The 71,214-nt window shown below is 42.8% G+C and overlaps 2 protein-coding genes across 3 annotated transcripts in view; one reads left to right on the forward strand and one right to left on the reverse strand.

Annotated features, from left to right (window-relative positions):
• Window positions 1-538: 538 nt before the first annotated feature.
• MATCAP2 (microtubule associated tyrosine carboxypeptidase 2) lies at window positions 539-30,686 on the reverse strand. The gene is made up of 7 exons (XM_074150683.1): window positions 30,657-30,686; window positions 22,430-23,112; window positions 11,634-11,777; window positions 9,322-9,454; window positions 7,441-7,746; window positions 6,970-7,067; window positions 539-1,300 (listed from the first exon to the last, which is right to left on the reverse strand). Exons 1-7 carry the CDS (start codon window positions 30,679-30,681, stop codon window positions 1,139-1,141), a joined length of 1,551 nt encoding a protein of 516 aa, XP_074006784.1. The 5' UTR covers window positions 30,682-30,686; the 3' UTR covers window positions 539-1,138.
• A 16,800-nt stretch (window positions 30,687-47,486) lies between these two features.
• Window positions 47,487-71,214, forward strand: part of ANLN (anillin, actin binding protein) — a 29,715-nt gene continuing 5,987 nt past the window's right edge. The window contains exons 1-21 of one of the 2 annotated variants that reach the window (XM_074150183.1): window positions 47,487-47,547; window positions 51,815-51,968; window positions 52,342-52,626; window positions 53,065-53,411; window positions 54,105-54,324; window positions 55,286-55,479; window positions 55,616-55,723; window positions 56,208-56,313; window positions 57,171-57,287; window positions 57,844-58,070; window positions 58,776-58,927; window positions 59,241-59,388; window positions 60,032-60,167; window positions 60,496-60,678; window positions 63,329-63,455; window positions 64,445-64,493; window positions 64,573-64,629; window positions 66,093-66,131; window positions 66,480-66,501; window positions 67,472-67,584; window positions 69,188-69,241. In XM_074150183.1, coding sequence (XP_074006284.1) covers window positions 47,530-47,547; window positions 51,815-51,968; window positions 52,342-52,626; window positions 53,065-53,411; window positions 54,105-54,324; window positions 55,286-55,479; window positions 55,616-55,723; window positions 56,208-56,313; window positions 57,171-57,287; window positions 57,844-58,070; window positions 58,776-58,927; window positions 59,241-59,388; window positions 60,032-60,167; window positions 60,496-60,678; window positions 63,329-63,455; window positions 64,445-64,493; window positions 64,573-64,629; window positions 66,093-66,131; window positions 66,480-66,501; window positions 67,472-67,584; window positions 69,188-69,241 — 2,856 coding nt within the window. In that variant the 5' untranslated portion in view covers window positions 47,487-47,529. The remainder of the gene's footprint in view (window positions 47,548-51,814; window positions 51,969-52,341; window positions 52,627-53,064; window positions 53,412-54,104; window positions 54,325-55,285; window positions 55,480-55,615; window positions 55,724-56,207; window positions 56,314-57,170; window positions 57,288-57,843; window positions 58,071-58,775; window positions 58,928-59,240; window positions 59,389-60,031; window positions 60,168-60,495; window positions 60,679-63,328; window positions 63,456-64,444; window positions 64,494-64,572; window positions 64,630-66,092; window positions 66,132-66,479; window positions 66,502-67,471; window positions 67,585-69,187; window positions 69,242-71,214) is intronic. The other variant, XM_074150185.1, reaches the window with a different exon arrangement.

Here is a 71,214-nt window from a genome sequence, read left to right on the forward strand (position 1 = left end):
TTGACCCCCTGGAGACTCAGGTGACCCAGAGAAGAAGTGGGCGTTGCCTGCTGTCCCCGTGTTCCTGAATTTATTTAAAACACATTAAGTCGTGAAATCATAGTTCTGCCCGATCCTTCTTACAAAACACTGCCATGTTGAACTTCCTAGATGCGCTATGCTTGTCCTCAAAGAAGGAAGACCCTTTCCATTATTCACAGAATGCTATGGGGTTGGAAGGGACCTCTGGAGATCATCTAGTCCAACCCCCATGCCAAAGCAGGTCCACCCAGAGCTGGTTGCACAGGAACGTGTCCAGGTGGGTTTGAATGTCTCCAGAGAAGGAGAGTCCACCACCTCTCTGGGCAGCCTCTTCCAGGGCTCTGCCACCCTCAAAGGGAAGAAGTTCCTCCTCGTGTTTAGGTGGAACTTCCTGTGTTCAAGTTTGTACTATACGGATAAAGATGTGGAACAGGGTAACTTTTTGAGGGGATAAAGGGGGATAACTTTTCTACCTGCTTACAGTCATTAAAACAGCAATACTGATTTTACTTGTTTTAATGTGAAGTCTCCCAGTAAAAAAAAAAAACAAACCCAGACTTTTTAGAGAATTACAGAGCTTTGATCTTAGGGCACAAAGACCTGCTTCTGTGCGCTGTGTTTTTTGACTTTCTTGTTTTCGTTGCACTGGTGACCAAACGGGAAAGAGTTACACAGAAAGCGATGTAGCATAATCTACAGCAGTTTGATTCCTACGAACTGTGACCAAAGACAGGGAAAACACAAGTGATCTAAGGGGGAAATTTCTCTTCTTTCTCCTTTCCTCTACCTCAAAACCTGGGTAGGAAAAGGCGGTATCTTACAGAAGACAAGTGTTGAGCACCATACCTAGCATACAAAACAGAGCAGGTGATTGGACAGGCCACTGCAAAGGAACTCCTAAGCCAAATTTAAAAAAAGTAAACGCACAAACCCTTTAAGAAATAATCAGTATATAATCACAATGCAAAAGGAACGTAAAGGGACTTTTTCTGGATTTCACATATTCCGGCCACCCTTTCCTCCCGTTCCAGCCTTCGTAAGTCCATTTTTGCAAGCTCTGGAAAGTCCAGTTCTACATCCCAGTTGCCCAGAGTAAGTGAACGGTGAGCCGATACTGTTAATTTATGAGATCCTGGAGCTCCTCATCTGTCAGCTCATTGACTTCCATGATCTTTTCCAAGTGCTCCATATACCGGGCATGGTCTTGCAAAAAGTGGGGTACCCTCATGTTCTCAGTCACGGCTAACCCCTTCAGGCGGTCCACGTCCTCGTACGAGATCTGCAAGGAAGTACATGGGTTAATTTTGCACGACAGCCCTGTTCCTTCCCTGCTGTGCCTCTAAATTATCTTTCCTAGATGAGAAAAGATTTCAGAGCACGGGGAGTGAAAAGCTTGTGAGAATACTTTGAAAACATGAGCAACCGTGCGCGTCAATGGAAGATGAAAAAAAATATATGTAATTTTAGCAAATGCCTCCATAATTCCTGATTGTGCTTTTGATTCAATCAGTGAACAGACTCATAAGAAGCTGAATGAGACTGACTCGCTCCAGCTGCAGGAATGGAGAGGGAAAGGAGCCTCTTCTCAAAGAGGTGGAAAGATTGACAAGAGAATGGAGGAAACACCATGCCAAAGACTGAGAAGGGAGCGCAGGAAGCGGGCAGGCTCCAGCTTCGGGAAAGGCAGGGTGCCAGCTGACCTGAACTTGGATGTTTTCATTTTCCCTAGCAAATGTGCTTATGCAAAGCTAAATTAAAATGCACCTCTAGTAACTAACTCGAGTTAGTTAGCAACCCTTAACATCCCAATTTTCAAATTTGGTGAACCTGCTGGAAAGCACTACTGAGGAGAAGGATCTGGGACTCCTGGTAGATAGGAAACTATCCATGAGCCAGCAATGTGCCCTTGTGGCCAAGAGGGCCAATGGAATCCTGGGCTGCGTAGGGAAGAGTGTGGCCAGTAGGTGGAGGGAGGTCATTCTCCCCCTCTGCTCTGCACTGGTGAGGCCACAACTGGAATACTGCGTCCAGTTCTGGGCTCCCCAGTTCAAGAGAGACAGGGAACTACTGGAGAGAGTCCAGCGTAGGGCAGCAAAGATGATGGAGGGATTGGAGCATCTCCCTGATGAGGAAAGGCTGAGAGAGCTGGGACTCTTTAGCCTGGAGAAGAGAAGGTTGAGGGGAGACCTTATTAATGCTTCCAAGTATCTAAAGGGTGGGTTGAAGGAGGATGGAGCCGGACTCTTTCCAGTGGTTCCCAGTGACAGGACGAGGGGCAACGGGCACAAGCTGGAACATGGGAAGTTCCATTCAAATATGAGGAGAAACTTCTTTCCGGTGAGGGTGCCAGAGCCCTGGAACAGGCTGCCCAGGGAGGGTGTGGAGTCCCCTTCTCTGGAGATCTTCCAGACCCGCCTGGATGCAGCCCTGAGTGATGTGCTCTGGGCAACCCTGCTTTAGCAGGGGAGTTGGACTGGATGGTCTCTAGAGGTCCCTTCCAACTCTGACAATTCCATGATTCAATAGCAGGGTGGAGATTGGGTTTGCCTCTTGGCATCAGAGCATACCCTTCCGGGTATAGGTGTGACACTCTCAAACGTTTTCAGCTCCTACAGGGCCTACTACCTTTTTTCTTATGAAAGCTGAGATTTTTCTCCGTAGTCTTACAGTTCTATGAGCTAGGACTTCAAGTCTTGAGCTCACAGTAGTGCAAGGTGTTGTGAATGATGGTCCCGAGAGGGTGAGTGCTTTGGCTGTGCAGTAGCTACACAAGCTGCCCTGCAAGCGCAGAACAGGACTCCGTGGGCTCCATCCATCCAGTGTGATGAAATTTATGTGGTTGCCGCTTTGTCTACAAGCTGCGTGTTCTGGGCACCCTGCAGACAGAAGCATATGTACTGGCAAAACCCACAAGCCCGGCTGTGCTTACTAACTGGCACTATCTATTTCCTCACAGCAGGTTTGTGCCAGGTGGCTTGAGAGCAGAGCCTGCTCCTTCCAACCTTTTTATCCCATATTTCTTCTAAGGAGCTGAGCACTGCGCCGTCAGGGTTCCCTGGAAGCAGGCTGCCCTCTTAGCTGGTGACTGTTTCTGTTCAGAAAAGATTACAGTGAGCATGAATGATCCATCAACGTGTAAAGGTCATGGAAGGGCTCTCTGGAAAGACAGGACAGCGTAATCCGGATTGCTAAGACTGATCTGGGCAGGCAGACAGACACGGGGTGCAAATCTCGCTGATGATAATGGGAACAAAGTCCACAAAGACAATGAATTTACATCCGAGTACCCATGTGTGCTTTTCTAGCTGCAACGGAAGGATGCATCCCGATTTTTTAAAAAAAAAAAAAAAAAAAAGGCGCATACACCCATGCTCAGGCTTACTCAAGTCACTAAGATGCTGCTGTTTGAAGACCGCCGTGTGGCATCACACCTGATTTAGAAGTAGATACGGAGGAGCTATACAAGATCGTACCATCTCCTCTCAGTCTGGAGAAACAGCACCAAATGACTTTCCCTCCTGTCCCAACTTGAAATTCTACCTCTTTTCCTCCCAAACAAAGGAAACAAAAAAGGACCCTTTCCCCCTCGTATTTATGTTCAGGGGTTTCTGAACAGAAAGGGTTTTCTTGCAGCAGTGGCTGCAACCAAGAAACAAGTATCTCTGATCTAAGGTATGGTTTGAACGGGATGTATTTCCCCAGTCCTTGCAATTGTTAAAAAAAATGACAAAAGTTGACATCCTGAGCAGACCATAAACGTAATCTCATCCTACTGCGGCAACAGGTTGTCTTCCTTATCACGTGTAGTTAAAATTATTGTACTAGGTAAAAACGACTGAGGCTAAAACAGCCTTGCTTAGGCTCTTTGTAATTTGCATTCTTTGTATTTGCATTCTTGGGAAACACAACAGTAGGCGATATCTTGCTGCTTTTGCCTTTTATACCTCTGGTAGTTATGCTATACTGAAGTGCACCTGATATCTGTATTCTATTTGCCTTTAATACCCCTTGCATGCGATTATTCCATGAATGTTTTGCAGGGCTTCCCATATTTGATTCTTTCCTGCGGAAGTTTTAAAACTGTTCCTTCCCAAAAGCATCTTTTCTTAGGCTTCAAGCTCTTTCCTCAGCCACTTGCTAGGTATGCCAAACAGCTTGCACGGGTTCTGTTTCCACGCACTGCTCTCTTCTCCACTGTAAGCAGTGTCAGAAGCATCAGGAAGGCATGGATGCCTCCATCAAGCAACACCTCTGGCACTCAGATGAGAACAGAAGAGACAGAAACTTCAGCATGGCTCTGTCTTAAACACATTCACGTGAGAAAGCAGTGCTCTGATTTTGTAGCTGTGTTGATTATCTACTAAAGCACAGAAACAATTTGCTGTCAGCAGCGTAGCTGACTGCCTTAATTTCCTACGATGTTTATACCTTTATTTTATTTGCAATGAGAAGATGCCTAAGGTAGGCGTGCTGAGAAAGGTGAGCTCGCTTGTTACAATACAAAAACACTGAGAATCTTCAAAAGGCAATGAAAATTTTCCCACTAAATGCTGGGCTTCCCTATGTTTAAATCCTGTGCTTTTTCTTCTAACCTGGAAGACACACCAGCCAAGCTTAATATTCCCCTTGAAACAACCCGATCCTCCCATTCCACCCTAAACTAATAAATCACCCTCTAGAGTGGTGATAAACTCGTAATAACCACAGGCTAGATCTCAGTGCAAGTTTCATATTTCTCTATGGTCACAGAACTTGTTTTTCCTGAGAGTATATGGAGATACTGGAGCAGGCCCACAGAAGGGTCACTAAGATGATTAAGGGACTGGAGCATCCCTCCTGTGAGGAAAGGCTGAGAGAGCTGGGACTGTTCAGCCTGGAGAAGAAAAGGCTCAGGGGGATCTTACCGGTGTGTATGAACACCTGATGGGAAGGAATGACAAGAGAGTCAGGCTCTTCTCAGTAGTGCCCACTGGCAGGGCAAGAGGTAATGGGCACCAGCGAAAGTGCACAAAATTCCATCTGAAGGCAAAGCACTTGTTATGGTGAGGGTGGTAAAACACTGGCACAGGTTGCCCAGAGAGCTCATGGAGACGCTCAAAGCCCACCCGGACACGGTCCTGCGCTCTAGTTGACCCTGCATGCGGGTTGGACTAGATGATCTTGCAAGGTCCCTGCAGACCTCAACTGATCTGTGATGCTGAAAGCACCGCTCTTATATAAAAACCTCCAGTTTGATTGCAGAAGGTATGTGCAGCAAAAACATTCAGAGTAGACTTTAAGATCCCTTGATTTAGAAGTTGTAAAGTTAAGCACTTATAAATTATCGTACTGCTAGAATTAAGTTGCTGGTAGACCCTTAATGTGGATGCCTTGCCACATGGATTATAGTGGAATCTCTATTTATATGAGGAATGACTTATTATGTGTTTTGAAGTGGCTTGGCAATCCTGCAGACCCCCTGAAGAGAGAAAGGGATAAAGCTTCACTAGCTTAGCAGGCAGAAGCTGTGCGGAGTTAAGCAGTCTTAAAGCAAAAGGAAATTTCAGAGAACAAAGCTGCAGAGACCAACAGCACGATTTTATTTTCAGAGCTTCCTAACTTGGTTCAGTTCCCTAAATAGCTCTGCTCACTGATACGGATGTTTCTGACACTAAAGGGAAAACTCCTTAAATGTGGACTGAACCTCTCTATCATAATTGAGACCCCACCTGGAGCACTGTGTCCAGCGTTGGAGTCCTCAGCACAGGAAGAACATGGACCTGTTGGAACGGGTCCAGAGGAGGGCCACGCAGATGCTCAGAGGGCTGGAGCACCTCCCCTATGAAGACAGGCTGAGAGAGCTGGGGTTGTTCAGCCTGGAGAAGAGAAGGCTCCAGGGAGACCTTATAACGGCCTTCCAGTACCTGAGGGGGGCTACAGGAGAGATGGGGAGGGACTCTTTATCAGGGAGTGGAGCCATAGGACGAGGGGTAATGGTTTTAAACTGAAAGAGGGGAGATTTAGATGAGATACTAGAAAGAAATTCTTTGCTGTGAGGGGGGTGAGACACTGGAACAGGTTGCCCAGAGAAGCTGTGGCTGCCCCATCCCTGGAGGGGTTCAAGGCCAGGCTGGATGGGGCTTTGAGCAACCTGGTCTGGTGGGAGGTGTCCCTGCCCATGGCAGGGGGGTTGGAACTGGATGATCTTTAAGGTCCCTTCCAACTCTAACCATTCTATGATTCTACGATAATATGCCACTTCCCTTCAGCACCCATTGATTGCCAAGTAGGCGGTTAGGCCCGCTCTAAATGCAAACATAACACCACCAATTTGAATCCTGGTTTATGTGAGTATGAACCCTGCTTTATAACTGTAGAAAGTTAGCAATCCAAGGATTTGGTTCAGGAAGCATGACGTTTCTACACTTCTTAGAATGATTTTGAGAACAAACAAGCAATGACAGAATGGACATAAATTGTGTTCTGTGAAGGTACAAATACCATGTTTTCTGGGGAAAAAAGAAACTCTGATTTTTGAAAAACATCAGAGGTGATATCAGTGAGAGGAATTTGAGATGAAAAACCCTTTGTGGTGGAAGGGGATGCATTAGCATCAAATGGTTAATTTTGTTTTCTACTACTATGACCACCACCTTATCTAGCACCTTCCTGCTTGCCCAGGGCAGTCCATTGTACTGCAAGTCAGGTAGCACCCTATCGAGGGAGAAAAGGGACATCTGAAAAATATCCCCGTAAAATCTTCACCTGATAAGTGAGGAATGTGGAAAAGCTGGTAGAAATGTTTAGGACCTGGAAATATTTGTAACTTGCATTGTGTAATACAAGGTGCTGCACGGAACGGAGATTTCTAGATCAAAGTAGAAAAGAGCACAGTGAGGCACAGCTCTTTGCAGGCAGGCTTGCCGAAATGATAAACCTGTACTCCTTGGTAAGAATGAGTCCACTCACCTTTCCAAGGGCTGTCAGAAGATGGAAATCAATGGACTCCCTGTATCTCAGGATTCGGAGGATGCCATCCAAGTACACCTGATCCTTATTGAAACAGCCTAAAAGGAAGCGAGATACATTGTGCTCTCTCAGAGTTTGTTCAAGGCATGTTCTCAGAAGCCATACATCTCTTGGAATAAACATGAAAGGAGGTCAAACCGAGTCTGAACTTTTTCACTGTTTTTATTTACATTCCCACTTCCAACAAAAAAAAAAAAACTTCCATTAGTGATTCAGTTTGAAAGTCTCACAGATGTGCTTTTTCAGCTTTTTTCTCAATAGAAGAAAACTTGCTGCCTCAGTTCAGAAAGAGCAGAGTCCCCTTCCTCCCTTTTGCAAAGGTTTTCCTGGGTGACGCGACGAAGGAGCTTTGTGCGTGTTCTGCAAACCTCCCTGAAGTACAAAACCAGAGAAGACAAACAGAGAACCCACCTGGTTGTGATGTGTCAGTCCACCCTCTCTTGGCTCGTACGCAGTAATCCCATCTAGTATTGGGGTCCTTGACAAATTTCCCTACGTCCTGGAAAAGCTGACTGAAGGACATTCGGCTGGCCTGGTACACTGTGTAGTAGAGCAGGGCAGCCCTCCAAAGGAAAGGGTCTTTGCGGAAGAGGACGCTGTGAATGCTTGCTAGCCCCTCTTCTGTAGGGTTGATTGGTTTTAACCCGTGTTTTCTACGTCCATTCCAGTTGCACCAAGGCTGGCTGTTGTTGTTAAAACCCCGAAAATAATGAGTTCCTGAAAAAGAAAGGAATATGCAACTTAGAACAGTAGAATCTAATGATTTAAAAAAAAAAAAAAAAAAAAAAAAAGATAAAATATGGAAGGAGCTACCCATTTCAAAACTCTGAACTGGTAGGACTAGGCACCGGGAAAAGCGCCAAGTTTAGCCCTGTCTACAACAGAGAATTTTATCAGAGGTAGATACACGGTGCAATTATTCACCTGCTGACTGCAAGTGGGACTCTTGAAAATGCCCTAAGGACTACAAATGTCACCAAGACATGAGTTTCCAAATCCACGACAAGGAATTTTCTAAAAGTGTCTTACATACTGAATGGCTCTAGCATAGGCTAGGCACTGTAGCAAACAGAAGGAAGGAGAATCCAAGCAAGGGGGCAGAAATGTTGCCTCTTGAAGGTGATTAAATGGAGGTAATACCGCCTTGGAAGAGGCTGTGTCCTCTTACAATGTGAAGAACAGTGCTCCAAGGCAATCATAGGGCTTATTCTTCAGTTGAAATTCAGTCACTAGCCACGTTTATCCAGTTTTGATGTATTTAACTAGAAGGGAGTCACTGAAAAGTTTATAGAAATTTTCCATGGGGCTGGGCCAACTTTGTGTAATGGAAAATCGAGGCAATCTTGCACTGGTTTAGGGCTCATTGAGTAAATTCTTCATACCTAAAGCACGCCTACATTTGCAAGCAGTGCAGCATAACAGAAGCAGATTTGTAAAGTGAAATGGCTGGTGCTGAGGTTGAACTGTCACGCTATTTTTGTTTCCTTTTTATTTCACTCCAGCCCAGCTCTAGGTTGGTCTCGTGAACCAGCACAGAAGGCACGGCCTGGAGCACAGCCTCTGGGCTAGCATCATCTGAAAGGATTACACTTTGCCTGCTCCAAGATTCCTTTGGCATGTGAGCTCCAGTGCAGCAAGCGAGACTAGCTGGTAGACTCCATTCAAAAGCTGGATCTGATTTGATTTAAAATAGAATCATAGAATCATAGAATTGTCCAGGCTGGAAGGAACCTTTCAGATCATCTAGTCCAACCATCAACCTAACTCTGATCAAAACCATCACTAAACCGTGTCTCTAAGCACTATGTCAACCTGGCTTTTAAATACCTCCAGGGATGAGGCCTCAACCACTGCCCTGGGCAGCCCATTCCAATGTGCAATAACCCTTTCCGTGGAAACATTTCTCCTAATATCCAATCTGAACCTCCCCTGGGGCAACTTGAGGCCATTTCCTCTTGTCCCATGGCCTGGGACTTGGGAGAAGAGACCAACCTCCCCGGCTACACCCTCCTTTCAGGGAGTTGTAGAGAGCGAGAAGGTCTCCCCTCAGCCTCCGAATTCTAATTTACATTATCCCTAGGAACCCTCAAGTGGATTATCTTCCTTCTGCTGTGTGGTGCAGTGACAAATAGGTTTCTCCTTCCCTTTAGCACACCTACAGCATAGGTTCTTTAGACAGGGACGTTCCCTCCTTCAGTCTATGATGTACTGCCTCTGGCCCATCGTTGCAAAATAAGTAAGAACGCATGCAAGTACTCCCCTTTGCCTGAAGAACTGATGTCATGTTCATACCAATTTCATGTCTCAGCATCCCTTCCAGCCAGTGCTCCCGTGCGGTGGAGATATTGATAGTGAGAGTGGGGCGGCCGTTCACCACTGTCATTGAAGCTCGAGATAGCAGGTCCTCCGTGAGATGGACCACAATCTGAAGATGAGAGAGTTCAGGTAGCAAAGACCCTTCTTCTTGCTCCTGTTCCTGCTTTTTCCTTTGGGCCTTCAAGGACTGCGTTTCTTTTTGATTCCTTGCCCTTCACAACTCTTTCTCACTAGGAACAGTCACTTAGAAGAGACACCTCTGACTCCACTGAGTCATCTGTTCTAGTCACCTGTGCTGCTGACAAAACCTCAGACTTTAGTTGGACTCAGCATGTGAGTTAAGACAGATACGAGACTGCAAAATTTAATATGGTAACATTGATTAGACTGAGGACACACACACACACTAAAATGCATCGTAAAATAGAAAAAATTAAGTTTTTTCAACTGTGTCTAATTATCTTGGTATTACTGAGAACTGAAAAATATTAAATAAACACCCATAAATTTATTGGGTATTTATACATTTAACAGTCTGAAACCTTTTTTTTCAGTTGCAATTCTAGAGCCACATGAAGGAGAGGGGGAAGCACTGAGTACATTGTTTCCTGATACATCATGCAGACTTGAAATATTATAAAAATACTGATATTGTTTTCTTTTATACAGGAATGTGGTTCTTGTTTTCCTATTTTTTTTCTTGGAAAACTAGCAATCAAAACAAAAACTGCCCGAGAAAGAAATTAAAGCCTATTGATATGTTTTGTTATTTGAGTTTTAAAAGGCTTTTCAAACAAGTGACCAGGAGGAAGAGGGGAAACTCTCTTTTTTGAAGATTAAGCACCTTTTCCTCTTCATGTAATGCCTAAAGAAACTCCCCACAGTACTGCTCAGAAGGCAACAAGGGAGAGTACCTACAAGAGAGATCATTTTTTAATATCAGTTACCAAAAAAAAAAAAATTAAAAAAAAAAACAACAAAAAAAGACCCAGGGATCAAAGGCAACAACACGTCACTTCCCTGTACTCAAACCCCACTGTTCAACTCCAAGCTCAAAAACAAGCAATCAGTGCCATAAGCCCCTTATTTCAGATGCAGGAAAGAAAGGTAAACCCTAAAGCATTTAAAGTACCTCTTAGCTTTATTAACACCTCTCCAACTGCAGAGAGTATTTTCATAATATTTTAGACCATACTAAGCACGATGTCTTAACTGTACTTTTGCAGAAGAAATAAAGCATTTCATAAAGGTCATGGGATGTCCAATGAGGGTGTAGGATCCTGCTTCCATGAAGACAAACCAAGACAAAAATGAACGGAAAGGGAGATAAAAGCACAGCAAAGACCAAAAATGTCATTTTCTTCTGCTTGCTCCAAACTGTAGTTTTATAACCTCACTCTTAGAAACGCAAGTAAAATCTGGTATCAGCGTCAAATTACAGTTGCTCAAAAAGGTGTGATGAGTTTAACCGTTTCTTCTCATAATATTACGTTTACTAATTAAACCTAATTTCCCATAAAGTGATTTTTGTCTATTGATCTCTCATTCCAGACCCCTCTTGCTTACTGCCAGTGATCTCACCCAAGTCTGACACTGTGTCAACTGGTGTTTTGATTTGGAATAATTCTTTTTATACATTCAATTTCATCTGCGCTTCCAAGCAATTCTATGTAACTCAGTCAAACTGGACTTTTAAAATCCTGAATACAGGAAATAAGGGGTTTTTTTTCCACAGGGCTCTAAAAAATTAGAAAGTTAAAGTCAGGAAAAATCAGCACTTAAACCAACTCAACAAGCCAAACTCAGATATTTTTATTCACTTATGTCACTTTCATTTGTGCTGCTTCTTATAAATCAGTCTCTTGGGCTGCTGCTTATTTTTCTTGGCCTTTTCTTAACTCTCTTTCCTTTGGTGTAAATAATTTGATAGAAGAGAATGGATGGCAGAACTGATGAATAAATGGAAATGTGCTAGTCTCTGAGTAGCTGAAAAAAGGAGGGAAGGAAGGGTGTCATTCTTGGGTACTCCCAAAAGAGGTGAATTTAAGAATAAGCGTATATGAATCAGGAAACAGGCTCAAAGGGATGGCTGAAGCATTCCCAAGGAATTTGCATCATTTCAATTGTTAAAAAATTAAGACTGGGCACAGCCATGAGAAAAATATGATGTAAGGAATATTCTTGTACTTATGGAGCAAAGTCCTCCCAAATGGGTCTCTCGAGTCCATCTATGTGTAATTTCTAAGATCTACATAAATGTTTCTTTCCTGATGCAGTGTATGACTTACCTCACCAAGACAGCCCTCTTTCACCATGTACTTCCTGACGTGATTCCAGATGCGACTTTTGGTCAGCAAGCTGCCTCCAGTGGCCTGTTCAAATTTCTCATAGCTTCCGTATTTCTGCAGTGTCCGCTCCATAATGTTAATGGACTATAAAACACAAAAGCATAGCAAATATGAATGCAGTCAAGTCAGACCGGCATGCATATTCTTTCTCTCAATCTCCCCCTCTTTATTTTTAATCTTTCTTCTTTTTTTAACTCATTGGGGGGTCCCTATCAAACCATAGCCATGAGATGACTACGTAGGCTAACACACTCTGTAATCAATTTATATCATCTTCAGACATACATTAATGCCAAAGGACTGAAGGAAGATTCTGACGGACTCATCTTGGACCAACATGTATCAGCACAACACAGAGGATTGCTAGTCTGGTAAAATAATACCCGGGTTCTCTTTAACTTTGGGAATGTTGTACAACCACTTTGTAAATCAAACATAATGGGTTTGCAGTTTAAGTTGTTCAGCATGTTTCTTTTTATGGTTTTCCAAAGAATTTGATAAAGATCAATGATTACTGTCACCTTGCTTCATTTCTTGGCATTTTCTAATTAAGGAATGCTTGAACCATGATTAAGCAGATGTGTAACTATAATTTTAACAAAAATATTTCTATCCAAAAGGACTCCTTACGATGAAATCCTGTGTACCATGGATGTATGTTTTAGAAAGGAGGAGAACAGAAACTTTATTCACAGCAACATTCTTTCAAGCCTTTCATTTAAACGATAATACTTCTTTATAACCCCCCAAAATGAAGGAGGGGTGTTTCATTAGACAAAGAAAGTGGTATCAGCAGTTCTCTTACACATTGCTGCTAGAAGTTGTCCCTTTTGGGTGGAAAGCAGAGCAGAATCGCAGAATCACAGAATCACAGAATGCTATGGGGTTGGAAGGGACCTCTGGAGATCATCTAGTCCAACCCCCCTGCCAAAGCAGGTCCACCCAGAGCAGGTTGCACAGGAACGTGTCCAGGCAGGTTTTGGATGTCTCCAGAGACGGAGAGTCCACCACCTCTCTGGGCAGCCTCTTCCAGGGCTCTGCCACCCTCAAAGGGAAGAAGTTCCTCCTCATGTTTAGATGGAACTTCTTATGTTCCAGTTTGTGCCCGTTCCCTCTTGTCCTGTCCCTGGGCACCACTGAAAAAAGACCGGCCCCATCCCCCTGACACCCACCCTTTAAGTATTTATAGGCGTTGATCAGATCCCCCCTCAGCCTTCTCTTCTCCAGACTAAAAAGCCCCAAGTCCCTCAGCCTTTCCTTCTAAGAGAGATGCTCCAGGCTCCTCATCATCTTTGTGGTCCTCTGCTGTACCCTCTCCAGCAGTTCCCTGTCCTTCTTGATGATGCCTATAACGTGATCAGAGCTCTGCCTGTTAAAGAAGTTACTGGTGCGGTGTGAAAAGCTCATCCCCAGTTAATCTACTTCCCAACATGTCATTTCACACCCTTAAAAGAACACACGGTATAGAATAACTTCCTGCCCAGCCACAGCCCAGTTACAGTGCATGGCTTTTTTCATAGGTGTGATAACAGAAGCTCTCAAGAATCTCATAGAGGAAAAAGTATTACTGATAATACCTTAAAAAAGGAATGTTCTTGCTAAGAAAATCCCACTCCTGATGAAGGTGGAAACCTTGCAGACTGGATCCCTTTTTACGTTGTACACTTATATCCATGCATGAAGCTGGTAACATGCTTGTTGTTTCCAGGTATGTAATTCTGACGTTGTCAGATTGGCATATTGTCCACGAAAATAGGATTCATTTTGTATCTCTCGCAGCTACTATCTATTCTATAGTTAGAATTACTATTCTAATTATTTTCAAGTTGAAACTAAGCAACCCTGTGAAAGCCATAAGTGCTAGAAATGTATTCTTGAGGTCCTGTAGCTCTTCGATGAGAGAAAAATCACTTACCTGAATGCCAAAGAAACACTGCATCTAATGTTTAGTATTTATTCGTCTGCCTCGAATACTTGTTATTAAATTCTGAGGGCCTCCTGGTCAGTTCTGAATTCCTTTTTCAAGAATTAAGACAGCAGCATCATTTACTACCTTAGCACCGATTTTTTTTTTAAAGAAGGCTGTTGGTTTTGGCGGGTTAAGCAATCTGGAAGCAAAGAATCTACCTACTGTGTCTCACTGCTGTCATCTCTTTCTATGTCAGTAAACAGTAATTTTTTTTCTTGTGAACGGTCAAGACTTAACATTGCTTATCATTTAAAAATTACCTCAGCTAAATGAAGCAAGGTTAGCGTCTAAGTATTAAAAGAAGGAATATATGAATCCCTCGCCGGGGCCTAACATTCCTGGAGACGGAGGACAGTTGCTTCTAGCAAGATTTAGGATCAAGGGCTAGATGTACAGAACAAATCAGAGCAAAATCTAATTCTTGTTTAATAGCTTGTATATTTTCCCAGAGGACATTTTCCTTCTTTTTTTTTAAATTACAGGTGAATTTTTAACTTCTAAAAACATTGGCTGTTTCATAAGTTTTTTGGTGTCTGCAAATGCTGAGATATTTTCCTGCGTTACACAAAATCCCTGGTTAAAGAAGCAAACCCCAAAATGCCTGCTCCCTATCCCAGGAAGTTAATTCACAGCCAGCAGCCTGAGGAATTCATGATAACGGTTCTTCAGCTTCCTTTGCAAGGTGCCACATCCTTAAGATATTAACATTACCCGCTAGTTGTTTGGTGTATCTGCTTTCTCTGAACAACTAATTAATTTCATTTGCTCACTCTGAAAGAAGAACGCTCTGAATTAATCTTCTGGCATGAAATTTGTCTTCATGACTTGTTGATATTAAATTTCAATTAAGTCTATTAGATTAAACACACTAAGTACCCACTTAAATTCTTTGATGTTTAAGTTCCTTTGAACGTGCACCAGAGATTTCCATTCCTGAAGAGACTTGCTGCCCAGCAGCACTATGTTTTGTTTCTCAAACCTCTTCCTTTTCTCCCCATCTCTTCCTGTGGCCAATTCTATTTCTCACTAATAAATTCCGGGGGGAAAAAAAAATCATTATATTTCATAGCATTTTATAGAAATCACAGAGAGATGAAGCAGCAAGATGCAGTAAGTGAAATGGTTTGGCTTTAGATTCTCTGAAAGTTACTTACTGGAGGAACCGATACTGAGGTGGATGTTCTTTTCAAAAGGTGCCAGGATTTGGTCCTTTCCATTTTAAGGTGTATTTCAGAAAATATCCAGCACTCGGGATGCACATCTCTACTAGTAAGTCAGACAAGGCCAGTGGAGCATGAGTGGATGACAGCAGGTTTGATGAAGCAGAGAACTGCCAAAACCTTTTGAGAACACGGGGTCAGTTTCTTCTCAACATGAACAATCATAAAAATAAGGGTATTTGAGAAGGGTATGTAAACTTTGTTAACCAGTTCTCTGTTCTGATGCTGGTTATAAAGACATTACTACTACAAGATGCAGCTTTACATGGGTTTTTTTGGTGGTATTATTTCAGGGGACTTAGTAAAAGTGCAGGTATTTTTTAGAATCACCTCGTCACCACAAACAGGGATTAAAATAAGCACTGACCATGCATTAAACTTTCTGCTTGGCCATCTGTAGCAGCAAACTCCCTGGAGCTGAGACCTACACATACCAAGGGAGGTAGCATGAGTTTAGGAGTCAGGAGGCCCAAGTTCCAGCTTCTCCTGCCTGCCTGCAGGCACCCTCCTGAACTCTCCTGGAGCTGTGGGATACTGAATGGTGCCTCCTCTACCTTATATGCCACGCTAAGTAACTTACATCCTGGCAGTTCAACCACCTCCAAATAGATGTTGCAAGTTTGAACCCATGCATATTGAGAAAGTCACGCAGCTTAACCCTCCTCACTGCTGAACACATATTCTCTTGGTTAGGAAACTAGTAAAAAAGGGTGCTCACCACTATCACCTTCTCTTAGAGGGTAGAACAGAGGACCACAAAGATGATGAGGGGCCTGGAGCATCTCTCTTAGAAGGAAAGGCTGAGGGACTTGGGGCTTTTTAGTCTGGAGACGACTGAGGGGGGGATCTGATCAACGCCTATAAATACTTAAAGGGTGGGTGTCAGGGGGATGGGGCCAGTCTTTTTTCAGTGGTGCCCAGGGACAGGACAAGAGGGAACGGGCACAAACTGGAACATAAGAAGTTCCATCTAAACATGAGGAGGAACTTCTTCACTTTGAGGGTGGCAGAGCCCTGGAAGAGGCTGCCCAGAGAGGTGGTGGACTCTCCTTCTCTGGAGACATTCAAACCCCGCCTGGACACGTTCCTGTGCAACCTGCGCTGGGTGGACCTGCTTTGTTAGGGGGGTTGGACTAGATGATCTCCAGAGGTCCCTTCCAACCCCATAGCATTCTGTGATTTCCGTGATTCTCCCTTGCCTCTCTTTCAAGCAAAACAGAAGCCCCAATAATTCTTTCCAAGCGGGCAGGTGTGACTCTGGAAGCACTGGAACAACAGGGACAGCCATCACACACACATTGTCACCAGCACACAAATATCTGGGGAGTGGCAGATCACCCCAGCACCGAGATGAGCCCGTCCCCAGCGCGGCTGCTTGTTTTGACGCTTCTCGCCACAACCACCCCAGCTGGTGGTGGGTCCTGAGGGGAAAAGGTCTGGGATGGTTTTAGATCCCAGGCAGCGAATACAACACCAAGCCCTTCATCTGGGGTTCTGCGCCTGTCTCTGAGGTGAGATGATGTAAAGTCAGGTGTTGCAAGAACTTGCTGGCAAAGGGAAAAATCCAGACCAGCGTGCCAGCTCTTGCCTGTTCCAGCATCCAGCTGTGAGCTTATTTTCCATCCTCTGGGCCAGCAGAAAGCAAGGTACTGATGTTGCCACAGGTCCTAAGGGCAAACTGTAAACTACTCAGCAACAGGTAAAAAAACTGGAGGAAAAGAAGGACTATGTGGCTGTACCAGGTTACTGGTTAGGAGTAGTTAATTCCTGTTCTCTCCATTGTCTTCTAAAAGGTCTGGTTTAATCCCTCTTACCCCTACCGCAGAGTGCCAAAAGAAACAGGGCTGCCAAGACAAGTCCCCTTGCAAAGCAAACTCTGCTGATCCTCAAGAAAGTAATGGCACAGAAGCACTAATAAGAGCAAGACAGGGCTCTATTGAGGCTTTGGTGGCGGTGGCTCTTCTAAACGAATGATTTACAGGCAAGTAGGTCTCTGCACCCCCGTGCAGCAACACAGCTTAGTTACTCAGTTACTGGAGTATTGTGTCCAGTTTTGGGCACCTCAATACAAGAGAGATATCGAGGTGCTGGAGCGGGTGCAGAGGAGGGCAACGAAGCTGGTGAAGGGCCTGGAGAATGAATCTGATGGAGGCTGAGGGAGGTGGGACTGTTTAGTTTGAGGAAGAGGAGACTGAGGGGTGACCTCATCACTCTCTACAACTACTTGAAAGGACATTGTAGAGAGGTTGGTGCTGGTCTCTTCTCACAGGTCATTAGCGATGGAACAAGAGGGAATGGATTCAAGCTGCAACAGGGTAGGTTTAGACTGGACATTAGGAAGAAAATCTTCACAGTAAGAGCAATCAGACACTGGAACGGGCTGCCCAGGGAAGTGGTTGAGTCACCATCCTTGGATGAGTTTAAGAGTCGCTTAGATGTGGTGTTGGGAGATATGGTGTAGGGGAGAACTTTGTAGAGTAGGGTTAATGGTTGGACTTGATGATCCCAAGGGTCTTTTCCAACCTAGATGATTCTACTCGAGAGTTACTGTAGATACACACACGAGCAAAATATGCTCATGAATTGTTTGAGGCAACCATGCTAGAAAGTGGGCTGCGTGATCTAGGAGCCACCCCCCTGTGTTCCGTCAGCTCATCCTATGAGCAGAAGCAGCTCCGCCACAAAAGAGTTTGCAGTTTCTGGTTGAGATTTGTGAGGCAGACGCGGCTTGCAGGCACCATGGCTTTCCTCCCTGCAGAGCTGATTTGCTGAGGGGAAAAACTTCCCAGCTGCATCCCTAGGTAACGCTAAGCTGTACCAGATGGCACTTGTTAGTCTAATCAACAGCCATAAAATGGTGGGTGCCCTCTATTTTTGGGGTGAAGTGGAAAGGAGGGAGAGAGGTAAGAGTGGGGTTTTGAGGCTAGTCTATTTGGGCTGTAGTATTTTGGGGTTTATTCAGTATTTACTCTTGCTTTTCTTTTGCATGCTTGCTCCTCGTGTGACAAAGAGTGTGTTTTAGTGACTTACAGCTGGTAGAAATATTTTTAATAAAAAACTTTTCAAATACTTTGCAAGGAATTAAAAATTAATACTCTTTTTTTTTCCCTATGAAACTGTGTCCTGAAACAAATCTGTGCTCTTACTGTAGTATCACCAGAAGTGATCTAGAGTCTCTTCTAATAGAAGAGAGAAGTTTTTGTAGGACCCTGAGAACTTCTGCTACTTGGATGGCTTGACATGCTCTGTGTTATATATTAACTACTTTATCTATAGATCTTAGTTTAGGAGGGAGTTTGTTACTAGTGGAGAATGAGGTGTTTTATAATTTACAGCCAGTAATCCTTGAATTTTCGATATGCCTAAGTGGTGACATCAGCTGGACATTGCAAAGGATTACTCATTGTTGAATGTCATGTTATGTAGCCTTCCAGCTCCACCTAACTATTTTTCCAACACCTGATAAATTTGCTAATTGTAGGCTGTTTGTATTGATGACTTGAAAAGTATGTAATACAAACACTTGCAAAGGACTACGAAGATGATGAGGGGCCTGGAGCATCTCTCTTAAGAGGAAAGGCTGAGGGACTTGGGGCTTCTTAGTCTGGAGAAGAGAAGACTGAGGGGGGGTTTGATCAACACCTATAAATCCTTAAAGGGTGGGTGTCAGGAGGATGGGGCCAGTCTTTTTTCAGTGGTGCCCAGGGACAGGACGAGGAAATGGGCACAAACTTGAACATAAGGAGTTCCACCTAAACATGAGGAAGAACTTCTTTCCTGTGAGGGTGGCAGAGCCCTGGAACAGGCTGCCCAGAGAGGCGGCGGAGTTTCCTTCTCTGGAGACACTCCAAACCTGCCCGGACACGTTCCTGTGCAACCTGCTTTGGGTGGACCTGCTTTGGCAGGGAGGTTGGACTAGATGAACTCCAGAGGTCCTTTCCAACCCCATAGCATTCTGTGATTCTGTAACGTGGCACAACTTACTTATTAACTCAAAAGTGTTATATTTTTATGAGTACAAGGGAAAAGGGTGTACAGCTCTTTCCCATGAGGGATTACTCATTCAATAAAATGATGGGTTTTTTTTTTTTTTGTTTTGTTTTTTTAAACCCACATATATATAAAATACATTTCCTGTCTTCACGTACAATTCAAAGAAAAAAGGTGTTAACGCACAGGTTACTCGAAGCTGCAACCTCCTTGCTGATTTTGGTTCAGCAAATTGCAACTGTTAAGTCATCTGCTCTGCAAACACTGGGGACAATTCCTTCTAGCTAAGTAATGCCACCTCTAGCATCTGTGCAAAAATAATAAGCACTTTAAGCTTTAAGAAAACTGAACAGTGAAGGACAAGTAGTTTGAGCCAGAAGGAGTGCTTAAAAGAAAACTTTTGTAGTACTTGGAGGACAAAGTTGCTGCCCTGACTTTGAAACGCAGCAATATGAGAATTAACTTCTGTAATATTAGATGCTTTAGTCAATGTGAAAAGCTGCAAGTCTGCACGCTATTTTTTTATTCCCGATTTCTCTTCCCTAAATGCACGTATTGTTTGACTCATGAAAGAACCTTATTATGAAGGAAACAAGATAAAGTAGTGAGGAAACAAAGTAGAAGAGAGACATTAAAAATATTATTTTCAGATGTATTAATAATTCAAAAATGTTGACTCGATGTCCATCAAAAGTCAATGGATAAAATTGTTGGGCTGTGCCCACGGTTTAAAATCTTTGCTCTGACTAGAGGGGTCTGGGGGTGAAGTGGGTGCTCATGAGCCCGTGCATTCCCCATTGCAGCATTGCCGTGTTAATAGTTTGCAAATTCAGTGTTCTTAAAAATAAAATATATATATTAAAATGGCAGGGTGTGATTTGTCCCAGGTATGTTGCAGTAATGCTGTATTAACCAATTCCACAGACATGCACAAAAGCAGAAAGGGCAATAAGAAAACACAGTCTGTTTTGATGTCTTATCAGGTTATGCACAGCTGTGGGTAAAAATATTTTTGAAATTATTAAAAACCCTCTAAAATCCTAAAATGTCAGGTTTTGAGCTTATTTCACTGAAGTATCCTAAAAGCCCCCTGTAAAATTAGTGAGTTCTGTCAGTAAAAAGCTATTTTTACAGATGTTGGTCACGGAAGAGCAACCAGGCGTAAGTTGCTGTAAGCACCTTTCAGACAATAAAATAGGAATAATTCCTTTTCTGTTCACTGAAAGCTTCCTAAAATAAGTACAGCAACAAATGAAAGCCAGAAATGTTTAAAAAAAACAAAACAAAACAAAACACAAAACAAACAAAAAAAAAAACAAAAACAAAAACAAAACAAAACCCAACACCACCACCAAATTTGAATTTCTCCTTGTTGCAGGAAAAAGGATGGCTACACTCGGTTGAGTTCTTACTGCAGACCTGAATCTTGACACTGAGTCCTTTTTTTTTTTTTTGCAACTGAAGTAGTCTTTCCCGAATTTAACAGTTCCTATAGGATACCTACGTGTGTCTTCTGACAAGTAAAATCTTCATTTAAAAAAAAAAAAGCACTGAGGAAAGCAAGTGCTCATAGAATATTTGCTGATTAAAGTTTTGATTAATGCTGTTTTTTCTGGATAGTAGATTTGCATGGAAGGGAATTCAAATTTGCATGGAGATGAAGAATTCTGGTTAGTTGTAGATAAAAAAGAGAGAGTGCCACCTGCTGGGCTTGGAGCTGCGGCAAAACTGCTTTTTTTTTGTCATTTATATGAAGTTCAAGATATTGTTGTTCAGTGTTTTTAGAAGCTGAACTTTGAAGAAATGCTTTTCTTGCTAAGAACTTCTGTAACTGAAACTAAACCTTATGAAACAATTTACATCCTCCTTGCTAAGTTTCAGAAATATCGTATTTCATTGAATATTAAATCCTTCACTGTTTTTTATAAAGCCTTTATTTTCCCATGCTTTGTACGTAAAGGGAAAAAGGCAGAGTTACAAACCTGAACAATACTGAGGAATCATTCGTTATTTGGGTGTGGGCCTTTTTATTAACAGATGGGTAAATCAATGCCAGACCTGCTCCATAAAATCATCAGGCATAAAATAATTTTTAAGGCTCTGCTACCTCATACTAAAAAAGGATAATTTGTATTAAACTCAGTTTGGCAAATTAGTTATTGTTGGTTTGCTGTAATCTATGATTAATGTTGCTATAAAAATATTGCTATAAAATATTTTGCTACTGTTGCTATTAATATTGCTATAAAAAAAATCAAAGGAAAACTTGTTAAAGAGCTCTAGTCAAGGAGTAGTTTCACTTGGTGTCAGTATGATTTAGTTATTTGTTTAGAAGTATGGAAGCTGACTTTAAGAACAGAACAGATGTTTTCACAAAGAAAATAAATTCTAAAGGAAAACCCAGCTACTGAGTTTTTAAAATAAATAGATATTTTTTAATGTGAAAATGCAGACCAAGCCTTACAATACAACAGTTTAATGGGTAATAACACCTATCTGTGTTCTTGAATTTGGAGGGGATGGGGGAGAAACTCAGACCCTCTACAAGTGAAGGGTCAATTATCAGAATCCATGGCACTTTAATTCATGCATGTTTTTCACCAAGAATTTTTTTTGGGGGGGGGGGGGGGTTTAAGTGAAACATTCATATCACAAAAGTGAAACTCATGGAACGGCAGGATCTCTTCCCAAGTTAAGTATCACTTGAAAAATTAGATTCCCTATTTAGAAAAGCTTGTCAGACTTAAATAAGATCTTCCTAAACCATTTTAAAATAGGGGAAGTGGGAAGAGGACCTGGTTCTGTTATTGTAGAGATAAGCACTGGGTTTTGTCACTTAGGTCAAAGTTGAAAGCAAGGTTTTTGTTGTTCATGTTGGGTTTTGGTTTTTTTGTAACTCAAAGACAGGTAGGAAGCCAGGGCAGTTTCACAAAATGGGAATGCCTGAATGTCAGCAGTGTGGTTGTGTATTATGGAAAAAAACCCACGGGGGTATGGTGATGGCAGGATGGCAGGCCTGTCCTTTTAAATTTTACCCCTTTCTGGAATGGAGTTTGACTGCTGCTTGATTGGGCTTAATGTATATGCAAATATCCTTGCAAAGTTGATTAAGACAAGGAACATCAACATATGCTTATCCAATAACCATGACTTCAAATAATTGCTATCTCCTCCCAATCCTTGTATCACCAAGAGGATTGGCAGGATTTCTACACTGGTTTTTTTTTCATCATTCTATTAAAGCCTATTTAGGCATTGAATTTTTCCTGTATTGAGCTCTGCTTTCTTGCCTTAAATTATGTTTCATGTAAACCCATCTATAAGGAACTGTGCCTTTATCCTATGGAATCCTGTAAACATTACGCAAGCTTTCATTTTTTAACCAAAAAAGATTTTATTTCAGTTCTACTGTTGTATTCTCATCTTTGATGCATTTCCCAAAAAGCAGGGGAGCATGATAAGAAGAAAGAACTTGTTATGAACATAGCCAAACAACATCCTAATAGGTGTAGGAAAAACTCATCAGTGGAAAAGGAAGGGAAAAAAAGTAACTATACCTGCTTAAGGAATCTGTCAGATGCATGGCTGTGCTTAGCTAACACGTTTGGCAGAGCAGGGTTTTCATATTCAAACTGAGGATTGTATGTGAAATCCGAATCGAAGAACTTCATCTTCTCTTTCTCCACGTTGGAAGGCTTGATGGCAGTCAATAGGCAGAGCTTTTGGCCCGAGACATCACTTTCTTTTCCATGGCTTTTGGAGGGCTGGGATTGCTTCGGCTTTGTTAGATTAAAATGCCTCTTCGTTCTACTTCTGGGTCGAGGCGGCAGTCCTCTGCTGCTCCCTGCAACCGAGATACTGGTTGTAAACTTTGTGCTGGTAGACACTGGGCTAGCGACGACAATGGAGGGCTGTCTGTTTGTGCAGCACCATCCGCCGCTGAGCAAGGGGACCGGGACTTTGATTTTGCGGTGCTCGTTGCTTCGCAAGGTGGTAGAACACTTTACGGTTTTTCTGTGCTTCTTGTGGTGAGCAGATGACTGCTTTTGAGCGTGGTGTTTCTTCTCCTCTTTGCTCTGCAGAAGGACGTTGTAGCTACTGGTTCCTGTCGTGAAAATGTCCTTAAGGATCCCAGAAGGTGGGTGCTGGAGGCTGTTTTCATTATTTATGTTCAGCTTATGTTCTACTGGACTCAGGATCGATTTCTTAGAAAGCTCTGTCTTAGGCCAGTGAAGTTTTTCTGCATTGAAGGGGAGGAAAAAAAAAAACACAAAGCTTGAGGACAAATTTTATTTCACCCAGGAATCTTAAGGACTCAAAACTGCAACATGAACGAAACGCAGGGCTTATCTTATCTGCAGTCACATCAAGTTAATCTTGACCTCTAGACATGTGGGAGAATTGTGTGTGTCCATCACTTCTGAACAATTAGACCGAGACTTGTAAGACCCAGCTAAGCAAGTATTTTATGCCCGCACCTCCCTGCACAAGCGTACTGTTTGCAGCTAAGAACTAGTATGTTTAAAACAAGACTCTGCGCAGGACTTCGTGAAGGTTTACTGTTACATTGACAAATTTCTGAGCAAAATCTCATTTGTCTTTATCATGCAGGGAAGGATTTCTGTATGGATAAAGAGTAACTTAAAACACAGGAAACCGTATAGCAGCGTACGCCCGGTATTTGGAGTGACGCCCCCCCAGGGATCTGTGCTGTGATAGAAGCAGACTGGTGCGGTCTCATCTGCAAAATCTGATTCACAGAATTTACTCTTGGGGGGAAAAAAAAAAAAATAAAAAAAATTGGAATGGGCCAGCCACTGCCAACAATTTACACCACCATATGAATAGTAATATAAGGTTAAAAGACTCCCAATTTCATATATTCCTTCTTGATACAGACAGCAAGCTGTATTTAAAGAGGAGAGAGATGAGAGACCAGCTGGTTACAAACACCCCCCCTAAGAATCCTTAAGACAAAGTTGTTCTACAATAACAGCTGGCTTTCAGAAAACTGAATTCAAGAAGTGAATAATGTTCCTTTAGTGAAGGAACCCTCCTTTCTTGCTCTGACTGCCGGGGGCGGGGGGGTCCCTAGTGCAGAACAGCCACACAGAAAAGCCACTGAGGATTAAAACTGTGCTTTTAATATTTAACATATATATATTTAACATATAACATATAAAAATATGTTATAAAAAACATATAAAAATATAAATATATTTAACATATAACATATTTAACATTTGTGCTGGCTCGTTAGAGAGAAGCGACCTCTCTTCAGCCACTTTCCATGATATTTGAGAAGTCATGGCAGTCAAGTGAAGCCCCTGCAGACTGGAAGAAAGGAAACATCACACCCATTTTTTAAAAGGGTAGAAAGGAGGACCCTGGGAACTACCGACCTGTCAGCCTCACCTCTGTGCCTGGGAAGATCATGGAGCAGATCCTTCTGGACGCCATGCTTGGGCACATGGAGGACAGGGGGATGATTCAGGACAGCCAACATGGCTTTACTGGGGGCAGGTCCTGCCTGACTAACCTAGTGGCCTTCTATGATGGAGTGACTATGTCACTAGATAAGGGACGACCTATAGATGTGATCTATCTGGACTTCTGTAAGGCCTTTGACACGGTCCCCCATGACATCCTGCTCGCCAAACTGGAGAGATACTGATTTGATGGGTGGACGGTTCAGTGGATAAGGAATTGGCTGGATGGTCATATCCAGAGGGTAGTACTCAATGGCTTGAAGTCCAGATGGAGAGCAGTGACAAGTGGTGTCCCTCAAGGGTCTGTGCTGGGACCAGTACTGTTCAACATTTTTATCAACGATATAGACAGAGGGATGGAGTCTACCATCAGCAAGTTTGCGGACGACACCAAGCTGTGTGGTGTTGTCGATACACCAGAGGGACGGGATGTCATTCAGAGGGACCTGGACAGGCTGGAGAGGTGGGCCCAGATGAACCTCATGAGGTTCAACAAGAGCAAGTACAGAGTTATGCACCTGGGCCGGAACAATCCTCGCTATCAATACAGACTGGGGGATGAGGTATTAGAAAGCAGCCCTGAGGAAAGGGACTTGGGGATGCTGATGGACGAGAAGGGGGGATGCTGATGGACGACATGAGCAGGCAATGTGCACTTGCAGCCCAGAAGGCCAATCACATCCTGGGCTGCATCAAGAGAAGTGTTGCCAGCAGATCCAGAGAGGTGATTCTGCCACTTTGCTCTGCTCTGGTGAGACCTCCCCTGGAGTACTGTGTGCAGGTCTGGAGCCCTCAATATAGAAAGGACATGGACCTGATGGAGCGGGTCCAGAGGAGGGCCACGAAAATGATCAGGGGGCTGGAGCACCTCTGCTATGAGGACAGGCTGAGGGAGCTGGGGTTGTTCAGCCTGGAGAAGAGGAGGCTCTGGGGAGACCTCATAGCGGCCTTCCAGTACCTGAGGGGGGCCTACAGGAAGGCTGGGGAGGGTCTGTTTACAAAGGCCTGCGGTGACAGGACGAGGGGCAATGGCTTTAAACTGGAAAAAAGCAGATTTAGATTAGACATTAGGAAAAAGTTCTTTACCATGAGGGTGGTGGAACACTGGAAGGGGTTGCCCAGGGAGGTGGTTGAGGCCCCTTCCCTTGAGATATTCAAGGTGAAGCTCGATGAGGCCCTGGGCAACCTGGTCTAGTTGGGGGTGTCCCTGCTGACTGCGGGGAGGTCGGACTAGATGACCTCTGAAGGTCCCTTCCGGCCCAGATGATTCTATGATTCTATGATTCACTGGTTCTCACCATCCCCTTCTCTCACCATCTTAGAGCATTAGGTAAGCTGAAAGGAAAGGTGCAAATAAATACTGCCACAGACGAACGCTTCCTACTTCTGCACCTAAGATGAAAAGATCTGCAGAACAGGAGCGGTGGCTGGAGCTCGATTAAAGCCCCCAAAAGGGATTTGAGCTTCAGCCCACAGATATACATGGCTGAGCTGTAATTATTTTACATACAGTAATTATACTCTGAATGGAACATTAGAAAGAGATCATTAAATGCCTCCAAGGGAAAAAAAAAAAAAAAAAATCGATAGTAGTTTGGTTTCAGCTTCGCTTTCACAGTAAAATTAGGTTTTCCTCCCAAAGTAAGCACCATGACGATGTATTTCATGCTGTTGGACCTCTGTCGGGACTTCCCGGGTTCTCCTGAAGATGCTGGTCTAAAAAGCAAGACGACAGACGTCCTATTTGCGTGAACATACAATGGGCAATCTGCAGCCCGGGTGTTCTCCCCACTGGAAGGAGAGAGGTAGAAGCACTAGGTTATTTTCCTCCACTAAAGCGTGCGTATCTTACGCAAGCTCAGTTTTGTTCCCAGTAAGTTTGCGAATCTTCTTTCTTTGCTCGGTGCAGCAACGCCCTCCGTGGTGTTCTTGCTCACGTTCTGTGGGATCGTTCTCATCACACGGCTGACTGCCTGTCTGCCAGGGTCATCCTCTTATGTCACCACCAGCGGTAGTGGTGAGGAACCACAGTTCTCATCACTAGGTAAACAGCACCTTGTGCGCAGCCAGGACACCCTGCCCACCCTGCAGTGGGCATTCACTTATGTGTTTCTTATCTACAAACAACTGCTATAAAATGAGGCATTTTCTGGACAACAGAATGAGATGACAGCTCACACGTATTTCTTGGCAAGTACGCAAGATTGACTTAATTGATCAACGCCTATAAATACTTCAAGGGTGGGTGTCAGGAGGATGGGGCCAGTCTTTTTTCAGTGGTGCCCGGGGACAGGACAAGAGGGAACAGGCACAAACTGGAACATAAGAAGTTCCATCTAAACATGAGGGGGAACTTCCTTCTTGTGAAGGTGGCAGAGCCCTGGAAGAGGCTGCCCAGAGAAGTGATGGAGTCTCCTTCTCTGGAGACGTTCCAAACCTGCCTGGACACGTTCCTGTGCAACCTGCTCTGGGTGGACCTCTGGCAGGGGGTTGTACTAGATAATCTCCAGAGGTCCCTTCCAACCCCATAGCATTCTGTGATTCTGTGACTTCAGGCCTGTACCAAGTGTTACAGTACAAGAATCCTTACTTTTAAGAAGGATAAATGAAAAGCAAGTTTTCCAGAATGTCTTAAGTCAGAAATGTTACATTTCTGAGCACGGGACTTTGTTCGTGTAGACAAAATAGAAGTTGGAAATTCAAGAGATACTTCTTAAAATACAGACAAGAGATAATAACGTAACGGTAGCGGTGGTAATGTGTCACCTTCTCTACTCACCAATTCTCAAAAGCCACAAAGAGCAGAGAAGCCTTAAATTGCTACTACACAGGGAATACTTTGAATTAATACCACAAGAGTATCTAAGAAGTGATAAATAGAAAAGGAAAAAAAAAAAAGCAACAAAACCAGAATCAGATTTCAAAATGACCTTAAAAAAATTCCCCCAAGCTCTTGTGTCGATCCAATGCCAAAAACTCAGGACAGTAAGCTTTCAGAGCTAAGTGGTGTCGTTGGCCACTAAAACTGCATTTAGATCTACGTAATTTCTGAACATCCCAAGTCAGAATTCTCCTGCAAGTGTCACAAACGGTGGTCGAGCGCTGAACACACGCTGGCAGGTTTCACACGCACATGGTTGATATCAAAAATAGTTGTCCCCAAATCTGTAGTTACTTTTTATGTGCGATCTCGTAGCAAAGTGATTTTTCAGCTGCCAAACTAAGTGTGGCTGTCCTTAATTGTCTTCTGACTAAAGGACACTGTTTTATGCATAACTGTGCTGGAAACATAGAATCAAGAGATAACCCAGCAGATTTGAAAGATTATATTAGATAACACTGTAGTTTTCACATAAGTCACTTAACTGCTGGTCTACATTTTTGGGTTGGTCCCGTGAACACCATAATTTTACAAAATAAACTAGAAAACAGTATTTGAGGCGACATCAAAATCATGTTGCAAAACACCAAATTTTAAAGTTCTTTCTCCAGTGCGTTTGTTTAATCTGTAATAGTTACCGTTTTAAACTCACATCTGTTAGATTTCACGTTAAATTCAGGAACAAGGTTACATTAATGGTTTCCATCCTTTATGAATTGATGTATTGAGCTAATCTTTTATTATATTAATAATATGCGTAGTAAAAGCCCAATGTAAGAATTTTTCCAGACCTTGGGGAGTGTCATGGAAAAAAAAATCTTCCTCTAGGCCACTGGCTAGTTACTATCCAAGCATCTTCTTAAATATGTGTTCCACAGGTGGAATGAGGTTAATAAAGATAGGTATTTGGAGAGTGTTATATATGAATATGTAATCTTCCACTGCCTCTCAAATACTACAGGCTTATGTTTGTGGAGTAACAGAACCCGCGCAGAATCCTGTAGTATAATTCACCAGCACTATAAACACCTCTAAATTTTCCAAACAGTCACGTTTTGAACAGAATGTGTCAGGCAACTCGAACCGAACAGCGCTAGAAACCCTGTCTATAGTGACTGAAAATGGATTGCTTTAGAATTAGTCAGTGTGCTCCTGTAAAAAGACTGGCGCTGAGCTATTTTCTATATTCACAGCAAATTAGTAATTAACTAGAAGCCATATGATGTTGGGAACTTTGACACGTAACCTAAGAATATTTTTTTTTCCAAAATATCCACACATTTCTTTCCTCCTCTAGCAGTGTATCTGTCATTCAACTTTAATTCTGAGCTCCAAAACCAAGAGCCAACTTGCATGTCTGATTCATTAACTGCCAGCGTTTGTAAATAACTCTCCTATATATCCGGCATTTATGGGAGTCATTGGCATGATTTTAGACTGTGCAGTATGTTTTTTTAATTCTTTAAAATTGCAATGATGCTTAAGATGTACTCTTTCTACCTTAAAAAAAAAAATATAAATTAACTGACTTGCAAGCAATTTCTTGCACGCATGTTACTACACTGAAATATGATATTATGCAACTGACTCCAAATTTAGGTTCTTCAAATCAAATTTTATGAGCACAGTAATAATCAGTAAAAGTGAAGACTTGGCCCTAATGAAATCAAGTAACAAACTCCCATTGATTTAATAGACTGGGGATATAATCACATAACTGATTTATAGGCAGACCTGCGCAGGATGAAATTTCCATTCGAGGAGAGCTCTAGCTTGCTCTGCTGCAGCACAGGTGTGTTTGGGAACAGTTGACTGAGGGGTATGGACCCAAAATAACCATCTTTCCTCTTAAGAAATCTTAATCCTTTAAGATTACAGTTCCTGTTGTTCCTTACAGTTCCTGTTGTTCATCTCTAGGGATGCTCTGTCTGGTTCCATGAACTTTATTTCTATACCCGTTACCAGAAGTAACACCCTACTTATATAGAATCAGAGAACGGTTAGAGTCTGAAGGGACCTTAAAGATCATCCAGTTCCAACCCCCCTGCCCTGGGCAGGGACACCTCCCACCAGACCAGGTTGCTCAAAGCCCCATCCAGCCTGGCCTTGAAGCCCTCCAGGGATGGGGCAGCCACAGCTTCTCTGGGCAACCTGGGCCAGTGTCTCACCACCCTCACAGGAAAGAATTTCTTCCTGAGATCTCATCTCAATCTCCCCTCTTTCAGTTTATACCCATGCTCTAGATGGATGCTCTGTCTGGTTCCATGAACTTTATTTCTATACCCGTTACCAGAAGTAACACCCTACTTATATAGAATCAGAGAATGGTTAGAGTTGGAAGGGACCTTAAAGATCGAGTTCCAACGCCCACAGAACCCCCCATCGAGTTCCAACCCCCTGCCCTGGGCAGGGACACCTCCCACCAGACCAGGTTGCTCAAAGCCCCATCCAGCCTGGCCTTGAAGCCCTCCAGGGATGGGGCAGCCACAGCTTCTCTGGGCAACCTGTTCCAGGGTCTCACCACCCTCACAGCAAAGAACTTCTTCCTGAGATCTCAACTAAATCTCTCCTCTTTCAGTTTTTATCCACGCGCAGACGGAAGGGCACATACGCTTCACAGAGAAAGAGCAGCTCTAAGAAATCTTAACTCTGATCGTAGCAGCATCATACGAGGGGACACCACGCCGCCTCCGATCTCCTCTAGATCTGGCTTGAAGCAGCTGAAGGAACGACACGCGGAATGATGTCGAATTTAAACAAGGAAAACACCCGAGTGGAGAAACCGCGTTGGAGGTTTTCCTGCGCATCGCACACACACAGCACCGAGGGTAAAACCTCCTGATACCACCCAAAGCCATCCCACGTTATGGCTCTATAGCCTAGTGCAGCTTTTTACGTACACGAACCATAAAGATTCGTAAAGTTCTCTGAAAATACGGCCAAGGGCAGAGCCAAAAAGTGAAAGACGCAGACGTAACGAGTAATATTTTTATTAACGTTTTTCTTTGCCATCTCCTGTCCCTCGCCCCACCGAAAGGTGGGCAGGGGCCACCCCCCCGCCCTGTCCCTGTCGCTGGAAGGGGACACGGCCCCTACCCACCGAGGAGACCCCCCGCTTGGCCGCCTCTCCTCAAGCGGGGCACCTTCCCCCGGTCCCCAGGAGCAGGGACGGAGCTCACGGAAACCCCTCGGCTCCTCCGCCGGTGGTTTTTTCCCGGCCCGGGAGCAGCCGTTGGCGCCGGGCAGGAGGGGTTGGGGGGCGGCGGCCGGTGCCGCTGTGGGGATCGGCGGGGAAAACGGCCCCGCCTTGTCCTCCTCCCGCTGCCCCTCGCCCCTCGCCGACCCGGTGCCGCCCCGCACGCGCAGCCGGGGCCCGGCCCTGCCTCAGGCTGCCCCCCCAGGAGCGGCACTTACCGGTGACACAGATGGACTCCAGCATGGTGCTCCGCCGGGCAGCCCCGCTGGCTTCCCCCCCCTCCCCTGCGCGGCGGGCTCCCGCCTCCTGGGCGGGGAGCCCTGAGGAGAGGCGAGGAGGGAGGCAGCGACCGACACGGGGCGCGGCGCGGGCTGTGCCGGCCTCGACGCCTCACCGAAGCCGGCCCGGCCCCGCCGCGGCCGAAGGAGCCCGGCTGGCAGGAGCTGAGCGCACGCCGGGCCCTGCAGACTACAAGTCCCGGCATGCCCTGCGGTGTCCGAGCGCTGGCCCGGCCAGCGGGGGGGCGAAGTGCATCCTGGGAGTTGTAGTTCAGGGGGCGGGGCGGCCCTGCCAGTGTCCCGAGGTGCCGCACCCAGCGGCACCCAAAATCTTGGTCACACCGGCAGGGCTGGGCGTGAGGAGCCGCCAACATCGACGGGTTTTCGGAGTCTAGCAGGGGTACCTTGCACTGAATCCGGCGACTGAATTGCAGTAGGTGTACACTTACCGACTATCATAATTGCTGTGATTGATGGTAATTGGTATGATTGGTAATAATCAGCGGCGCCTGAGGCAGGGAAAGGCCTGCGTGGGACATGGGTGCTCAGCAGGGTGTGTGCCACCCTGGGACAGCACAAGGAGCCGTCGCCTCTTGCTGAAGTGGAATGGCATCAGAGCAACAGTTTGGGGCAATAACTGGTTTTAGTAATCAAGGATTTTGCTTGATAAGCATTAACTACAATTTAAAGCGGAAGGTAGATTTTATATTGCATCCTCCTGTTGCTTTACTCGCTGTGCAGTCTGTTGCTTTGCTTATGAAATCTTTCACTCCTTGAAACGTAATCTGCACCGTTTAAAATGCCCGTTGAACATCAAACAGGAACTAGTTGCGAGCTAGAGAGGGGCTCTTTGTCAGGGAGTGTAGTGACAGGACAAGGGGTAATGGTTTTAAATTGAAAGAGGGGAGATTTAGATGAGATACTAGAAAGAAATTCTTTCCTGTGAGGGTGGTGAAGCACTGGCCCAGGTTGCCCAGAGAAGCTGTGGCTGCCCCATCCCTGGAGGGCTTCAAGGCCAGGTTGGATGGGGCTTTGAGCAACCTGGTCTGGTGGGAGGTGTCCCTGCCCAGGGCAGGGGGGTTGGAACTGGATGATCTTTAAGGTCCCTTCCAACTCTAACCATTCTATGGTTCTATGATTCTAGTTACTCTACCTTTCCAATTACAGTTGTGTAATCAATTGATGCAGGCATGGTGTAGGAAGATTTTCTACTCTTCATGCAGACTTAAGGGCCTTACTAAAGTCAGATTACACCAGAATACATTTTAGTGTGTCAGTGCATTTACTTTTCTAAGTGGTCAATGCTTAATAGAGAAAGTAATTTAATTGAAAGTGACTTAACAGCACAATAGTGCTCAACATACGTTAAGGAGGGTGTACTGAGATGGGGGTCGGTCTCTTCTCCCAAGTAACAAGTGATAGGATGAGAGGAAATGGCTCCAGTTGTGCCAGGGGAGGTTCAGAGTGGATATTAGGAAAAATTTCTTCGCTGAAAGGGTTGTCAAGTGTCGGAACAGGCTGCCCAGGGAAGTGGTTGAGGCACCATCGCTGGAGGTATTTCAGAGATGTGGTGCTGAGGGACATGGCTGAGTGGTAACTTGGTAGTGCTGGGTTAACGGTTGGGCTCAATGATCTTAAAGGTCTCTTCCAACCAGACGGAGTCTATGTGGATGTAGTGATGTGCCAGGGAGAGGAGAGCTGGGAAGTTGTGCGCTGCTTTGGTTGAATACCTGAAATGTCTGCCGCCTTCCCTCCGATCAGTAAATTCATAACTGCAATGCACTGGACACAGATTCTCTCCATAACGTTGTCCTCTAAGGTATGAGATCTGGTCCTATCATCATGAAGCAAGGATGGGAAGTCCACAGATCACAGCTCATTGATGATTCTTGAGAACTCCTTTCTGTGTCCTACCTGGAAAAGTTTTACTGAACTTCATGAATCCTTACAGACACTTGCGTGTCTGCAGTCATACGACTGAGCAGACCCTGATCACATAGTTCTCTCTTCAGGCAATAATTATTAAAAGAAAAAGAGTTCAAAGCACATATTTTTCATTTTATTTCCTACTGTCTCACACGCAGGCAGAGACAGGCGCTTTTAAGACCAGATATGAAAAGACTGAGGTGTCATTTTTCCCAGCCTGCTAATGAAGAGCTAGCGCAGAAGCACACTTCTACCTAGCTGGCACATTTGATGTCCCTTTTAACTTGAATTCTTTGAGGAACAGAGAAGAGATATGCTCTGTAAACACGTCTAAGTTTAACCTAAAATACCCTCTAATGTACTTTTGCTAGCACTGTTGTATCTAGAACCCGCAGGCTTGTCTCCAAATCTCAAATAGCAGGAACTGAATAAACACTTTTAAATTTAGAGAGACAAAGCTATGACTAATGGGTTAGAGTTTGCTTGTGATGCAGGGTAGTTACAGGAAAAAAAAAAATCCCAAAACATGGAATCGGTTCAAGCACAGCGAATGAAGAAATGATACAAAGTCACGTCAGTGCACCATTTTACCACAACTCCCCAATGCTTTTGCTGTGTAGACCCTAAATTCTCCTCTTAGAGATGATACTTCATCTATGCTTGGAAGCCGTAGCAATGAAATCAGTAACTCCAGCTTTTGATGTGTATTTTACACATTTATTCTCTCCCCTTGCTCCCTCCGGTGGATTCCTTCTTTCCATGTTTCTCTTCTGCCTACTTCTCCCTGGTGTCCGTGAGTCCTTTTTCACCGAGTGCTTGGTGTTCAGTCACCCCTGAACCTGCTGCCTCTGCCTTGCTCTGTCTTTTCCTGCCAGCCTCTTTCCTTTGCAGGGTGGTGTGAAGGTTGTGTTAGGTCATGCTAGCTCCTGGCTCTAGCAGGAGGACGCCAAACGCAGTAGCAGAAGGCAGAGAGGAGAGATGCTAAAAGGCCACCTGCCTGTTTTCTGCTTTGGCTCCGAGCAAGAATTGTCCTGTTTGTCGATTAAAAGCATAACGTGGAAAGCTCAGTCGAGGAAAACATTACTAAGCATATCAATGCTTATATGTAAAACACTATATATATATATATATTTAATGTACCTCTAACAGTTCTGACCTCAAAGGTGTCTTAGCTTGCAAGTCTGTCTGGATGGACGGTGGGAAAAAGATGAGCTGCTCTGTCATGAAAAAATTCCTGGCAGCTATCAGTGCAGCTGGCACAGATCGCACTGTAGCGAGGTGAGGGGACATGGGGACAAATGGTAAGGTTTACACGAGGCACACTGTGGAATACAGCTTAAATATCACAGTTCCACAATACAAGCAGATCTATAGCTTGGTATCGCTTACCCACTGTTAGGAAACAGAATTCAAGCTGACAGGCATCTGGTATTCCAGCTTCAACATGACATAACTTCCAGAGATAATCTCAGGTTTACTTCAGAGATAATTTCATATTTACAATTACAATAATGACAATTTCATTTGTCAAAAATATGGCAATGTTTTGCATGCAGAAGAGTATCTTTATAGGAAAATTAGCATCAATAAGCTCTGCAGCATATACTGTCTGGAGCAGTGATAGGTTTTATTGATCTCTACATCTGCCACAAGCTAACGCTGCAAAATTCAAACACACACACGTATATATGTGTATATGTGCATTTGGATTTTAAATATGCATATAAATATCTATACACACGTTTGTTTTACTGTCAATTTTATCTGGTTCCTCCTCCATATTCACACCATCTTTCTTCCATTTCTCGGTGCTGCCAGGAAAGAATCCCTGAGAAACTAGGAAAGCTGGGAACAAGAGTCCTTAATTAATTGCATAATTTGGCACAGCTTCGAGGCCACCAGAGCGGCAACGTTAGCCTCCTCTCCCTGACTTAATGACTCTTAGCTGGCTGAATATCTTCTGACCAAACAATTTTATTGACCAAGGGACTCCTAACTGACCATCCTTCCAGATGTTTTCGTTCTAGAAGCTCCTTCTGAAATGTCTAACATTGCTGTCTGATGTCAGCTGGGTCCTACGTTTCTAGTACGCAGCAAAGGCAGCACACGCCTGTGGGAGCTGCTTACTCATAGAGTATTATTCAATGGGACTGCTATTTTAAGATGCCTTGAAGAGCACAACTTGATACAGCTCCACTATTTGGATTGATTTATCCATTGTAATTTTTCCCACTTTATGCTAAAGAGGCTCCATACCGTAAACCCAGCCCAGCAAAGGCAAACAAAACGCAGGCAAACCTTGCGGCAAAGTTCAGAGAAGTGAAAGTAATGTAAGATCCTCATGATGTGAACTTACAAATGTAGCTGACTGTTGTCCCATTATCATATGGGGGAAAAAAACAACCAGAGATGGCTATTGCACACTCACAAATGCATTTATACACAGAATGATGATGATGATAAAATGATACAGGCTTGGAAGACACCTCTGGAGATCATCTAGTCCAACCTCCCCTGCCAAAGCAGGTCCACCCAGAGCAGGTTGCACAGGAACGTGTCCAGGTGGGGTTTGAATGTCTCCAGAGATGGAGACTCCACCACCTCTCTGGGCAGCCTCTTCCAGGGCTCTGCCACCCTCAAAGTGAAGAAGTTCCTCCTCATGTTTAGATGGAACTTCCTATGTTCAAGTTTGTGCCCGTTCCCTCTTGTCCTGTCCCTGGGCACCACTGAAAAAAGACTGGCCCCATCCCCCTGACACCCACCCTTTAAGGATTTATTGGTGTTGATCAGATCCCTCCTCAGTCTTCTCTTCTCCAGACTAAAAAGACCCAAGTCCCTCAGCCTTTCCTCATAAGAGAGATGCTCCAGGCCCCTCATCATCTTTGTAGCCCTCTGCTGGACCCTGTCCAGCAGTTCCCTGTCCTTCTTGAACTGGGGAGCCCAGAACTGGACCCAGTGCTCCAGATGGGGCCTCCCCAGGGCAGAGTAGAGGGGGGGGATGACCTCCCTCCACCTGCTGGTCACACTCTTCTTGATGCACCCCAGGATGCCATTGGCCTTCTTGGCCACAAGGACACATTGCTGGCTCATGGTCATCCTGTTGTCCACCAGGACTCCCAGGTCTTTCTCCTCAGAGCAGCTCTCCAGCAGGTCAGCCCCCAACCTGTCCTGGTGCAGGGGGTTATTCCTCCCCAGGTGCAGCACCCTACACTTGCCCTGGTTGAATTTCATCAGGTTCCTCTCTGCCCAACTCTCCAGCCCGTCTAGGTCTCACTGGATGGTGGCACAGCCTTTTGGGTTGTCAGCCACCCCTCCCAGTTTTATATCATCAGCAAACTTGCTGAGGGTACATTCCATCCCTTCATCCAGGTCATATACCTACTAAGAAAAAAAGAGAACTGGGTTATATAAATGCGTTAGTGAGAGTCAAGCATGTGCCTGCTTTACAGTATGGACTGATGGACCAGTGCACCCCTCATGACCTTTCTTCTTCTAACCATCTGGCCACTTTTGCAGCAATGCCTTGTCACTAGGGGTGGTGGTGGGGGTCCTGCTGAGAAAGGCAGGATGCTGTGCCTGGGGTGGTGGCAGGCAGGACTGGCTGCCTGCCCAACCGCAAACACCGGCAGGTGAGTCACGGTTACTTCGCTGTGGCAACACAAATACCACGTCAGGCAGCACGGGGCTAACGACAGTCCACCCCCCACCCCCCGAAAAAAAAGACGAGGATTTTAAAAATATTCGTGCTTTGTCTTTGGGCCTTTTGGAGTCTGCTAGCTCTCCTGTGGTGCTGGGATCATTTCAGTTGAAAAGCAAATGTTTTCAAAGCAATGCATTGCCCTTTTTCGCTGATCAGGTGGGGTCTTCAGTTGTTTCTTAACCAACCTGAGAAAAGCACAATATTCCTCTCCCTGTTGCCATTCATTTCCTTATCCCTTCCTCTTCCTCTACCCAAATCCCCTATTTTTTACGGCTCCGGGCTGTACAACAGACTTAGAAAATGAAAAGGGGATATCCAGGAAACACGAAACGTGGTCTTAGGAGCATTTTACAAGATGCAACTTGTGTGCTAATAGGTGTGACTGCGTTGTGCTTTGAAGAAAAGAGACCTCACCTGCCCTCTGGGGCCAGCGCTCTCCTCCAGCTGGAGCCCCAGCGCTGGGAGCAGGAGAACCCTTCACGGTTGACCTCAGGTGGGCAAAGACCCAGCAGCTGGGGAAAGAGCGCTGATCTACTTCTTCATCAAAGCATTTCATTTTGTGGGACATCCAGATCCTCTCACTTAGGATAGGATCTGTAGGGCAGAAGGGGCTTTGCCTGGTCTGGAGAAAGTGGTCTTCTGGCAAGTCCCCTGGGCTCAGTGAGGAGCAGAACAGAAGGGGTAAGCCCACTTGCTTTTTCCGGTTTCCAAGTACATGCTTGGCACTGCTATCTAGCTTTACCTTGCAGGTTCCTGCATTGTTTGGGGGGTTACATGGGGCTATAAACCAGCTGGGGCTATTTTAGTTACTCCATGGTGAATGATCCCCTTCAAGTGGTACCAGTAACAATTCAGCGGATGGAAATAGTGTACAAGCTTAGGAGATGCATAAGCCAAAACAGTTCTTTTCAGAACTTATTATCCTCCATCTCTTGTGTGGTTTTGGAGATTGCCTGGGTACCACTTCATCACGGTGTTACTCGAGTCACAGAGTTGGAGCTCCAGAGTTCCCAAAGTGGATGCCAGTGCAGGGCACACACCATCTGCCTTCTCACAGATCCGCTGAGTTCAAATGAGATTTTTGGATTAGATGTTTAAGAAGACAAGCTGCCCATACCAAGCCACTTGCAAACTCTTCTCAGGGAGCAGCAGCTCTCTTCATGGTCCAAGACCTCCACCATCTCCATGTCGACTCGGGTTCCAGGCAGCCAAAGCCCCTGGAGATGTGGAGCGACATGTTTAGGGTTCTGAGAGTCCTCACCACCACTGGAAAGACAAGGGAAGAAAAAAAATCTCTTGGGCATATCCATTCCCTTTGCCTTCTTTCGTGTTTTATTGCCAGGTGAGGCAATCCTCCATCATATAGACTTACACTGGGTAAGTCCAGCAGCTCCTGTTTTAGACCCTGAACCCCCACTTGGCTGTCTGTAATGGCAGGTACTATGCCGGGGAAAGGAGTGGGAATAAAGGATGATGGAGATTATTATGTGCTGAAGCATCAGCTCAACTTGGCGTAAGGGGACACCACTGCCCTAGAGATCTGCACTTTCAGGATCATTTTCTGTGGACCTACAGAATCATGCTGTTGTCAGGAGAGACGGAGACACCTCTTCCCCACTATTGTTGGGCATTCCCACCCTCTTTATTTGTCCAACGTCATTGCTCACCATGCGGATCTGTTCTGAGGGAAACTCATCTCTTCCCTTTGCCACTCTGGATGGGTCCCTGGTTTGGCTCCACCGGCAGCTTGGTGGGTGTGATGTGGCAGTGTTGTTTATTTCATTGTCCTGCCCTTGGGTCACAGCAACCCCCTGCAGCACTCCAGGCTTGGGGCAGAGTGGCTGGAGCTGCCTGGCAGAAAAGGACCTGGGGGTGTTGGTGGACTGTGGGCTGAACAGGAGCCAGCAGTGTGCCCAGGTGGCCAAGAAGGCCAACAGCATCCTGGCCTGTGTCAGGAACAGCGTGGGGAGTAGGACTCGGGAGGTGATGGTCCCCCTGTACTGGGCACTGGTGAGGCCCCACCTCGAGGGCTGTGTCCAGTTTTGGGCCTCTTCCCACAAAGAAGCCATTGAGGGGCTGGAGCAGGTCCAGAGAAGGGCAACGGAGCTGGTGAGGGGTCTGGAGAACAAGTCTTGTGAGGAGAGGCTGAGGGAGCTGGGGGTGTTCAGCCTGGAGACAAGGAGGCTGAGGGGAGACCTTCTCGCTCTCTCCAACTCCCTGAAAGGAGGGTGTAGCCAGGGGGGGTCGGTCTCTTCTCCCAAGTCCCAGGCGATGGGACAAGAGGAAATGGTCTCAAGTTGCCCCAGGGGAGGTTCAGATTGGATATTAGGAAAAATGTTTCCATGGAAAGGGTTCTTAAGCCTTGGAATGGGCTGCCCAGGGCAGTGGTTGAGGCCCCATCCCTGGAGGTATTTCAAAGCCGGGTTGACATAGTGCTTAGAGACATGGTTTAGTGATGGTTTTGATCAGAGTTCGGTTGATGGTTGGACTCGATGATCTGAAAGGTCCCTTCCAACCCAGACAATTCCATGATTCTGTGATACCACACTGAGAAGTTCACTGATGTGTACTAGTACAGACTGCTACTTTATGTTTTAGTCCATCAGATGTTTCTGCCCCTCTCATTAATAATGAGCCATGATCTTAGTTTCATATTCCTTTAGTTAATCTATTTTCCATGTCATAATAGTTTTTTAAGCAAAATCAGACGGAAATATTTGGGACATTTACTCATCTCTAACACAGCCTCAGTGTAATTATCGATGTAGTTTCTACTGACGCCGAGATGACTGTATTGCCACTGTCCCACATGAGTAGACATGTGGAAAAATATCATCACTGTTTTAATTGTGTTTGTTCAAATTTCAGTAGAATTTCTCTCTCTAAAACCAGCACCTTCTTATTCTAAATACCGAAAAAGCGATTTCCCAAGCAAAACACTAGCCAGCCTCAAATCCTGTCAAAGTACCACCCTCTAGTGTAGACGTGCTGCTATTGCAGAAAAGATTTAATGTTACTGTCAGGATTTCATGGATTTCTTTCAGAGAAATGACAGGGAAAGTAAAAGATTAAAAAAAATATTTCCTGAATGCACATAAACCCCGTTTCATACCCTTAGTTCTTTCCTTGTTTAGCAAACTATATAGGCCACGCTTAATTTGGAGCAGCTACTTTAGATTTAAAAACTTCAGGGTAGTTTTGTAGGTAACATTCTGGGCCTTCCTTATGCATCATTTATGACTTATTTTATGTGTTCTATAGTTTCATTTACTTATTTAAAATTTGAGACTAAGATGGCAAGAATTATGTCAGAAAATTATCACCCATTGAGCTTAAATCATACTGAGTTTTCAAAAAAAGGAACTAGAGCTGATAGAAAATTTTTTTTTTTGCTGAAAAATGGGTTTTCAAAAATAATCTCCTAATTTTTCTATCTTTCAGAAAATTATTTCAAGAATATAAACTGATACTATTTGGCTGGTGAAATCGCTGGTGTGATTATGTGATTATTATTTTTATTATTATTATTTGCATTATGCTGCAGAGCTGCAAGCAAGTCTCAGGTACTATAAATTAACATCATGGTCTAAATTAACATAATGGCACTTAAGTATTCTCAGGCCCTTTGCTTTCTTTCAAAAATTTTTATGTCAGTAAACAGTACAGCTGTATCGTATGGATAAAGAAATAAAAGTGGGTATTTTTTAACTGAGACACAAAAGAATCATAGAATCATAGAATGGTTAGAGTTGGAAGGGACCTTAAAGATCATCCAGTTCCAACCCCCCTGCCATGGGCAGGGACACCTCCACTAGAGGAGGTTGCTCAAAGCCCCATCCAGCCTGGCCTTGAACCCCTCCAGGGATGGGGCAGCCACAACCTCCCCAGGCAACCTGTTCCAGTGCTTCACCACCCTCACAGGAAAGAATTTCCTCCTAATATCTAATCTAAATCTCCCCTCTTCCAATTTAAAACCATTACCCCTTGTCCTGTCACTACACTTCCTGACAAAGAGTCCCTCTCCGGCTCTCCTGTAGGCTCCCTTCAGATATTGGAAGGCTGCTATGAGGTCTCCCTGGAGCCTTCTCTTCCCCAGGCTGAACAACCCCAGCTCTCTCAGCCTGTTTTCATAGGGGAGGTGCTCCAGCCCTCTGAGCATCTTCGTGGCCCTTCGCTGGACCTGTTCCAACAGGTCCATGTCCTTCCTGTGCTGAGGACTCCAAAGCTGGACACAGTACTCCAGGTGGGGTCTCATGCGCGCAGAGTAGAGGGGCAGAATCACCTCCCTTGCCCTGCTGGCCACACTTCTCTTGATGCAGCCCAGGATGTGGTTGGCTTTCTGGGCTGCCCGCACACATTGCCGGCTCATGTTGAGCTTCTCATCCACAAACACCCCCCACATCCTTCTCCTCAGGGCTGCTCTCCAGCCTTTCTCTGCCCAACATGTATTTGTGCCTGGGATTGCCACGTCCCAGGTGCAGGACCCTGCACTTGGCCTGGTTGAACTTCATGCGATTTGCATGAGCCCACCTCTCAAGCCTGTCCAGGTCCCTCTGGATGGCATCCCTTCCCTCCAGCGTGTCAACTGCGCCACCAAGTTTGGTGTCGTCGGCAAACTTGCTGAGGGTGCGCTCTATCCCACTGTCCTTGTCTCCGACAAAGATGTTGAACAGCACTAGTCCCAGTACTGACCCCTGAGGAACACCACTTGTCACTGGCCGCCAATTGGACATTGAGCCGTTGACCACAACCCTTTGAGTGCGGCCATCCAGCCAGTTCCTGATCCACTGAGTGGTCCATCCATCGAACCCATGACTTTCCAATTTTGAGACCAGGATGTCGTGCGGGACAGTGTCAAATGCTTTGCATAAATCCAGGTAGATGACGTCTGTTGCTCTGCCCTTGTCCACCAAGCCTGTGGCAGTATTGTAAAAGGCCACCAAATTTGTCAGGCACGATTTGCCCTTGGTGAAGCCATGCTGGCTGTCTCCAATCACCTCTTTATTTTCCATGTGCCTTAGCAGAGATTCCAGGAGGATCTGCTCCATGATCTTGCCAGGCACAGAGGTGAGGCTGACTGGCCTATAGTTCCCTGGGTCTTCCTTTTTTTCTTTTTTGAATATTGGGGTTATGTTCCCCTTTTTCCAGTCAGAAGGAAGGAAGGAAGAAGGAAGTCTAATTCCCCTTCTCTTGTGTAAACCGGTCAGGAGACCTAAATGCAAGGTCCTGAGAAAACTTTCTGTGACTTAGTGATACAAATGCAATATTATACTATGAAAATTGTGAACATAATAAATCTTTTCAGAGCACATGACAGGCAAATGTTTCTGAACTCCCAGAGCCTTGTAAAAATGCAGAGTTCAACCACCCAGATATTTTTTCTGAAACTCTCTCGTTGTTAATGAAATACGAGTTTTGTCTCATTCCTTGTTTCTCTATGTTTCTATTTTAATACATTTTCTCTTCTGCCTTTTCATCCTGTTTTCTTTGTTGTCTTCCCTCATTATTTGCCATTCTCCACTCTTCTTTTTTTTAACTCTTTCTCCCCATAATGTTTTTGCTTTTCCCTTCCAGCTTCGATTTCTGTGTGGGATTTTCCTCCGGTCGCTTCTCATATGAGATGATGCAGGCCAGCTCTGACAATCCATCAGTGTCATCATATGGTAATTTAAGGTAGAATATAAACGATGGTGCACTTTTCCCACCTTTAATATAAATGGTATCTTCAGTGAGACAGCATTTTCCTGAGAACCTCCCATATTTTGCAAAGGACAAAGAGACGAAGTGAGAGAATAAAATTCACACCGTTTGAAATTCATTCTGTGCATTCTGAAAACATCCATTTTAAGGGATTTTTTTTCCCCCAACAATGCTTACCATGACAGATTAATAAATGAAGCCTTTTGGTATGGTAAAGCGCCATCCCAGCTGAAAGTCGGTCTGTAATGGCTACGGGGTCTCACATTCCTTTAGTCTGGTTGAGTTGGTTATCGATTTCCTACTCGGGTTACTCAAAGAGACACTTGTGCTAATTTAAATCCATGTCTCATATTCAGTTACTTATTCCCCAAACCTGTCTTATTCCTGGCATAAATATATGTCAGTATATATATATTTTTATATATATATATAATGTTATATATAATTTTATATATATATATATTATGTCAGGAATATATATATTCCTGACATAAACATCCTTTACTGGATAATGTCAGCCTAAGTTGCCTCTGCAATTATCATAGGAGCTGACAAAGGCAGTATAAAAAAATGCTGCCCATCAAAATATTTCTGGTTATGTAGTATTTGCAGTAGAAAATACAGATTAATCAAACCTGCTGTTTCACCATACTATGGACCAGCCTTTCTATTCATTGTCTGGGGATAAAATTGCCTTTTCTGAGGCCAAGTCTCTGGCATGTTAGGATATTCAAGGGGATCAGAGGGCACAATATGGTCTTCATTTCAGCATTACTGAGGAAAAGACAGATATTATGTTCTTACTGCTCTTCTGTAGGATCTTCTGCAGGATTCCCTTATACACGGGTCCTAGTGTGGTGCTTGTGGAGAGGGGAATCTCTTCCAGCCTGGCTTCACCTTAGGCACTGAGGCACAGAGAGTCGGACCGGCCACCATCCATCCTCCACAACGCACTGGGGGCAAAAAGCTGGCAGGCTACAGGAGAGGGATGTCTCTGCTGGTGGCACAGTCCTCAAGCAGCTCTGCGAGGGCTGTCTCCTTGCCTTAAACCCTTCGTCTGAAGTCACTAGGAAGAATTAAATGTAATGGGAGGATAGTCCAGAAATAATGATGTGCAACACTGTGTACTAGACTATACATTTGATTCTCCTCTTTCCTGTGCAATCACACGTACCAGTGTGAAGCGAGTATCAAAATCATGACAGCTCCCAACTGATGAGCAGAAGAGTGAATTTTCTGGTAAAAAAAATGCCTTTTGAAGGTAAATCTAAACTACAAGGAATACTACAATATCCTGTACTATAATGCACTGTATCACCATGCAGTAGATTGACTCTGCTTGTAAGGGCAAGATAGGAGAGCATCAACTTTCGCTCTGAATTATTGAACTGTGAATAAAGGAAATGACAAGTTGTAAAATAGAATTTTTCTCTAAATGGCAGGGTTACTGAGTTTCTTCCGTGAACCTAAGGAGGCACCTTGCTTTGGAATCAGAACTGTGCACTCAGTTTCCCATCAGAAAGGAAGGTTTAGGAAGTACTCTCAGAGGATTACAAAATGGAACTATGCAGTGGACTACACCGGGATCAGCATTTTCACCTTCAATATTATACATTTGTGATTGTATTGGTATTGTAAGGCAGCCAGAGCTACAAAAAACTTTGGCTGGTGCTCTCCTTATTAGTTAAAAAGTGCTCCATTCTTATTAAAGTGCTTGTGCAAACTTCTGTAACCTTCTGAAAATGAAAATATACCCCTGGAAAGAGCCAATATGCTTGACAAATTTTTGAAGGAAAACTTGGGAAAGTAAAAAAGCCTTTCTTGCCACGTTAAAAGAAGAATGACTGGCTTCGGTGCCCACACACTCAATTCCCATGAAAACTGCAAGCCAGCAAAAACCGTTCCCCAAGTGCTTTCTATCGTGTTATTTATTGTCACAGAAGGGATTACTTTTCATTAGCTAACCCCTGGCAAGAAGAACTCTTAAACCGTATCACGTGGGGTGAAGAGTGTGAGTCATAATTTTTGAATGCAAAAGTCTGGCATAAAATATAACGCTGTTGGGCGGGCAGAGCTGGCTCATTGTTTGACTGGTTTCAACATGGCATTCCTTTTTTTTTTCCCCTTTCTTTTTCTTTATGCCTTCAGATTGTGAAACACCACTTGATTTTTTTTTTCTGTAAATTGCAAGTAGTTTTATTAATTTATTACGAAGAAAATAACTGACTGGAAATTTCATTGCTAGAGGCCCTACCTTCCACCATTCCACAGAGAATGCATCTCATAGCCATTTTATAGCACCCTTCCTGAAAAATACTGACTTTCTTTGGCTCTTTGGAGTGATATAAGGATAAGATGTATTTACCATCTGTTGCTTTTCTGGAAGACAGACATAAGCCCTCGAGAAGCTAAGAAACTACATATTATGTTCATGTTTAGCAGGGCCCCACTGAGTCTGGATCAAAATCATGAGGAAATTATTGGCTCTGCAGAGACCAAAAGGACAGGACATTTGTCACATGCACGTTGCATTTTAAGCAGTTACATGCTCCTAGGAATCTCAATTTCATTTTCCAGAATGTACTTTATAGGAATATTTTTTACAAGACATTTATTTTACAGAATAAGGCATGATTGTTTCCCTCTTTTTTAATATTAAATAGCAGATGAGATTATTATGTAAATTATGTATTATTAGTACATTATGTATTATTATTATTATGCTGTGCAGCTAGCACCATGTTTGTTGCCCCCCCAGGCTATGCCGTATCATTTCAGAGATGATAGTAATGGATGGAGCCACGTTTGGACATGCACCAAGGAGACAGCTGGAGCCTCAGTGTATAAACCTCACAGATCCACACGTAAAGCAGAAAGTGTGTTTAAATTGCAGTAATTCCATTACATTGAAAGGGCTCAAATTGTGCATGACTTCTCTTCTTTTGGAGTGGCAGGAGACAGAAAAAAACTTAATGGTAATTCTCTATTTTAATTTTCTGCTGACGTCTCTGAGCTCCATGTTGGCTATTTCATCTTCTGGTATTTGCCTGCATTGATTTGGAATGGTTCTGTTATTTCCCAGTGATAGCTGTACCTAGTTTCTCTGGAAGGAAATAAAGCCTTATCACTGTACAGACTAGTTCATAGCTTATGAACGAGTGATGAGTCTCGCCTGCTAAGTCCCCATTTTCAGACGTGTGCGTGACCAAGTTCTGATGCTGGACCTTGGGCTGCTCCAACCCACGTTCATCTGAGAACGGTGCAGAGACAGAGACTTGTCGGCCAGAGCATCCAATCTTGAAGATTTTTTCAAAAAATATTTATTTGATCTTGTATTTTGTAGATTCTGCTGCATGCTGATGCCCCGCTGTTTGCAAATAAGGCATTGGAAAGATTTTTTAATGAGGGATGATTAGAAGAGCGTGGTTTGATTAGCAAGGCAAAGCAAAGTTTGGAAGAAGAAATGACTGCTGGCTATAAATATTCCAAGAGGCAGCAAGAAGCACAGCACTAGGGAAGATGGGAATTCATGCAAGGTAATGAACACTATTTGCATACAAGCAAAAAAGGTATAAAGGGGTGCCAATATGTATGGATAGACTGGAAATTTGATGAGGTTTAGTCATTTGGGCAGTCAGGCCTATAGGAGCCTCCCAGGGGGAATAGCAGAGACAAAACATCCCAAACTCTATTTGTCGTTGTGTTTTTATTTATGGGGAGTTTGAGATAAAATTCAGTTTGAGATGAAATTCCTGATGAAATTCAACCAGGGCAAGTGTAGGGTGCTGCACCTGGGGAGGAATAACCCCCTGCACCAGGACAGGCTGGGGGCTGACCTGCTGGAGAGCAGCTCTGAGGAAAAAGACCTGGGAGTCCTGGTGGATAACAGGATGACCATGAGCCAGCAATGGGCCCCTGTGGTTAAGAAGGCCAGTGGCATCCTGGGGGGCACCAGGAAGAGTGTGGCCAGCAGGTGGAGGGAGGTCATCCTTCCCCTCTGCTCTGCCCTGGGGAGGCCCCATCTGGAGCACTGTGTCCAGTTCTGGGCTCCCCAGTTCAAGAAGGACAGGGAACTGCTGGAGAAGGGACAGCAGAGAGCTACAAACATGATGAGGGGCCTGGAGCATCTCTCTGCTGAGGAAAGGCTGAAGGACTTGGGTCTTTTTAGTCTGGAGAAGACTGAGGGGGGATCTGATCCACGCCTATAAATCCTTAAAGGGTGGGTGTCACGGGGATGGGGCCGGTCTTTTTTCAGTGGTGCCCAGGGACAGGACAAGAGGAAACAGGCACAAACTTGAACATAGGAAGTTCCATCTAAACATGAGGAGGAACTTCTTCACTTTGAGGGTGGCAGAGCCCTGGAACAGGCTGCCCAGAGAGGTGGTGGAGTCTCCTTCTCTGGAGAAGAACCTGCCTGGACACGTTCCTGTGCAACCTGCTCTGGGTGGACCTGCTTTGGCAAGGGGTTGGACTAGATGATCTCCAGAGGTCCCTTCCAACCCCATAGCATTCTGTGATTCTGTGAGATGGTGCTCAGATAGCAAGGGCTGGATCTGGGCACCCAATAGGTCTCTGCCAATTCGGCATAAGGAACACTTTTAAGAAACATCATGAGCACATTAAGAAAATGAAGCAGAGAAGGGGACGGCGGGAGGAATGGGTGGGTGACGTTTGATGAGGCTATAGACTCAAGGAGAAATGTAAAAGCCATGAGAAAGGGCTGCGACTTTCACAAATGCACTGGGATAAGTATCCTCTCCATTCACAGCACAACATTAAAATCACGTTTTTCCTCTCAATGCCATCTGAAAAATGAAGCTTCAAATGGAAAAGGCTTGGGGGAGACTCCTGCTGAGCAGCTGCAGCAAGACAGAGAATCAACCAGGCAGTACTGCACTACTTGCCTGTAAGCAAGGTAAAAGCCTCGGTGTTCTTTAAAAAACAAAAACAACAGTTTGCGCCCGACTGGGCTGAGGAAGAGGAGGAAGGGAAGGTGACAGAGCCGCCATGGCTGGAGAGGCTCCCTGCACCCAACACACTGAAACCCTGGGCAGCGCGACGACTGGCGGGGCTCGGACCGAGAGCCCGGGGGTGCAGCGCCCGAAGCCAGGCCTGCTCCCGGAACCGGGAACGGGGGAGCCGGGAACGGGGGAGCCGGCCCTGGCAGCCGAGCCAAAGCGCTGGCTCCCCGTCCCCCTCCCCGCCCTCTCCCTCACAGAGCTGGCGGCCCGCGAAGGCGGAAGAGAGCAGGGCAGACTGCCGTCGGATTGGACAGCCCTCCTGTCAATCAAGGCCGCCGCGGCTTGGACACGGCGGGGGGCGAGGCGGGCGCACCCCCCTACCGGGTGTCACGTGGCCGCGCGGCCTCACGCATGCGTGGCTGAGGCGGGCGCTGAAATTCAAATCTGAGGAGCGGTTGGGGAGCGGTCTGAGGCTCTGCCTGAGGGAGCGGGGGCAGCGCGGGTGGCGGCAGCAGCAACAGCAGCAATGGATCCCTTCACTGAGGTGAGGGTACGGCGCGGCGCAGGCAGTCCCCTCCCGAGTTGTGAGGTGTGGAGGGAGGGCCGCACCCGGGGCTTGATCCGGGTAAAGGTGGGTTGTCAGTGGCGGGGGCCGCAGGGACAGAGGGCTGCAAGGGCCGGTCGGGGGCCCGTGGGGCGAAATAATTTCTCCTAGCCCTGGCTAAGGCCTGTCAGCGGCCCCCGTCTCCCTTTTTTTCGGGTGTTCGTGGGATTGTAGAAGCCTCTTTCTCTGCAACGGGGAGGTTGGTCTCCATGCCATCTCTCTCTGCCCCCTCGTCTTGCTTGTACCTCCAATGGGGCGTCAGGCCTATTCCAGGAGAGGGCAGGGGTTATTCGTGCAAGGGTTAGCGAAGGAGAGGACCTCTTCTAAACCGGATTGATACTTAATTGCCTTTCCTAGTGCTTTAGCGTTTGCCTTTTACGTGCGTCTGACAGATAAGATTTTCAGATGGGACCTAATGGGAGTGGTATTGACACGCATGGTGCCTGCCATGCCTTAAGGTCGAGCGTGAAGTTTGCCCAAAGCCATAGCAATCTGATTAAAAATGCGTCCTGTTTGACATTATTGCTGCCTGTGACCGGTCACTTTCATTGGCAGGCGCAGTTCCTCTTCTTCTTTTGAAAAAAAAAAAAAAAAGGAAGTCACTTGTTGGGGTGGATTTGCTTCAGTTTTGCAGAGGCAAAATTGAAGTAAAACGAGTGGAATTGACCAGCTTGAATCTGTATGAGGGCTGGAGGTTTCTTAAATATGCTGTACTGTATTCTGATTTTATGTGTGACAGATATAAAGCTGTGGAGATGTCTTGTGAATGCTTTGGGAAATTTTGCTGTAAAAATGGCCTTCAATCCACAGCCTGTCTAAGCAAAAACCTAAACTTTAAAAAAAAAAAAAAATCCAAATCAAATAGATTAGTGAAATTCTTTCTCCTGTCTTTGGAAACAATCCATATCTCAAATTGACATACTTCAAATAAATTGAGGGCCCAAAAAAGGTGTCTGCACAGGTTTGATTTTAAAAGCTGAACATAAGATATTGATCTGAACATATTTACTAAATGTTTTATGCCAAAGCAGATTTACTCCCATGTAAAGGCTTGCTAAGTATAAACATCTAAAACCCTCCTTCCTTAATTGGTAGCGAGTGACATGATCCAACTAGTCTTAAATAAACTTCAAGTCCAGACCACTGAATCAGGTTTAAAATGGTTTTGCATGCTGGGAGATATTCCAACCTCCACACGCCCTTCTTGTAGATAACTGACTTTGAAAAGCTGTGACCAACTGGGAGGCCACTCCTCAGAGTAAACTTCATTCAAACGTTAGCTAGTATTGCAGAGTGCCTAAAATGTTGCCTTATCAAGAATGTTTATGCTGTGGAGGACATCCCACTGTTGTGTGAAAATCTGACCAATATTAGTGTATTGGTATCGAAATTTAATAGCTTTCCTTAAAAAAAAAAAGTCTTCTGAAAAGGAAGCTTTTCACCACCTGCTATGAATTCTTTATGTTCTGGGTGTTTTTTTGTGGGTGGTTGTTGTTTTATTGGGTTTTTTTATTGTAACTTTTCCTTAGCTGAACTATTTTCAGACAATCTTTGTCTATAAACTACTGTGCTCAGTTACTTACAGGGAACTGGTGAGGCATTGTAAGTGTTGATTATGTAAAGCAGCGTAATTCGAGCCTTAATTGGCCAAAGCATGCTGTTAATTCAGGGTTTGCTGATCAATTTACAAAAGGACCTGGTCTCACTGAATTTAAGCTCAAACAAATCTTGGTGTAAGATTCAGTGGAATGCTTTCAAACTAAACAGTTCCGAAATAATGCTTGCTTGATTAATCTTACAAGGAAAAAATTAATGACCTTCTGAATCTCAACCAAATTCTGAATACAGAATGCACTGAGGAGATGGTGCAGTAGATTTTTTTTTTTTTTTAGGATCACAATGAAAACACAGGTTATGACTTTAAATTGATAGCTGATTGCATAATTCACCTTTCTTGCACAAACGCCCTTATATTTGGTATTGCAGAATATTAGAAATAGCCTAGGTTATTTTGTATTTTGAGTATGTATTAACATTCATAGAGCAAAGTATGGTTTCCTAGCATGGAGGATGACCAAAGAGGAAAATTTGCATATATGAAATTTGAAGTTAACTGTTCCTTCAGTGTCATGGATAAATTAACTCCCTTTGCTGCATTCTGCTAGTAAAGCAGGGCGGTTAGAACAATTTCTTGTAATCACATATGGGCCTGAGTATCTTCTCTAATGCTGCTAAATATGTAGTTTAAAACATACTTTTAAAACACATTTAAAGTGGGAAGGCCTTATCTGATTTTTCGAAGGTGCTTTTGGACTGCAATCAGCGGTCTTTTAACTGCAACTTAGTAGTTCTCAGATTCCTAGATATAATGAAATAGGCATATCCCACTCTGAAACTTTGACTGTCATCAGAATCCTTGGAGAACGTACTTGTGGCAAATACCTTGTTGATGAACTTGAAAAGTAAGTCTCAAGTTCTGGTGACTGGCTTACTCATCGTGTGTAACAGCAGAATTTGAATTATGGCAGTTGCATGGAAAACTTGAGATACAAAAAGCCAATAGGAGCTGGAGTTCAGCAGCAGAGGCGTGCATTCTTGGGAAGTGACACCCTGTTTGTAACGACTGAAACTCCATCTTACTGAACTAACAAAACAGAAAAGAATGTGACTGCGTTTGAATAGAACTGTAGGGATACTGTTGTGGAAGATATACTCAACTTTGTGCAAGGAGGACAATTCATTTATATAGCCTTGAAGATTTTATTTGTGTGGGTGTTACCTGCACTTTGTAGCTCTGCCTTCTGGAGGCTGAAATAAGGAACTTAATTGGACTTGTGGACACCGCTAACATAGAACTTGCATTGAAAGGCACTCCTGGAATTTCATGTGTCCTTTTTCTTCTTTTTCTCCACCTTCCCTCTCCCCAAAATTCTCCTCTTCTATGGAAGTTTGCAAGTTAGAGAAGCTGATTTTTGCTTTTGCAAAAAACTGTTGAGAACAACATTCTATTTGTCTTTGTGTTGTGTTACAATGGAACATTGTTTAAGACTTCAGCCTTAGACAGTTAAAAATGTGAAATGTGTATTTAATTGCTGTGCAACAGATAATGGCTGGCATAGTTCTCACAATAATTTATGTGCCACCAAACAAGTGCAGTTTATATGCTTCCCTTTAAAGGCCATTAGTTCTATCACACATTTTCTTGTCTCAAAGTGCCTAAAAACCTAGGTTAAAGGAGTAATTAAGTATCTTTTCGATGTGATCAAACTGAGTGATAATGATTTATGAATGCAATATTAAAAAAAAAAAAACCAACCACAAACCAAAAAACCTCCAACCTATTTCAGACTTGGGTGCTATAAGGAAACACTTTCAACTAGTGAGGAACACTTACTAAACCAGCTATTTTGTATTGAATATAATCGTAGTACTCAAATTTACAATAGATTTGTAAATGAAAGAGAATGTTGTTAGGTAGCTTAATTGGTATCTCTTTATATGTTCTTCTGTATACAGGCATATTGTGATAAGCAGCCTGTTTATTAAGACAATTAGTTACAACATCAGTCTATTGTTCTTAAAATTTAAGCCCAGGGATGAGAAAATCACCTTTTGATTTAGAAGGTGTAATAGCAATTTTTTTTCTAGTATTACCAACCACGCGTTTAATTTGTTGAAATTTTTTTTTTATGACTACTTGGCAACCACTCCAATGTTGTTTATTTTGTTAAAGGGTTAGTGCCAATCAGGTGACTTGACCATATGCTTTAGCAACATGTCAAAAAAACTAACTTACTAGCAAGACTCGAGAGTGTGAGCTACCTTTTATCTAATAGGTACTTGCTGAAAATGGGTGAAGCTGTGGGTATTGCAATGGTGAAGTCAAAGTATGGAGATCGGAGTTATCGCAATGAGAAAAAGGAGGTAGACAGGAAAAAAAAGCACGTGTAGTTGGCAGTGTAGAAAATGTATTTTTTTTGTTCTGCTCTCTCAGGAGGGGACAGCCTGTCAGAAAACCAGGCTTTGAGTATTTCTGTTGTGTTGCAGTAGATCAGTTTGCAACATCTGAGAGCTCCGTTTTTATAAATTTCTGATATTGTGAATCTTTGTATATGGTATATAAAATTCAAACAATTTTAATTTGAACTGTTACTAGTTAACACACTTATTGCAATGTACAGTAACCCATCATTTATTGACTACTCAGAAACTCCTTGAAAGAACCCGGGCCAGGAGAGAGAACCTGCAGAAGAAAATGGCTGAGCGGCCCAAGATGGGAGCGAGACCCACAATGCAGACCAAGAGGGTCAGAGAGCCTTTGTTAGAAACCGGTAACCAGGCATCTCTTCCTGGTGAAGAAGGTATTTTGCAACCAGTTTAATAAAGATTGTCTTTAGAAGTGCCATCTCCTTTTTTTTCTAAGGACAAGTGAAAACCTTTAATGTTTATCTTAAACTAAACAGCGATGAATGCAGTTACCTGGCCGCTAGGATTGAATATGGCTAACGTTTAGCTTAACCTGAGAGCAGATGCTCTAAGTAATTAGTAAGCTATTTAAAAAGAATTGTATAATGCCAAAGATAGTGCCTCCTGCTTGGTAGAGTTTGGTAAGGGCAGGTTTTTGGGAGGTGTATTCATAAATCAAACTTTATTTGCGCTACAGTTTTGTATTCTCTCTGAAACTATTTTAGATTGTTTGAATGCTAATTTGCTTGCATACTTTGACCTGTACAGTGAAACCTAGTACAAAGCCATCGCCATCAAAGAGGCTCTGCCCTGACAATATGGAGACTCAAGCTTCCAGTTCGGAGAATATAGAGCCAGTTCCTTCAAGTTCCACAAGCCATCATTCTCCTGAGATGACTTCAGAGTTGCACGTAACTGCTTCTAACAGGGCTTCATTGGTTCAGCCTCTTGAGAAAGGAAAAACAAACACAGAGTCAGAAACTCCTGCAGCCCGTTCAGTCAAAACACGTATGCAGAAATTGGCAGAGCAGCGACGCTGCTGGGATAGCGAGGGTATGGTGCACCTGTTAAACAGCATTGGTGTTTTTCAGTGTTTGCATTGATGACGATGTTTGCTAGCAGAAGATAATTTTGTGTGTGTGAATAAGACTTCATAAAGAAGTCTTAAACAGCAGTGAGGAAGGCCTAAAATAATGAAACCATTGACTACCGCTCCTATTTATACACTTTTTTTCCTCCTACTTGTATGATGCCTTGCTCATCACAACAGTGATATAAAACTAGTTAACTGCTTGATTAAAAATGTGTTGGTTTTGCAGTGAGCTTTAATTTAACTTGAATAGTCTCAATGCCTTCAGAGCTAGTAGCTTGCTTCTGCTGGCGGCAAGAACTTCTAACTGTTGATAAACTGAATATACAACAAAATGCAAAACACGCAAGTATATCTCGATATATTTTCTTAGCAAAATAAACATGTTTTCTTTTTTCCAGATCCCTCTGAATGCGTTCCTCTCTCTCCCCTCCAGTCAAAAGATGTGCCTGTTTCTCCACCTAAGCAGACATCTAATGCCCTGGCAAGTGATACCCCTATTGGGAGAAGAGGCCGTTTAGCTAACCTTGCTGCTACAATTGGTTCCTGGGAAGATGACCTAAGTCATCCATCTGCAAAGCAAAACAATGCACAAGAACAGCCTGGCACTACTTGTTTATCCAAATTGTCCACTACAAGTGGAGCATCTGCTAGAATCAATAGTAGCAGTGTAAAGCAGGAAGCTGCATCCTGTTCTCAAAGGCTTGTTGAGGCTTCTATTAATAAACCAGCAAACTCAAAGATAGCGGTGAGTGTCTGATTTAGTTGCTGATTAAAAATTGATTTGAGTATTGGGGGGGGAATGTTAACTCGTAACTGTTTATTCTGAATTTAAAGGTTTGGTGTGAGCAATCTTAGACTATTTACAGGTTTTGCCTTATTGCAATCTCACATAAATTAAATAGCAGACCTTAAGCAGCTTAGAATCCCTTTTACTGACACTTGAAGATGAGGGTACTTGCAAGTCTTGGGAAAGTTGATGTCGAAGTAATTGCTGCTCTTTTGGTCATCAGAAGGGGGCTTCTTACAGAGATATTTGGTTTCACTTTGTAACTTCATGTAGTTGATTGACTTAAATTGTAAATATTATTGCTGTATGAAAATTTAGTCAGTGCTGAAATCCGTAGTACCAGATACTGTTGTTCAATTTATGAAATGGCAATATTTGCTCTGTGCAGTCTTGTTTAAGGAAACATGGGGAAATACCTAAAATAGCTGGCAAAAGCACCCAGAATCAAATGCTGAAAGAACTTGAAACACTGGATAAAAAGAAAAAAATCTACAAAAGGCTTATAACACTTGTTCTTGGCTCTTTTTAATGTTGATGGAATAGATGTGTTATGTTATAGTAGGCTATGCAGAATGCTTTCATTCTTTTTCCTCTTGAGAGAATAAGAACATACAGTCTCATCTTTTTGATATTCCTTTTTCCCTTCTTAAGGATCCAAACAATTCTTTAACACAAACCTCGAGAGTCGCTGTTCCCTGTTCTAAAGAATCTGAAATACAACTGCGAACAGAGAATCCCTGCAGCCCTCAGAAAACTGAAAAGTGTATACAACCAGCAAAATCAACTTTGCCTCAACCAGTTCAGTCCAAAGAAGAGCCAGTCAAAGGAACACATGTGCAACTTGAACCTAAGGGTAAACCCACAACACCAGGTAAACTGTCAGCTTCAATAAATGTTCATTCAAATTAGGCTTATGTGTCCTGTGTTGAAAATAACATATTAGTTAAGAATTTATGGTAATGTATCAGATAATGTTTATTTCCTGCTGCAACTTGAGTAAAGTCCTGAAGCGTTCTATGATAATTGTCAGAAATTCTACAGCTTCAATATTTTGCAAGGGTGTTTTCTTGGAGATGATTTTAGTAATTCTTTAGAGCAAAATCCATCTGACCTTTCTCTCTATGTAAAAACGTATCCTGTTAATATCAGTTAATTGAGAGTATTCAAAGCTGCTTTCAAATGGTCAGATACTAAGTGTATCCAATTGATAGAAGGTAAAGAGTCTGCATACGTTAGAAGAAATCAAAGTTAAGTGCTATGTAGATGCTGTAACTTTGCATAGTGTCTTTTTTTTTTTTTAGTGGTAGCATTAATGTTGAAACAAGTAATCATGCCCAATTTTAAATTCAGCTGCTTGTTGGGTCAGAAACTTGGACTAATAGCTTGAACTCTTTGAAACGATGGCCAGTAGAGCAAGCGTGTGTCTAGATATGCTGACAGTAAAAGATAAGCTCAATAAAGTAGGCTGGATGCCAAACAACATATCCACCTTATGTACTAGAACGTTCATTTACAGGAAGGATGCAGGTGAGGCTGGTTGTAGAGAAAATGCTGAAAAAGCAAACCAGTTTAAATAACTGCTGGATCACATGTGGACTCTAGTTAGAGAAGGAAATCTATTTGCTCTGATCTGCTGCTTGATGAACTTCAGTGTTTTGTTACTGTGGTGATTTGCATTTCAGGTTCAGTTTGTATAAAATATAATGGAGTAAGAGCTGTAAAGGAGACAGCTTAATTGCTTCATTGAGAACCTTCAGTAGGATGCAAAATTGCAGTGATTTCCTTCTGTGTTTCTGAGAGTTTCTTTCAAGGTAAAACAATTGTTCTTATAGGGGGATCGGGAATTAAGCCCTTCCTGGAACGCTTTGGGGAGCGCTGTCAAGAGCGTAGTGCACGGAGTCCTGCTACAAATACTCCAGAGTGCAGAACACCCATTGTCACCCCACATACAAGGACAATCCAGGAAAGGCTTCTCAAACAGAATGAAAATTCCTCTACTGCCAGTTTAGCGCTTCAGCTTAAGCAGGTATGACTTGCTACGTTAATAGCTTGCTTATAAGCTTGGGGAAGATTCTTACCGTTCCGCACCTACTTGAGGAATTTGAAATGGTTTTGACATTAAAGCTGCCAGCTTTTCCTCTTGTTCCCTTTTATTTCCTTAGGAACGTGAACGAGAACTTGCATGCCTACGTGGCCGGTTTGATAGGGGAAATCTGTGGAGTGCGGAGAAAAGTGAAAGTTCAAAGAGAAAGCTTCCAGAAGCTAAAATGGTAATGTGTTATCTCCACGTATCAAAAGATGATAGCCTCTGAATTGCTTTAACATGTTCTGAACATAGGGATAGATGTGCAAATGTAAATAAAAAATAAAACCCTATGCTTTGTGAATACTCGGGCTGCACAAGTCCGCTTGTCAGGATTTTTTCCTCCTGCAGAGTCAATTAAGGAGACAAGTGATGATACTGCTTTAAGCCAATTATTTATTTATTTGATGATGTTAAGTGTGGTTTTTTTATATTCTATAACTTTAAAAACAAAGCTCCTCACAAATTTAGTATTTAGCTCCTCAATCAATTTAGTATTTAGTACTTCAGCTGAATTTCTTACACAAATAAGTTGGATCCTTCTTGATACTGGGTAGGCAACCTCTTTTTACTAGCAGATATTAAAATGTGTGTGTTTCTGGAAGTTTGGTTTTTTTTTTGGTCACTTTGAACATTACCTCCTGAATGTACTATGTTTTTATTTTTGCCAGGAAAGCCAATCTCAGGCTAGTCCAAAACCACCTCCTAGTTCAGATGCCACTGCTTTTGGATCAGCAGGTGACAAGCCGGCAAAGTCTCCCAGCACGGAGTCTTCAGGTAAGAACTGTTACTGTTTGCCTGTGGCTAGTACTGAACTGAAGCACTGCCCTTGACATTCACGAGCAGATAAAGAGGCTAGTAGTACCGATGTATAGAACAGGACCTCTTATTTGGTTACCGACTTGTCTAAATCCTCCTGTATGATGATAATACTCTGCACTCCTATACTACTTGAAAGGCAAGACTGCCTTTTCCTTTCTCAGTTGGTTTACCTATGTTTCATACTTTCATGCATGTTAAGTGTAGGGAGAGTGAATGGGAATCATCAGTTATAGATTTAATCTGTGTTGTACCTGACTATCCAAATTTCCCCATTAATCTAATGGGAGAGAACTCTTCCTTTGTCTGTATCCCCTTATGATATTAATTCTTGTAGTAGGGGGATGTCAAAAGAATTCAGAGATGCTTATGACATCTTTTATGGTGCTTACTGAGTGGAAGAGCCTCCAGCTCTCTGAAAAAAAGAGTGAACTTGGTTAACACTTCTTATAGAGATTACAGGCAAACAGGCTGTCAAATGTGCTTCTAGAAAAACTAGGATGATATCCTGCTGTTGGGTTGGGTGTGTGGTGACGTTCTTGTTTGTTTTTTAAATTTTCCCTTTTTGCTCTTGAGTGAGTGCACTCTATGATTTCAGTGCTGTTTCTTGCGCTATCAGTTTTCTGATTATAAGATAGCTTTTTGTCAAAAAGAGCATTAGAGTACATACCCTCCACAACCCGTACAGCTAGATTGCTAACTGGAATACTTCATCTAGCTATATTATCAAGCTTCCAAAATTCAATAATTTGAAAAAAAAAAAAAATTCAAAGGCGAGATATAATCTTCAATGACCTTTTCTATAAATTACTTAGATGCTCCTAAATGTGAAGAGCCTGATAAACGCAGCCCTCTGGAGATGAGTGAGCCAAAGAGCCCTGGAAAAGCAGGATCTGTCTCAAAACTTGAACAACTTGCTGAGAAACCGAAAGGTTTGTATGGAGTAGATGTATATTAACGCACTTGGCTGTCTGTTGCCACTTGCCCAGCAGAGTGTTAATGTCCTTCAAGTCTGAACAATGAATTCACCACACATCTGCTGACACTTGTGTGTTTTGTAATGAGGCTTGTATAAAACAAATTGGGAAGCTTCTTTTATCATAACCCTTCTCTCTTGACGTTCAAGTCTTCAAGGAATATTAAAATGCTGATATTAAAACTTTATTGGGAAAGGACAGAAATGACTGCTCCACTATGGGACTTGCATTTGTTTCAGACCTTTCTGAACTAAAAAGTTGAAATTTCTCTAACAAGTGCATATTTTTATTTTCTATCTATCAATTATGCAGTGTATGTGAAAATAATCTATTAAAATAAGGATGGAAGTATACTTTAGGGTTCTATATGCCTAATAGTAATAAGTGCTCTTTAATCAAGCTTTGTTGAAAAGCAAAAATAGTTGACTTGTCTGTTAGCTTTCTGTTCATTTAATGAGAATGAAGAGTTTAGTCTTGATGATACTAATATTTTTAAAATGTCACCCTTCAGATGATATATGTGAAATTGAAATGAGTGTGGATGATGAGATGAATAGCTCGAAAGTGATAAACGAAATTTTTGAAGTTCTTGAAGAGGATGGTCCAGACATAGAAAAGCTGAAGAAAGAAATGAGCATGGGCCTGGAAGGTGAAAGTGATGAGGATGAGCAGGAAGAGTCACTGAATATTTCATCGATGTCTCTGTTAACGCCTCTAGTGGAATCTGTTGGTCCAGAGGTGAGAGTTCTTAGGACGTGGAGACAAGATGCTTTATCACACAGAGATAGACAACTTGCTTGTGAACAGTGATATTTCGTTGCATTGTGATACCTGGGTGAACCGCAAAGTTACAAATGACATTTTGCTAATGAAAGCATAAAAAGGTAGTTATTTTCCTCTGAAAATAGCATAGCATATTGGACGCTCTACTAACAAACGGTTTAACTTTTGCTAAATCAAGCTTGAGTATATACAACTTTTACTTGTGCTGTACTTCTCAATGGTACACATGCATTCAATAAAGTGGTTACTGATGAAAATCTGAAGAGAAGTAATTATGTAACTGTACAGTTTGGTGGTGGAGTCTCCCTCTCTGGAGACATTCCAAACCCACCTGGACACGTTCCTGTGCAACCTGCTCTGGGTGGACCTGCTCTGGCAGGGGGTTGGACTAGATGCTCTCCAGAGGTCCAACCCCATATCATTCTGTGATTCTCTGAAACTAGGGGTGAAACTTCCTCAAGCTCAATGATCTGTTGCTGTTTTTTAAACTAAACAAATAATTAGCTTGCTCCATGTCCCAGGAAATATTTGTAAAATGTCTGTTAAGTAGTATTAAGCAGCCTCCACGTTTACTGTTTATACGCAAAACAAGTAAAGGTGAGAGAAAACACGTAACAATTAATGCAGATTGATATCTGTAGTGTATCCTTTTCTCCCCAGGCCTTTGTTTCTCCTTGTAAGTCACCTGGTGAAGGTAGCAGTATCAGTGATGCAAGTCTGAAGTCTGAAAAGTTCCAAAGGACTAAAGTCCCCAGGGCAGAATCTGGAGACAGTATTGGCTCTATGTCAGAAGATCGCAACCTTCCATATAGGTAATACACATAAAATACTACACCTGATTCTGTAAATGTGCAAATTAAGACACTGACTTTTTAAACTCTTCTAATGAAGCATGCTGCTTAAACTACAAAGCATTTTTCCAAGATCTCGGCCTTTATCAAAGATTGTCTCTGTGTAGCCTTTATATTGCATAAACTTAAAATGAGGTGATAGAATGCTTGTTTTTTTTTAAAAGCCATTTAGGCAAGATGGAAAACATCAATACCTGATACATATGTATGTATTAAAAAGAAAAAAGCTTGGCATATATGTGAAACATTTAATGGGGTTCCTTCTCTTTAAAAGCGTTGATGCATATAGATCTCAAAGATTTAAAGAAACTGATCGTCCTTCAATAAAGCAAATCATTGTTCGCAAAGAAGATGTTGCTTCCAAACTAGAAATGAAAAAGAATGGCCCGTCTGATCAAGTCAATATCAAAAAGAAAATGCAGGTATCTATTTTACGCCTTAAAAATCCTTTTTCTAATTTACTAGCTCCTTGCTTAATTTCTGCTGTGAATGTCCAGGACATTAATGTACTGCTTAGAGCTGCAAAACTAGCTTGTTCAGCATAAATATCTAATGGTAGGGAATGATAGTGCACAATTTGGACAGCTAATGCATCTCTTAACGTGATCCCTCTACAGATTAAGTCTGGAGAGAGCTAGCCATCGTTTTGAGCAGGGGAAATCTGTGTCTTATTGCTGCCTTTGAATTAGGCAAGATTTGTAAACGCATACTTTCCTTGGGCAATATTCTGATGTTTACTGGTGCCTTGTTCACCTATATTGCTGAATTTCTGGTTAACTGCTGCTTCCTCTGGTGAAGGGAAGACTAGACTGGATATGGAACATGCAAACACTGAAGTAATTCACTCCCCACCATATTTAAATTACTGGGGGGGGGGAGTGGTGTCGCAATATTCTTTTGCAGATGTAACTGTAAACTGCAAGGCTTCTGGAGTTCACTATTTAAATGGTCTGATTTTTCAGAAGCACAGGCCTAAAAATGCTAATCTCAAGACACTTCCTTGTTTGAATGTAATGCTGAATTTCTCCCTTCTTGCTAATTATTTTTATTACTGATTTACTCTAGGAGCTGAATAATGAGATCAACATGCAGCAGACAGTGATTCATCAAGCCAGTCAAGCTCTGAACTGCTGTTTTGATGAGGAACATGGAAAAGGATCACAAGAAGAAGCAGAGGCAGAGAGACTACTTCTCCTTGCAAGTAGGTTCTTAGACACAAGTTGAATTCTTTGTCATGAACACTTTGGGAAGAATGAATGAATTCTGGCAGTGTTTTTATTGTGCTACCTTGTAGCTGCTTATTTGTAGTTCTTCACCTGGAAAACAGGAGAGGATAATATCTGTTCTGTCTCAGCTTCTTTTGTAGGCAGGAGGGTGTTTTTGGTATCTATCTTGTCCCTGATACTCCTACTGTTCTGGAAGATGATTAACGCTTCTGTTGCATTTTCCAGACTTAACGGCAAAAAAAAAACTTGTTCAGTTCTACATTTTCCCTGTTACAACTATAATTGATTAATTTTTCTATGCAGCTGAGAAAAGAACCGCTCTATTGGAAGAACTGAATAAACTGAAGAGTGAGGGACCTCACAGTAAAAGAAACAAAGCTGCTTCTACATCCACTGAATTTGCTCCATCCAGGGGGTCTGTCTCCATCTCAGAAATGCGTCTACCTCTAAAAGCAGACTTTGTATGTGGTACAGTTCAAAAGCCAGGTAAAACTAGCAACTGAAAACTTTACCCCTTCCCTCTCCCTTTTTCCATTCTGCCTGTATTTCTAGTTCGTTCTCCTTGGGTTTTTGTCTTCTGTGTTGGTGTTTCTCAGAACTCTGGGGCCAATGAAAATTTACCCATCACACTTAATTCATCTGCTTTTTTGGCCAAGCTTTCAACATTTTCCATGGTTGTTTCAGTTGCATCCTTTTGTGGCTTGTGAGGTTCAAGAAACTTATCAAGACTTCCCCATCCAGTCTTAAAGATCTTTGTGATCCTCTGTTACCTGTTGGGGAGGAAGTAGAGTTTTGTATCTCAGGTTGCCTTCTCTCTTGCTGCCTTGGAATTTTTCTGATGGATGCAAGTCTAGTTCTAAATATCATTATATAAGTTGTAACCTCTGTGGTGTTGTGAAATGCTCATCAAACTTTTGTTTTTTAAGTCCTGTTAAAATCCCAAAAATACTTAATTTACAAAGACTAGTTTTTCATTAGCCTGTCATATTTAAGTGCTTAAAGCATTAAAATGTGGGCTTTTTTCTCTTGTTCCGGAAGAATATCTAGCAATGTCTCTCTCCTAGCTTTAGAAACTTACCCTGGAACATAGTAAGCTTCTGCCATGTGGTTGTTCAAAGAATCTGCAAGCCCACAATAACCAGTGCTATTTTATATAATGCCACAGAATACGATTGTATCTGGACTGGTTCCTGCATCTTGCCTCACTAAAACTCGAGGACAGAAATCATTGGACAGAGTCTTGCTTAATATTAGATGCAGAACTTCTACTAATGAATTCATATGTTGCCTTTCTCATTCTCTTGTTTAACTATCCTATGAAATAGAAAGTGTGGGTGGTTTGGGTTTTTTTAGTATCTTCTAATAAAACCACAGCCAAGAGTATAAGCGTAAATATCTGGCCTAATTTAGCACCCCACCCCACTCTGGAGATGTTACAGTTCTTGCTGCAAGAGACAATTCTTCCATGTTGTAGGAAAGCCTCCCTAATGTTTACAAAAATATAATTTTAGTTTCTATCAGTAATTCTCAAAACCAAATTATCTAAACAAACAACTACAAACTACTTGTTCTGGAAGGGCAACATTTGCTATATATTGTGCTCCAGAAGCTCTATAGCTCCATTAATCACTTTCATCTCTGAAGAGATCATCGAATACAAAGAGTACAACTCAATGCTTACTGGAGTCTTCAACAGTTTGGCTGGAAGCTGGGACATCCTATATAATAGGGCACTCAAACTGGGTTGGTTTTGTTTTGTTTTTGACATGATGTTATATTATGCAGTGCTCACAGAATCATAGAATTGTCCAGGTTGGAAGGGACCTTTCAGATCATCTAGTCCAACCATCAACCTAACTCTGATTGAAAAAACAAAAACAACACCACATCAGTAAACCATGTCTCTAAGGATGTCTTTTAAATGTCAACCCGTCTTTTAAATACCTCCAGGGATGGGGCCTCAACCACTGCCCTGGGCAGCCCAGTCCAAGGTGCAATAACCCTTTCTGTGGAAACATTTCTCCTAATATCCAATCTGAACCTCCCCTGGCACAATTCGAGGCCATTTCCTCTTGTCCCATGGCCTGGGACTTGGGAGAAGAGACTGACCCCCCCCTGGCTACACCCTCCTTTCAGGGAGTTGGAGAGAGTGAGAAGGTCTCCCCTCAGCCTCCTTTTCTCCAGGCTGAACACCCCCAGCTCCCTCAGCCTCTCCTCACAAGACTTGTTCTCCAGACCCCTCACCAGCTCCGTTGCCCTTCTCTGGACCCGCTCCAGCCCCTCAATGGCTTTTTTGTGGGAAGGGGCCCCAAACTGGACACAGCCCTCGAGGTGGGGCCTCACCAGTGCCCAGCACAGGGGGACCATCACCTCCCGACTCCTACTCACCACGCTGTTCCTGACACAGGCCAGGATGCCATTGGCCTTCTTGGCCACCTGGGCACACTGCTGGCTCCTGTTCAGCCCACAGTCCACCAACACCCCCAGGTCCTTTTCTGCCAGCCAGCTCCAGCCACTCTGCCCCAAGCCTGGAGCACTGCAGGGGGTTGCTGTGACCCAAGGGCAGGACCCAGCACTTGGGCTTATTGAGCCTCTTGCTTTACTCTTCAGCAGTTTGCTGCAGAAACTCCATATTATTTCTTATTGAGGTATGTGCTTGTGGTCATCTGGTTGTTTTTTTTTTTTTTTTCCCCTTCTGCAAAATGTTAGGGAAATGAGTTGCCTGGATAACCAGGTCTTCCATAGGACTGAAAAAAGCATGAGAACAGGCAGGAGCAAAAGCTGATGTATGGTTAAGCTGGCAGGCCTAGGGAATAACAACAGAGGGTAAGGAACTAAGATTAACTGCTCTATCCGACTGAAGGTTCTTCCTCTCTACTCTCACGCACTGGGCAATGTCTGTCTGGCCCAAAGTGCCCCAGGCAGTAACGCAGTTGTGGATCCCGTGGAGACAGTTTTACGGTGGCCACAGTAGAAAAAAGCTTGTTTTAAGAATTTAGTTCATAAGCAAGTCTTGACTGTGACCAAGTGTTTAAGTGGGGTGAAACAAATGTGTTTAATGGCTATGTAGTACTTAAGGGTTTTAGATACTTGGACACCATCTGGCTAACAAAACCGTCTGATAATGTGTTTACAGAAGCAGCAAATTACTACTATGTAATAATACTGAGATCTGGAGCAGAAAACATGGTTGCAACTCCACTAGCAAGTACTGCAAGCTCCCTGAATGGAGATGCTCTTACTTTCAGTACGACGTTTACTATGTAAGTATAAAGAAACTGTTTTGGAACCAGTTTCATCTCTGATGGTGGAGTATGCCTAAAAATGTTTAAAATCTTCATAGAAGGATGTCATATCCTGCAAACAAATATGGTGAGATCTTGTGGTATGAGTATTTCTTGCTTCAACAAGTAGCTGGAATGGACCTCTCTCAAAAGAGCAATCTAGACTTATTTGATCATTCATCAGCTAATTTATCTCTTGCTTTTTCTACTTTTCTTCATTTTTGGAATACCTGCAATGACAGATGGATTGGAGTTGATGTGGTTTTTTTTTTATCTTTTTGCAGCAACTAACACTTTATATAGCTATTTGGTTTTAGTATCTGGAAAAAATAGTACTCTCAAAACTTAAACTTCAGCTCTTGTATGTTAGCTAAAAAAGTGTTGTGAGTTCAAATGGCTGTTTGTTAGCAAAAGTCTTCTAAAAATAAATAAGCAAACTCCCTTTTCAAAGTGCAGCCCAACTGGAATTTTTTCTTAGAGATTGGGTTTTTTGAGTAAATAGCTTTTGTTTCTAGAAGTGTATGCCAGCAGTGGACTGAAGGATGCAATCTGAGAAATGGTAGATGCACTTTTTTTGCCTCTTGTCCTCCTTCCACTTTTGTTCTTTGAGTTCTGGAAAGCATCTTGACATAGTTATACCCTCAAGTCTTAAAACCAGCAATGCTGCTTGCACTGAAGAGTACTATCGTAGATGTGAAAGTATCTCAAACACCTCTATTGGCCTGCAGGGACAAACTATGACTTACTAATAAGATAGTAGCTGTTAGTCACCACTATGGTTTAGCTTCTCTTGCATAGAACCTAGCTGCATAGAACCCTGGATGGTTTTAAGGAGTGGAAGGAGGGAAGAACTAAAGAGTAACTTTGAAAAAACAAACCCCAACAACAAACCAAAACAAAAAAAAAACACCCCACAAACTTTTTGTTTCAGTCTGTTTAATTTATTTTTTCCCCCTCCTCCCTTTTAGGCACGATGTGTCAAATGACTTTGAAATAAATCTAGAAGTTTACAGTTTGGTATGTATAAGCTTCTGCCAAGAGGATGGGTAAGGGAAAATGATGTGTTGTACTTTCTTAATGCCTTCTTGCCTTACAGGTCCAGAGAAAAGAAGTTACAAGCACTGATAAAAGGAAAAAGGCAAATAAATCCAAGGTAAATGAAACACTAAAATCAATAGTTGTATGTCAACAGAAGGTACACTAGGAGGACTGCAGTGTTCAGGGAGAACTGACTAATAGTCTTAGACAATCTGTTGCTAGCTTTTAGTTGTCTTGTTCTTTCTTGGAACATCTGCAATGACAGATGGGTTAGAGAGACCTGCAGCTATTAGTGGATTGGACCTGCAGCACTCGGTTGAGTCCGAAATATGTCGGAGGGGAAGGAGAAGTAGTCCTACTAGTGCTGCAAAATGCTATGCTCTGCAAACTTTTATTTATTAGGTGTGGTGCCTCTGATAGTGATTCAGTACCCATGTTCTCCGCTTTACCTTCCCTGCAGTTTGATTTGACTCAGAGGTTCTGTCGATCAACTGCAACGCTTCTTTCTTCCCAGAGTGAAGTAAAAGCACTAGATGCTTTTGGTTTTTTTTTTTTTTGAAGCAAATGTTGTTTTAATAACTCCTCGGACATAAAAAATTTCACCTTGGACAGGGTGCACATTTCAAGTGTTTGTGCTTTAGTAAGTCTTTGTGACACCGAACAAGGCAGTGGCTTTCTGGAGCTGTGGCTTTTGGTTGTGTGGTCGTTTGTTTGGTCTCTTTTTTGGGGGTTGGGGAGGGGTGTGTGTGTGTGTGTGTTCGTTTTTTGGGGTTTTGTTTTTTTCTTCTTGTCATTCCAATAGCTGGGCATGCCAGTGTATTAATGATTTTAGGTCTAATTCCCTCCTTATCTGTCACTTCATAAAAACCAGAAATGTGAGTGTCTTTCAAAACAGTTGGAATGAGTACTTAAATCCTCTCCCTGCAACCAGAAATAAGAAGTTTCTTTAATCTTTAATTTGGTGCAGTGAAAGCATGCTTCCACCTATCCCCCAATAAAGGCAGTTTGAAGTCCAGGGCTGCTTTTTCTCCTGTGCTGTAGTTTAGAGGAATCTTTACTTAAAACTGAAGGGGTTTGGGGCACTGTATGTAAGTTTGCTGATGAAATCCTGTATCTGCTTTTTAACAACCTTCAAGAATAGATGAATACACAATGCCAGTTCATGTTTAATATACAATCTTACTTCAACTTTGAGATTTTTCACCTGAAAATATAGATAATACACAACAGTAGCACACTGGACATCTCTGTACTTGTATTGTTAACTCTCAATCAGCAAATGTGACTTTGAAGCCCTGTTCCATGAAGGAAAAATGTCTAAGTTTGTTTTTTTAAATGCATGCTGTCCATCCCAAGCTAATGCATACTTAAACTTTTCTGCAGTAAATATTTCTTTGATATGTAGTATTCCTCCCACTGAACTCTTACATTCGGACAAAGACGACTTACTCATTACAACTAGTATCCATTCAAAATTTATTTAGATAAGCCTTCAGTAGCTTCACTGCCTAATTTTCATGCTAACGTGATGGACAAATTTGGTAGCAAATGCATTTATCTTTGTATATTCTTTTGTAGGTTATTACTCCAAAGAGATTGTTAACATCTATTACCTCTGTAAGTATGAATGTAATGTTTTAACAAGGTCTGGTTATGACCACTTTCAAAGGCCATATTCTCACACTGAGGAAGGCCATGCCCGTAGTAAGCATTTTGTGTCCCAAACTTGGAACTCCATAAACCATCCAGCTTTCTGCCAAATTCTTCAGCTCAAGAAACACCTAAAAGCTCTAAATACGTAATGCTGGAAACATGCAGTGACTACATATTTATTTGGGCTTTCTTATCAAGTTGTTTTTAAGTACTTCAGATTTAGTTTCTTTCTAACCTAGTTTTGTCTTCTGTAGTAAGTAGTGGAAAAGCAATTTCTAACAAGCTTTTATTTCTTTCTCTCTCTCTTTCTAGAAAAGCACACTCCTTACTCCAGGTAAGTAAAATCTAAACATCTGATGCCAAGATGAATAATCTACACTTGCTGTCTAAAGCAGTATATCAACAAATACTACTTGTAACAGATGATAATTTGGGAGCATTAAACACAGAACGATATCGGTTTGTCAGTCCAGAAACTGGCCCTGTGTTTACATCCAAGTTACCATTACATTTAATGGAAGATCTCTTCACGTAATCAAAATTAGTATCTGGTATCAGATGCCTATGGTTTACATTCCTTTCCTGAAAAGGCGAACTGAAATGAATTTTCAGACTTTAAACTAGAGTCTGATGTCCAAAGTAATACAGAACAAAATTGAAAATACAAACAGATTCTGAAGTGTTGCTTGTATGTAGTGTTTTTAACATGTTTATATATTTCTGACTCTTGGGCGAGAGGAACAGCATCTCCGAGTGTTCTTCTAACAACATAAAAATGTTATACGCTTGTCTGACTACAGTATGAGATACTTGAGCTGGCTTTAGTACAAACTGCAGCAACAAGGAGCTCATGAACTAACTCTGGAATGTCTACCGTGCTGCTGCCGCTGCTCAGATTCCTGTGCCTGAGCCATAGTGCTTGTTTCTAGTGACAGAAGTGCAAAGAGGAATGTAGGCAAATTCTGGAAGACAACAGCATGTCATTTGAGAAAAGGTGAAGAGATTTGAAAGTCAAGTTCCTACTGCAGGGCATATGTGCTTTGTAGTGTGTCCTAGGGTGCTCTCTATCCCCCTGAGACATCTTAAAATGCTTTGGTGTCGTCTTTATGAATATTTCAATGCTACTTTCTGAAAGCTGTACTGAGGAGAAACGGTAGGCACCAAGATCCTTTCTGAATATGCACTGCTAAGAGTGATTCTCCTGGAGGACTGAGTAGGGCACACGTACAGTAGTACAAATAAAGCCTTTTTAAGATTGCCTGTTATGTTATTATGACTTAACTTTAACTTTTTTTTCTCCACAGCCATGGCCAGTCCAGGTGGCCCTAATGCTGTACGCACTACTAATTTTATCCTTGTTGGGTCCCACAAGCTATCGCTGTCTTCTGTAGGAAATGCCAAATTTGCATTGAGCAAGGTAATGAAAACTATTGGTTACTAATCCAAAGGTAATTGCATACTACCAGAAAACCAAATATGAGTCTGGGTTTACTCTTTTCAGGCAAAATCACCATCCCATGACTGAAACGTAGGTTTATATATGTTATTTATATATATATACACACATATATAATGATCTATCGCTGTTGTTAATCACATTAATTTCATATGACTGAAATACAGTTTTGAGACACAACAGAAAAAGACTTAAGATGTTATGTCAGGTGTTCTTTCTTTTCAGTAGCTCAATCTAAGCTATGGTTATGCAAAGATAATGAAGGCATTTGGTTACTGATTTGCTTTCACTGGCAAAAAATTGATGTATGCAGTTGGCATCTCTGTACCTGGTCTTTATGTTGTTTGTTGCCCTTACTCTTGCAGTTATCGCTAAATAAAACATTAAGTGTGCTTTAATGACAATGAAGTGTTTGAAATTTTCTATATTTAACTGACTTAAAAATTGCCGTTTGAACATAGTTAGGAGCATGAGTTTCCTTTCCCAATTAAATTTGTAGACACAAACTATTTTTTGAAATATTATTGAATTTTATACCACTAGTTTTATCTAAACAGAGCATGTTTATTGGGTCTTACCATTAGAAGTTAAAAAATACGCTCTTACGTTCTAAACTTGTATCTTATACCTGAAACCTATTTTAATAGGTGTTATGCCAGCAGCTATCCTAAGCTAACTTCAATTAATACAGTTTATGGTAGTACTAAATTACAGCTTTATCCATCCAAACTGCAGCATAAGAATAAATTTTTTCTTCTTGGCTAATTAAGTCTTAATCATAGTAGTGTTGCAATTATAGCTTGAGATGAGATAACAAGTATTGGTTGTGTTTGTGCACAAGATTAAAAACAAAATATCACAATAATCCCACTTTTCTTCTTACAACTTCTATTTTTTTTGTGGATAGAAGCAGGCTCCTTTACTTGAAAGAGTCTGTGGAACTGACCAGTGGAATTGCACTGCTGTCGCCCACTGTGTGAGCTTCAGAAGTACCAGCTTGGGTTCTTCATCATAAATGCTCCTCTTAACCAGAACTGTGTGTAGATATCTTAGTTTGTGCATGGCTTGGATATTGGAAGTCTCTTGTTCTTGGAGTTATGGGAATCAGCTTTTACATTATATTCAGCAATTTGAATTGGAACTTTTTTTAGTTGACTCTTTAGGTCAGGACACTGGACTGGACTAGTAAACTGTAGCACGAGGTTCAAATAGAATTCTAGGGAAACCATCATTTGGTTAATTTTTTCCACGTGCAAACTTCAACAGTTATGAATAAGAATTCCCCTTTTTGTCAGATAACTTTTGTTAAATTATCACCTCTGTAAAGCTGTAGTTTTGACTTGGCCTGTGGCTGTACCAAACAGCTGCTTTTTAACCTGCTCCGTGCATTTGTAATATGGAATAAATTGCAGTGGGCTTTTTTTTTTTAGTTTCATTCCTTTTATATGAATCATTAAAATTCAGTGTAGAAAGGGCCAAAATGTACTCATGTATAACTGTGTCCTTTATTCTATAAACCTTGACTTTACACTAACCGCATTGAGCATGTTTCTTTTTTCCCTAGATAAATTTTGAAGGGGAGGAAAAAGATCTGTTGGGCTATATGTTCCAGAACAAGGTTGCTATGATCCTTTAGTTTATAACTTAAAATAGGAAACTGCTTCCTAGTGCATGTTGCTCATGGCTGTCTGACCTTTTTGCACTTTTAGTGTTGTGTTTTGTGTTTTTTTTTTTTAATTCTAGGAAAATGCTTACAAAAATTTACTAACAGAACATAAGATGTTAGGAGCCTTTAAGACTTGCAGAATTCTACCCCCTGTCTCTTACAGTGCTAAGCATGCTGATAGAACTCAAAGTTCTTTGGGCCACCCAGGGTTTTTCCCTAACTAGCACGTGTCTCTTGCCTTCCTAGATCATTAGAGGGGTTTTCTTACTTCAAAACAAATTGATGTGTCTCTTAAAGATTGCTAGTTAGGAAACTTGAGCCAATTTCTTGATGAACTGCACAGAACATAGAATCAGCTACTCTGCTGACAGAGGAGCAGGGGAAAAATGACTGGTGGCCTAAATGTGGGTTTAACTCAGCTTTTTGCCACTGAAAAAGAAAATTGAAATCACTCACGAACTAAATATTTTGTTTCTTATTCTACTGAGACCTTGTTGTGCCAAGAGCTATCAAGACCTTTGTTTTATAAGGGGAAAGCAATCATAAAGAACTAAAACTTTGAAAGTACTAAACATGTAAAAACCTGAGGTTCTTATATGTACACAAATGTGCAATTAAAATATTTTGCTTGTTTTATACATTTCTTGCTTTAGCAATTATGTGAATTGGTATGGTTAAAAGAAGTAATTGGTAATCTCTGAAAATAGTTTTTAGTTAATAGTTACCTCTGATCCTTCAGAAGCAAGTGTTTTAGATTACGTATGTTTTCTCTCAAAATTAAGCATGTGATAATTTTAATACCTGTCATCTCCTATTTGTAATCAAAAAGTTTAAGAAACCAATTTTTTGCAAATTCTTGACATTTATCTTGAATATCTTTACAAATACTTTGCTATGACAGTAAGCCAATTTCTCCTGGTAGGTGTCTGAATGACCACACCAGAATGTAAGCTAGCCTAGTCATGGGCTTTAGTTCTCTTTTCGCCTAGCTGGATATTCAAGCTGCTTGCTTTCCACCCCAATCCCTTTTGAAGGGGATATATCGTTGACTGGAATGTAGTAATTTTTTTTTTGCTAATCACTAAAGCAGGTCTCAATGGTGGCGTTGGATCTGCGTAACGGATACCTTCCATTTGTTATACAGCCTTTTTGCTTTAGTGTCACACAGCTCCTCACCGGTAAACTTCATAATCCACAAAGTAGATTCTTTTGTCCTTTACACAAATTAGAAAGGAATGCAAAAACTACAAACTTGGAGTGGGGAATTGGCTAAACTTCCTTGAGGCCCTCATTCAGATCCCGCTTTTACTGCAGTTTGGTAGGATATAAGCAAATGTTCCCAGGTGTAGCATGTAGGGTTGGAGTTGTCTTTGCTGATAAAAATCCAGGACCGATGCAATTTATTTCTATTATGTACAAACATTTTACTATTTTTTGCTTCTCAAATGGTCATGCAAACTCCTACCTGATGTTCAAAATTTTGCTGTGCTATATTTTAGGGCCAAGCCATGCATGCTGTCTTAGTTAAGCAGACCTAACATGTAAAAATGATTCGATCCCCTGCTTGTGCACACGCGTATCCTGTGGCTGGGAGGAAGCTGCAGCATGCCTACAATTCAAAAGCGAGCCATTTCTAACCACAACATCTACTTTGGTGTTCTGCAGGCTTACAGATGTACATTTTTAGCTACTGGGGGTTACTATTGTTCATCTTAACTACCAACAAAATTTAATTCTGTTTGAGCGACATTGATTCCATGGCTCTGAAAGCCACTTCGTTATTGTGTGCACATGCCTATTCCCTGGCAAATGGTTCTTTCTTTGTATCTGAGCAGCACCATCAACCTTTCTAGTTTTCCTAGTAAGACAAAGCACTGATGTTTCTGACGTTATTTTTTTCCAAGATTCTTACAGTATTGCTTATT

The sequence above is a fragment of the Numenius arquata genome, chromosome 7 (genome assembly GCF_964106895.1).
Source record: "Numenius arquata chromosome 7, bNumArq3.hap1.1, whole genome shotgun sequence".
Classification (NCBI taxonomy): domain Eukaryota; kingdom Metazoa; phylum Chordata; class Aves; order Charadriiformes; family Scolopacidae; genus Numenius; species Numenius arquata.

Excerpts from the sequence above, each read along its gene's own strand:
- MATCAP2 (XM_074150683.1), bottom strand. The coding sequence starts at position 30,681 with ATGCTGGAGTCCATCTGTGTCACCG. Across the intron at positions 23,113-30,656 it reads GGAGTCCATCTGTGTCACCG|AAAAACTTCACTGGCCTAAG; the intron begins GTAAGTGCCGCT and ends CCTTCAATGCAG. Across the intron at positions 1,301-6,969 it reads TTCTGACAGCCCTTGGAAAG|ATCTCGTACGAGGACGTGGA; the intron begins GTGAGTGGACTC and ends ACTTCCTTGCAG.